The 72089-nt window shown below is 35.5% G+C and overlaps 1 protein-coding gene across 1 annotated transcript; it reads left to right on the plus strand.

Moving 5' to 3' along the window:
- Positions 1-32304: 32304 nt before the first annotated feature.
- LOC131068717 (uncharacterized) lies at positions 32305-33942 on the plus strand. The gene is made up of 2 exons (XM_058003971.2): positions 32305-33237; positions 33333-33942. The coding sequence occupies exons 1-2, from the start codon at positions 32850-32852 to the stop codon at positions 33668-33670; spliced, it is 726 nt and encodes a 241-aa protein (XP_057859954.2). The 5' UTR covers positions 32305-32849; the 3' UTR covers positions 33671-33942.
- The last annotated feature ends 38147 nt before the right edge of the window (positions 33943-72089 follow it).

Here is a 72089-nt window from a genome sequence, read left to right on the forward strand (position 1 = left end):
AGTTATAAATAACAAAGAAGATTAGAGCAAGACTATGAGTTGTTAGAGAAAATTTTAAGAAGCCACCATGAACAGAGGCATATAAAGGGTGTGACTGGTAAAAAGAGACACAAATGGCAAAAGGATAGGACATCTAACCCTAAATTAGTCTTCGGACAAAGTTTCTCCAGTCCTCTTGGTCTGAAAATACAGTCATAGAAAAGGCTCATTTCATTGTTCAAAATCATCTCACAGGTCCAAACACACCACACCCATATGGTCACACAGTAATAATGTATGCATAGTCAATAGCTTGAGACATAGAGCATTCCTGAGTTGAAGATGTAGTCTTCTTCTAAAAAGGAACAGTGTAATGGGGCTCAAGCCATAAGAGGGCATTTCAAAGGCAAGTGTATGGTTTGAAAACTAAGAAAGCACAATTAAAGTATATGAATCACATACTAGAGGTAGTGATAATCATAGTGAAAGGACCCAAGAATGGAAATGAGTCATGAATTTTTTAGGCACATGATAGTACTATGACAATACTCAGAGAAGCTCACTACTCAGAAAATATTGACTACCCAAAGTATAAGGGAAAAGGCTTTGTAGTGAAATTTGTGTTGTTTAGACTTATGGTTTGAAAATAAAACAATGAATACCCTAAAATAATGATATTTGGGTAAGGAAAGACCACAAGGCAACATAGGCATAAAAAAGAGAGCTTCATCTACAAAAGGTCACAAAACAAAGAAGATAAGGGCGGAGGATAGGTAAGGATTAACTTTTGTGTTTTCTCAAATGTATCATTCACCAATTTGAAACAATGATGCAATCCGTTTCATGCAACTATTCATTCAATATAAGGGATGGTTATGAGTCAAAGGGTGATATCTCCATACATTGCAATTAGTTCAAGGTTGAGTTTAAAAGGGTGTAAAAAATGGTTTCTAATTCAACTACAAATGGGACCCTAAAAAGGAGCATTTAGAAGTAGTTCATGGGCAGTTAAGAACCCTACATGGGTTAAGTACAAGTAAGGACAACAAATGGGCTCACAAACCTTTAATTTGCATCAGTTTTGAGCCTTATTTTGCATGATCTCTTTCCAATTTCAACTGCAATCACAAAGATCATGCAAGATGGAGATAACAACAAGAAAGAAGACTTTCAGTTCAACTTGAGTTTGAAGATGAAGAGGTGGATTCCAACATCATGCATTAATTAGTCAGCCTTCAGTTGTGAAAGCAAGCTCTCTCTTCTATATATTCTTCTATTCTTCTTCTATCTTAGTTAGTTCTTTTCTTTTCTCAACATGATTGTAGACTAATGTTTGTCTCTTCATGCTCAAGGACAACATTGTAGCTCAAATTTTTGAGTTTTTGTAATAGCAACAACTCCTTTATTTCAATAAAATAGCCAAATTTTCCTTCTTATCACTTCTTGTACTGTGTTATGGATGAATGATTTAATTTTATTATTGTGATTTGTGCTTAAATCCTTTAATATGTCTCATTCAAATATGATTGGTGTGAGTAGTTACATGATAGGTGCAAGTTATAGATTGTGCTAGTTGATTTTAGTAATTTGTAGTTGTGAAAACACATTGTTTTCCTTCAGGAAAGCTCTAAATCCAATCCTTTCTATGAAATATTGATACATCACATGTTTAGTTGAGTTGTGAGTGATTGAGGTATGCTAGTTGAAGGATTTTGTGAGTTATTCAGGTTGTAAGACTCAAATAAAACGTTTTGTTCATCACCTCCTAGGATGGGTTTCAATTTATGTTATCCTTCTATCCTTTTACCCAAAAAGTTAGTTTGCAGGAGATTCATCAAGGAGAACTAGCTTTATCTGGAGATTTATCCTCAAGATTAGGCAACCCACAAGCTTGAGGATCATTCCATGTTTCGCAGGATTGTTGGGTTTCATACTTAGCTTCATAGGTGCAATCCTTCGTGACAACAATTTACAAAAGGGTAATAGAGATAAGCTTCTATTTTCTGAGTTTATTGCTTTTACACAATTATGTGTAGTGCTTTAGTGTTATTAGCTTCAAGTGAGTCAATTTGAATCATTATCTTCAATGGAATCACTTGATAAGAATGATAGTGCTCAACAATCATTTATGAAGTTCAAACACAACTAAAGGCTTCATCAAGATAAATGACAACATCAACATTCTAGTGGCAGCCATGACACCAGGTGTGGTCCCTTTATCCAAATACTTTAGATAATAATTAACTCCTCTTTCTGAGTCTTTGCATAGTATAATGTTGAGGTTGATGAATGCTAATATATGACAACTTCCACCCATTAAACCAATTGATTATTGTAAACCATTGCCAACTTCCCATGATCCTAAAGCTTTTTGTCACTATCATCATCAAATAGGTCATGACACTGAGAAATGTTACCAGTTGAGGAATAAAATTCAAGAATTTATTGATAACAATATAATATCTATAGCTGACGTGAATGGAAAAGGTAATCAGCTCATAGCTCCTCCTAACTAAAACCTCCAAATATTCACCAATATGTTGCCTTCTCATTCTACTAATGTTGTTGAGTCAAAGCCACTTGCCTTCTCCCCTAATGACCTTGGTGTAGAATCTAATAATTTTGTGAAACTCGTTGACAAACATAAACCTATAAAAAACTTTCTCATTACCTTGAGACTATTGTTGAACATGATGGCCCATTACATATTATTGGGAAGATCAAAGACAAACTCTCATGAGGGGTGCTCATCAATCTAGTATGTATGGTGAATATGACTACTAATGAACATCTTTTTACTCAACAATTGCATCAAGTAACATATGATAAATCTGATGTTTTTGATTACAGGAAAAGCAGGTTTTGAAGGGATCCTGAAACCCTTTACAAAAGATCCTTAAAAGATAATAGCATAAAGAAACATGAAAAGACAAACTGCCAAAAAACCAGCACAGTTTTGGGCAAAATTCAGCAAAAAGCCCAACAAAACCAGCAACATCCAACCATAACAAAAAAAATATAGAAGACAAATTACTTAATGTTTTTTAGGGCATTAGCCAAATTTCTGTTAATCTCTTGCAAATCTTTAATATTATCCCTAAGCTTAGGGATTTCCTTGGTAGAGGCCACAACAGCTTTTTTCATGCTCGCCCTTGTTCTTTTTGCCACACCACCAGGAGTACTTTCCATTGTCCCTGTCTCAATAGCATCCTCATCAATATCTAGGTCCACGATAGGTTTGGAGGTGTTGGAACCATCAAGGAACTTGGTAATTTCCTCTAAATTCTTAGTCAAAGAGGTAAGGATATCCGGAATCATTACCAAAAAGTTTTTCATAGTAGTTTTTCCTTCCTCCAGATTACTAATCTGAGCTTAGTCAAAGAGGTAAGGATATCCGAAATCATTACCAAAAAGTTTTTCATAGTAGTTTTTCCTTCCTCCAAATTACTAATATGAGCTTCCAACTTCTCCACTTTTTCCTTCATATCCTTATTCCACTGCTCCTAGTTCATTTCAGCTTTCTTCCCTTTCTCTTCTTGATGTTTATTAGTTTTTTCTAGATTCTTGATTCCTTCATAAACCCACCTATCAAAACCCATTCGAGCCTTAGACTAGTTTTTGAGTTTATCCAGAATTATCCCCTCTCCAGCTTTATCCTGATCCTTGCTCAAATTATCCTTGTCCTTGTCCTTCTCAATTTCCTTGTCCTTCTCCTGCTCAATTTCCATTTCCTTTTCCTCATTAATCTTATTGTCCTGCTCCTCCATTGGCTGGCTGTTGACATTACCTTTACTCACACTGTGGGTAGGACTATTCTAATCAGAAACATCCTCAGCTCCTCCTTCCTCTTCCCCCACTTCCTCTTCTTTCCATCTCTCCTCTCCTCCAGAATCATTCGTATCCATCTCGCTTCCATCTTTTCCAGTGTCCCCTGAATTAGTCTTCGTCTCCTTTTGATTACCCTTGTCCTCTTGAATTTTTGCCACAGTAGCTTTTTTGCCCTTTTTGCTCTATGTCAACACATCCTTGCTAGGCCCACCTTCATCCATCTTCCTCTTTCCTTTCCCTAGTGACACCGACAATCTCTTATTTTCCTAGCTAGCCAGAATCTTGTAATGCTCATAAATGAGCGAAATAAGGCCGCAATGAAGCACGGGTGTTGAAGGGTTCTTGCTATGCTTATTCAGAGACCATGACAGAGACCTAAAGAGGTAATAGGGTAGAGAAATCCTCTTCTCATGTCTAAAATGATTTAAAAGAACAAAATGGTATGTGTGGACCCTGGTAAAACGATCCTCCATAGTAATATAATCCATAATTGCATTAAGCACAGAGCCCCAAATTTTCTTAATATTGGAAGCATCATAATACCCCCCCCCCCCCCGGTAGCTTTTTCCTATTTTCGCCCTCTCCTTCTCTTTACGCGGAAAAATCTTAACTGCATTATTAGACAATTTCAGGTCTCTAAAGAAGTTAAGGCCAGAGTGGGGCATACCTGTAACCGTCACAATGAGGTTCGCGTCCAACTTAAACCTAACACCATGAATTTTGAAGGAGCCATTTATCCAGTTTTCAGTGACTTTGGTGACCGCTAGGTTAACTCTGCCTTTATCATAGCCGACCAACTTTTCCATGAAATTCGTCATGAATCCTTTCTCTAGCTTTGTCCAAACCTTAAGCATCTCCTTCCATTTGGAAATATTATCAGGTTCCTCTCTTTTTAGACCCCCCCCCCCATTTTTGATTTCGTTTTACAATTTCTCTTCTTCTACAACTTCAAAGCTTTCTTCCAGATGATACTCGATTTTTTGAAAATGCATTCCCATAAAGTGTGCGGAAGATTAATATCTTTGATTAGGACTCTTCCATTCTGACGTGTCATCATTACCTTTCTAAAAATTTGAAGATTACTCATTAAAACTTTCATGATTAATCGTGTGATCCATCTTTCCCCATAGATCAGTCCTTTTTGATTAGTTCTTTAATATTAAAATCAATATTAACTTCCCCACTCCATATACGTTGAGCTTCAGAAATTACACCAAGGTTCACTAGACCATCCACAACCACATTTTTTTCTCTGAAGGCATGTTCAATAATGATAGATTTAAAGCTAACAATAATTTCTCTAGCTTTAAAAATAATATTTTCTATCGTCCTCGAAGGCTCAATTTCTCCCTTGAGGCATTTAATAATGTTAAGTGAGTCTCCCTCCAACCATAGGTTATCATGATTAATATTTTTTGCTATAATCAAAGTATTCAAAGCCGCAGAGGCTTCAACATAATGACTAGTTTGATTACCCAAAGGGCCAACAACTGCCACAAGGCAACTTCCAGCAAAATTCCTAACAATGCCCCCATAACTAGCTTTCCATGGGTTCCCCTTAGAAGCCCCGTCAAAGTTGGCCTTAATCCATCCTTCAAAAGGAAAGCACCATATAAGACCATCCCTACCCTTATCTACACTAATTATGTTATTGGAGAGGTTCCATCTTTCATTAAAGTCTTCTTTAGTAGTTAAACCATGATCAGTTCCATTCAAACATTCAAAAATCCTTCTATAGATTTTATCCACCACCACTTCAAGGTTAGCACTTTTATCCCTAAAAATCTTGTTATTGTGCTCCTTCCAGATGTTCCATATGACATTAGGGATAGTAAGTTTCCAAAGCTCAACATTCTTAGAATTGGAACTAGGACAATACCATTGCTGCCAAAACTCTTCCAGAGAGTTCGGGAAAACCCAGCTCAACTTCCACCTACTAAAAATAATATTCCAGATCTCCTGATTGAAAGTGCACCGGTAGAGGATATGACATGCAGACTCCTCTTCCCTGCAACAAAGAGAACACCTGTTAGGAAAAACAAAACCATGCTTTTAGAGATTATCAAGAGTTAGATAAATCTGATGTTATGGTTAAGGTGTATGATGGTTTTTCTTGCCCTACTATTGGTTCTATTATTCTTCTCATTGAGGTTGGTACTAAGCGCTTAAATTTCACCTTTTCTATTATTCCTAAATCGAATCAATTTCGTGGGTAGGTGGGACATCCTTGGCTCTCTTCCATGAAAGTTATCCTTTCTACAATTTATAAATAATTGAAATTCCCTCATAATTACACTATTATAATGATTATCTGTAGCCTTTACCAACCCACAACGAAGTGTGGAAATTTTTCTCTTGATTAATTTTGGCCTAAACAACCTAAGTCGTTAAAGCCTCAAAATGGCATCCTTTTCTTATCTTCCAAAAATGAAAAAATGAGATGATAATGGCCTTAAGTAAACCTAGAAACCCTACACCCATTGATATTCTTCATCCTCACAATGGACCTGGTTGACTTCATAATCCTTTCATCCCTCCTCTATATACCATAGTCCCACCTCCTACATCCTAAAAGGGAAAGCATTTGGCATCATTTATCTCTCAACCTATTGGGGTTTCTTTTGTTCTTCCCCTTATAAGGGAAGAAAAGAAGCCTATGCCAATTTATCCTCAACCTTCAAAAGTCTCGAATAAAACTAAACATAATCGTTGTGCCAGAGAACGTCAATGAAGACATCATGCTAAGGTTCACGAACTTATTTCCCAAACCCTTTCCTCCCCAAAAAAACCAAATATTGACTTGGTCCCATTTATCCAGCCTTCACCTAACCCTAGGTATGAATTTCAACTCAAATCACCTAAATTAAAAATACTCAAGAAAAATGACGGTTCAACTTATTTTTGTGTTAAATATCTTATTATGATTAATTTAGATGTTGATATGGATTATGATAATAATGGTTTTTATGCTAACACTAATGATCCTAAGAATTCTAATGATATATATGAGATTTTTGAGATTAATCATGAGTTATCTTCATATTTTTCAAAAACATTAACCATTCCTAGTGACAAAGTGATTCATCATTAGAGCATGGTCCTTGTTTGGAACTTGTAGTAGCTCCATCTATGGTGTTCAATGTGGCTCCTCTTGCATCTTGTCCACCATCCCTAAATTATCTTAAGCAAGATTGGGAGGTGGAAGGTATGCTTGACTAGCTTCATTCATGTCGTGGATTCTCTTTTGTGTATTTTCTTGTTAATAATGTGCTTCCCTTATGATGTGTTACTTGATATACTTTTGTTTTATGTTAGGTTCTCTTTGGATGACCCTTATTACTCTGTTAGTGCAAGGTAAATAATAAAGAGGTTGAATCCATTGTGACATTCCTCTATTTGTATCTCAATTATTCTATATGTTGTATTTATGCTATGTCGTACATGCGCTATTGTTCGTAAATGTGTTCGTGTTGTCTACTTGGGGACAATGCAAAGCATTGATATCTCCTTTTGGTCTCTTCCATGTTGAATCAAAAATTATTTTTTTTTATCTCTTGTGCTCTTCTTCCATTGTGTTTTTAGTTCCACTACCTTTGGGGGATGAGGTCAATTCAATACAATTATTCTTGATATACATTATTTATCACAAGTGCATTATTGACCCCAGAGGTAGTGGATCCCTTATGTACTTTTTCGTATATGTTTTGTGACCATTATCCTTTGATTTTTCCTTTCTTGGGGGCATCTCATTGTGTTATCATGCTTGTCTTTGGATGCATGCTACCTTAAAGCTATTGCTCCTGATAAGGTGTATGCAATCGCTCTAACATGGGGGCATGCACTTCGCTCAATGTTACACTTTATTCACACAACCATGATGTGTTTTCAATATCTTAGTTGCTTCTCGATTTGATTGTGTGACTTTTTATGCATCTGTAATGGGTGAAAAATTAGGGTTTCACCCAATAATGTAGTAAAACCACTATTTTTTGCTTAGGGACATTTACATTAGGGAAAGATGGAATTTGGTAGATCTAAGTCAAAAAGACCAAGATTTTGATCAGATTCTAGGGGTCTTAGTTGTGTCTCTGATTTCCTTTTAAATTGAATTTATTTAATTGATAATATTGAAATTAGGGTAAATATATGTAAATTGAAGCAATTATGCATAAACAATGAGCTGCAATCATCAAATTAAGCCATGAGCCTAGATCTGAGCAATATGTGAATGTTCGGATTCGTTCCCAAAAGTTCAACCTGAATTGTCGAGACCAGAATGCCCATCACTCTGGTCCTTTAAAATTTTCATCATCCAAAAGGGAATCTATTTGTCTCTACAATAATGTCGATCTTGAGAATTGCAACTCTATACCTATTCTTGCACATAGTAGAGAAGGAAAACGGTTGGGAATAGGGGTTCACCTTAGGTCAAACCCTGATTTTGGAATTAACCATGAAAGAAGACTGATTACTTGCTCACTTGAAATTGAATTATGAATGCTCGATGTAAAATTGTGATTATTGATCAGATGTCAAAATGAGAGGGGTAGACCTCCTTTTATAAATGCTATTTGAAAAAAAAAATTAATTTTCCGACATGGGCCGACACGGGATCTAGGTTCCTGCTAAAATCATGTTACCATTATGAGGCCTTGAAATGGGCCCTTTTGAAGAGGACCATGGCATTGGGCGCTCTGGTCCTTGAGGCACCCTAGTTCTAAACATCAGAGACACATGATCTTGGGGAAGGAAGTGCAGATCATGAATTTGAGTGAAATACATAGTGTGAGCAGATTTAGGGCTTCAATTAGGCCTTAGGGGATGAACTCAAAGGTGAGGGACCAAGTGAGGACAAAATTTTAAGGGAGTACAATTTAGGATGCTGCAACATCAACATTTTGGATCACACTTTGCAATCCACCATCATGATGTTTAGAGAATGTCAAGATATGAAAGATAGTAAATTGCCACTAAGCCTTTTGCTTTGTAATTTGGTATTCCAAAAATTTATTTTTCATGACCCAAAGTAAGAAAATATTACTAGGCCAATATAGTCATGCTCTTTTCCCCTTTCATGTGTTGTCCCTTTTATCTCGATATTATAGTAGTAAGATCCTAAAGTCTGTTGGCATTTTGGCACTAAGTAAGGCACATACCAATCTAAAGGTTGGTTTCTTGTTTATGATGAAGAGGCGGAATGTGAAAGTTGTCACAAACCACTGAGGTGAAGATGTGCTACTGGTATAGTGTGCTCTACCAGTTAACAGAAGAAAAAAGTTCTATCGGCAAAGGGATGCACCGGTATGTGTTTGCTGGACCAACTATGTGTTGGTGGGCCACGTCTTGATCATTGTGACACCATGTGAAGCAGAGGTGAAAAACATGATGTGGTTGGTGAAGCCCCATCGACAAGGTTGTTGAAACAGATAATCGCCATTAATGAAACAACCACAAATCATGGGATTGTAACTGACCATTGCAGCTCGAGGAAGAAAGAATGACAGAGGAAGATTTGGGAGTAGTTGGTGCCTGGATCAATGCAAAGGAAATCTGATTTAGGAAGACTTCGAAAAGGAAACGGCTGAAGTGTTTTATGTGTTGACATATTTCAAGGCAGATTAACGTGTTCGAGATTGCTATTTCCAGAAAATGTGTGTTGGATAATGGAAATTGTGTACAAGTGTATTCTTGAAGGACGGGTGATCAATTCAAGACAGGCTGGATCAGATCTCATGAAGATCGTGTCGGGAAGAGGAAACCCTAACCTCTCAGGAGTTTGCATTACTTTCTGACGAGAAATCATGGGATAAGAGATGAGAACTCAAGATAGAAGATGTTGATGCTGCGAAGAAGAAGAAGACAAGAAAGAGTGAGTATGGAGAAGAATTGCTAAGCCTTAGAAAGATCTCCAAGAAAGTTACAGTGTGCATGAGCAAGCATACCAGTGAGAGGATTCTACTGGCATAACTATAGTCTTGCAGTTGATCCTAACCGGCAAGGTGAGGTAGAGCAGGTAGCATCCAAGTGTGACACAATGTGTTGAGAGACTATGTGAAAGAGGGAGAGAAAGATAACAGAGGCCGAAGATCAGAAACAGTAATCTCACAACTGGGAGTGTGAGATTCAATGGAGGAGAAAAGACTGTCAACCGACTAGTGATTTATTTGATCAAAGAGTTACAGAATTCATTTGCAACAAGAAGCCTTCATTGTATTCTCATAGTACTTCAATATACATCACCAAGTTGAAGCTTGGTGCGGGGGTTGGTGCTCCTTGGGTTGGTGCCCTAAATCTTTGTAAGTCGGTATTTTACCTATAACGCTGGATTAGAGCAGTAGACTCCAGCAACTTTTCTCATCAAGGTTTTTCCCATATTGGGTTTTCCTCGTAAATTTGGTGTTGTGAGTTACATTACTTTGAATGATCTTTTTGGCTTTCTTTCTTGTTCTACCAGTATGACTGTTTAGTTGTTAAGTGAATAACTGATATACTGAAGAGAGTTCAGAGATTGTTAAAACTTAGAAACCACTGATTCACCCCCCTCTCAATGGTATTATGTGTTCAACAATTGGTATCAGAGCCTAGGTTCCTGGTTATCTTCAAACCTTGGGTAGATTATGGACTTTGAACACAATGGCAAGAAGTGAGTCTACTTCCTCAAAATCCCCCATGTTTGATGGATCCAACTATGCCTTCTGGAGCAAAATAATGGAAACCTATATCTCCTCTCTTGGTTTTGATGTGTGGATGTCAGTCAAGAATGGGTATGTTGTTCCTAATGCTCCTCCCACTGATTTGAATGCAAAAAGGGAATATGAGAATAATGCAAAGGCAAAACATGCTATCTTGAGTGGATTGTCTAATAATGAATTTGTCAAAGTCATGCACTGTGTTTCAGCAAATGAGACTTGGGACAAATTGCAGAGGTTGTTTGAAGGAGATGCAAAAGTCAAAGAAGCCAAGCTACAAACACTAAGGGGCCAACTTGAAAGCATCAAAATGAAAGATGATGAAAAGATTGCAGATTATCTTCACAGATTTGATGAAACTGTGAATACTATTAGAGGACTTGGAGAAGAGATTGCAGATGAGATTCTTGTCAAGAAGATACTTAGATTTGTCACTCCCAAATATGATAGTAAGGTGTCAGTGATAGAAGAATCCAAAGATCTGAAGACTTTTACAATGGATGATTTATTTGGCTCTCTGACAGCCTATGAGATGAGAACAACTGGTGATACTTTCTCAAGGAAAGAAGCAGCATTCAACATCACCAAAAAGGGCAAAGAATCTGATACTCATAAAGAATCCAGTGAAGACTCTGATGCAGAAGTAGCAAACTTTGTCAGGAAGCTCAAAAGAGGATTTGGCTGGTACAAAGGAAAGCTACCACTTAAATGTTTCAACTATGGGAAGGTAGGACACTTCGTTGCAAATTGTCCTCACAAAGAAATCGGTGGAGACGAGTCAAGAGAGCTCAGAAGATCTACTGGCAAAGACAAAGAAAGGAATGACTACCGGCAGGGAAGGAGAGGCTACCAGAACCAGAACAACCTATATACCATTGAGGATGACACAACAGATGATGAAAATGCATCAGAAGATGATTCCCATGAGAACGACAGAAAAGTCAATCTCTTCATGACACTTGATAGACTAGTTGATGAAGATGAGGAAGAGGAGGATATTGAAGCTGAAGTGGATTTGGAGAGCGAACTTATCAGTGTGCTTGAAGAATTGAGTAAAACAAGAAGAGAACTCAAGAAGGTTAAGCTTGTTGCAGTAGATGAACAAGATCTCTTGAATCAGTCTCTGGATGAGTCTGGTCAAGTCATATCTGACTTGAAACTGTAGCTGGAAGAAACTAAGAGGATTTATGAAGCTACAACCTTTGATCCGACAAAGAAAGAAAAGGAGCATCAAGAGCTGGAAGCAAAAATAGTAAAGCTCATAAAGGAGCTTGAAGAAAGTAAGGAAGAAATAAAAATAAGGAGCAAGTATGAAGGCAACACTGAGGCCTTAGACAAGATGTTGAGCAAAAAAAAGCAATCCAAAGACACCGGTGGCTTAGGCTTTGAAAAAGGTCAAAGTTCAACCCACAAAGATAAATCCAACAAAGAAATAATGTTCACTTCTTCAGTTAAAGGTAATGAAAAGAAGACATTCACTGTAGGCAAGGATATCGACAAAAAGACATATGCAGATGTTGTTGGGAATTGCTTCTCAAATCGGTATGCAACAATGAACCAAAAGTCACACTTCCTGTACCAACATGCAGACCCAAGGGGAAATGCAAGAATTGACTGTGAAGGATTCACCAAACTCAACAACATGAAGGGAAGACCCCCAATGAGGCAGTTCCATTCAGGACCAAGACAACCTAACTGGTATGTTTCAAACTTTCATGGTTACTGTTATCGGTGTAACAAATTTGGGCACAGGATAGTTGACTGTAGATTAATCAATAAGCCCTCTATGAGTTATAAAAGTAGAAACCCATTTAATTCACTCTGGGATATGAATGTTGTCTGCTATCAGTGCAATGGATATGGTCATAAGAGTTTTGATTGTAGAAAGAATAAACCTACACCCTACAATAATTTAAGGACGTCCCCTTAAATGAAAATGTAAAATGTTATAACTATCAAGAGTTTGTACACATAGAAAGGTTATGCAAAAACAGGAAGATCAAGCAGATGAAGGCAAATCTGGATCAAGAGCCGGTAACTGAACCTGAGCTCAATATAGCAGCTGACAAGAAGAAGGAGATCAAACCAGTTTGGGTTGAGAAAGAAAAGGAAAAGGCAGAATCAAGTCTCATAGTACAAACTGTCTTGCATGCTGAAAGGAAAAATCTATGGGTGGTAGATAGTGGTTGCTCAAACCATACGACTGGTGACAAAAAGAAATTCATTAAACTTGAAGACTGGAATGGTGGATCAATAAGGTTTGGAGACAACTCCTCCATCAAAATAAAGGGAAAAGGAACTCTAAGCATTGATGGAAAACTGAAGGCACATGATGTATATTATGTGGAAGGCCTAAAGCATAATCTGCTGAGTGTGAGTCAGATGTGTGACAAAGGTTACAAATGCACCTTTGACTCAACCGGTTACCAGATAAAGAAAGATGGTGCCGGTAAATTTGTGGCAAAAGGAAAAAGAACAAATGGAAATGTTTATAATCTGAAGGAATTCTATGAGTCCCAATGTATGTTAGGACAGGTAGATGAAAGTTGGTTGTGGCACCAAAGATTAGACCACATAAATTTTGATAACCTAGTTGTAGTAAGAAAAAAGGGGTGTGTGAGGAATATTCCACCCTTCATTAAGCCGATAAACACATTTTGTGATGAATGTGTAAAAGGTAAGCAAACTAAAGTGAGTTTCAGGACAAAAGAGCACAACACCTCAAGACCACTTGAAATTGTGCATACAGATGTGTGTGGTCCAACTCGAACAAGAGCGCTTGTCGGTGAAAGATACTTTATGCTCTTCATTGATGACTACTCAAGAATGACTTGGGTCACTTTTCTGCAAGATAAATCACAAGCATTTGAAAGATTCAAGATCTTTCGGAAGATGGGGGAAAAAGAAAGTGGTTACACGTTAAAATGCCTAAGATCTGATAGGGGTGGAGAGTTCACATCAAATGAATTTGAAGACTATTGTGAAAAACATGGAATTAAAAGACAATACTCTGCTCCTAGGACACCACAACAAAATAGTGTGGTAGAAAGGAAGAACAGCACAGTCAAGTAGATGGCCAGAACCATGTTAAATGAGGCCAGTCTACTAGACACATATTGGAAAGAAGTTGTTCATACTGTTGCATATACTTTGAACTGGGTTCAATTAAGAACAAAGAACAAAATGACACCTTATGAGTTATGATATGACCAGAAGCCATCAGTCAAATACTTCAAAGTATTTGGAAGCAAGTTCTTTATCAAGAAAGATATGGATGATCTAGGAAGCTTTGACTCCAATAGTGATGAAGGAATCTTCCTTGGTTACTCATCTAACAACAAGGCCTACAAATGCTACAATAAAAGACTAAGAAGAGTCCTTGAGAGTGTGCATGTAAAAGTTGATGAAGATATGCACAAAGGATGTCAACCACAGATTAACCGGTATGATGACTTTGGTGATGAACATGATGAAGTTTAGTCAGATACTGAACCAAAGGTAGCATCCAAGAAGGCCCCCAACTGGTATGTATAGCTGAATCACCTAGAAGAGAAAATTCTTGGAAATAAGAGTGATGGTGTACAAACTAGAAGAAGACTTGCCTGGAATGATGAATTGGTCAACATATACCTCATGACTGAGGTTGAACCCAAAACATTCAATGAGGCCAGCAAAAGACAAGAATGGATGGATGCCATGGAAGAAGAACTACAACAGATTGAGAAGAACAAGACTTGGGAATTAGTGCCTAGATCGGAAGACAAGAACATCATTGGCACACAATGGGTATATCGGAATAAGATGAATGAAGAAGGTAAGATTGTTAGGCATAAAGCTAGACTAGTGTGCAAAGGATAATCTCAGGTAGAGGGAATTGACTTTGAAGAAACATTTGCACCGGTAGCTAGATTAGAAGCAATTAGAATGTTTCTAGCCTTCTCTACCTACAAAGGTTATAAAGTATACCAAATGGATGTAAAATCTGCCTTCCTAAATGGAAATTTGGAAGAAGAAGAAGTGTACATGGAGCAACCAGAAGGGTTTCTACTGCATGATGATGAGACATTTGTGTGCAGATTGAAGAAGGCCTTGTATGGTCTAAAGCAAGCCCCTAGAGCATGGTATTCAAGATTAGATCAGTACCTAAAGGAGCGGGGATTCAAAAAGGGAAGTGCAGATAGCAATTTGTACATAAAGAAAGATTGGAACCACATGATTATTGTGGTTGTGTATGTAGATGACATTATCTTTGGAGGCAACAAGGACACTCTCTACAAAGAATTTGTTGATCAAATGCAGTCAAAATTTGAGATGTCAATGCTTGGTGAATTGACATACTTCCTTGGTTTGCAGATATTATAGCAATATAAAGGAATCTTTATCTCACAAGTCAAGTATGCAAAGGAGATGCTGAAGAAATTCCAACTGGAAGATTGTAAACTGGTAAGTACCCCCATGATGACTGGCAGCAAATTGAGCAAGAATGATGAATCATCGGTGATGGATCAAACTCTGTACAGATCCATGATAGGCAATCTACTGTATCTAACTGCTTCAAGACTGGATATAGTTCAGGCAGTGTGCATGGTGGCCAGATTCCAAGCTGCACCAAAGCAGTCACATATGAATGTCGTTAGCAGGATTTTTAGATACCTACAAGGAACGCTCAGCTATGGTTTGTGGTATCCTAAACAAGGAGATTTTATCTTGGAAGCATACACTGATGCTGATTGGGCAAGATGTATTGATGATCGAAAAAGCACAAGTGGTGGTGCATTCTTTCTAGGTGACCGGTTGGTCTCATGGCATAGCAAGAAGCAGGACTCGGTTTATCTATCTACTGTTGAAGTTGAATACATTGTTATTGCTACATGCTTCTCTCAGGTTCTTTGGATGAAGCAGACTCTCAAAGATATACAGGTGGACATCACTGATCCTATTCTCATCTGGTGTGACAATTTGAGTGCAATCAACATAGCAAAGAATCCAGTCATGCATTCCAAAACAAAGCAAATTGCTATCAAGTATCACTTTCTTAGAGAGAAGGTTGAAGGACAGGAGGTCAGAATGGATTATGTTCCTACTGGTGAACAAGTAGTAGACATTTTCACCAATCCATTACCGTTAAGCACTTTTGAGTACCTCAGACACAAGCTAGGAGCTATGTCATCTGTCTAGGAAGGATTTATGTGGTTCAGGGGGAGCTGATAGCAGTCAAAGGGGGAGGTTGGTATGGATCAAAGGGGGAGTGCACAGTACCCTTTGTCATTGTGTCAAAGGGGGATAAATGTACCGGCATGGAGTGTATCGTGAGAAGTTGACATCAATGCCAAAGGGGGAGATTGTTAGCATTTTGGCACTAAGTTGTCATTGATGTCAACTGGCATGATGGATATTTACATGAGTGTGAGAATAAAGAATGAAGGCCTACCGATAAGGCACATACCGATCTGAAGGTTGGTTGCTTGTTTATGATGAAGAGGCAGAATGTGAAAGTTGTCACAAACCACTGAGGTGAAGATGTGCTACTGGTATAGTGTGCTCTACCGGTTAACAAAAGAAGAAAGTTCTACCAACAAAGGGATGTACTAGTATGTGTTTTTTGGACCGACTGTGTTGGTGGGCCACATCTTGAATGTTGTGACACCATGTGGAGAAGAGGTGGCAAACATGTTGTGGTCGGTGAAGCCCCATCGACAAGGTCGTTGAAACAGATAATTGCCATTAATGAAACAACCATAAATCACGGGATTGTAACTGACCATTGTGGCTCGAGGAAGAAAGAATGACAGAGGAAGATCAGGGAGTAGTTGGCACCTAGATCAATGCAAAGGAAATCCAATTTAGGAAGACCTCAAAAATGAAACAGCTGAAGTGTTTTATGTGTCGACAAATTTCAAGGCAGAAGATTGTGTTCGAGATTGATATTTCTAGAAAATGTGTGTTGGATAATGGAAATCGTGTACAAGTGTATTCTTGAAGGATAGGTGATCGATTCAAGATAGGTTGGATCAGATCTCATGAAGATCGTGTCGAGAAGAGGAAACCCTAACCGCTTAGGAGTTTGAATTACTTTCTAGCGAGAAATCACAGGATGAGAGATGAGAACTCAAGACAGAAGATGTTGATGCTGTGAAGAAGAAGAAGACAAGAAAGAGTGAGGAGAAGAATTGCTAAGCCTTAGAAAGATCTCCAAGAAAGTTGTAGTGTGCATGAGCAAGCATACTGGTGAGAGGATTCTATAGCATAACTATAGTCTTGCAGTTGAGCCTAACCGACAAGGTGTGGCAGCATCCAAGTGTGACATGGTGTGTTGAGAGACTATGTGAAAGAGGGAGAGAAAGATAACAGAGGTTGAAGATCAGAGACAATAATCTCACAACCGGCAGTGTGAGATTCAATGGAGGAGAAAAGACTGTCAACCAGTAGTGAGTTCTTTGATCAAAGAGTTGCAAAATTCATTTGCAATAAGAAGCCTTAATTGTACTCTAATAGTACTTCAATATACATCGCCAAGTTGAAGCTTGGTACAGGGGTTGGTGCTCCTTGGGTTGGTGCCCTAAATCTTTGTAAGTCAGTATTTTACCTGTGAGGCTGGATTGGAGCAGTAGACTCCAACAGCTTTTCTCACTGAGGTTTTTCCCATATTGGGTTTTCCTCATAAATTTGGTGTTGTGAGTTACGTTACTTTGAATGATCTTTTTGGCTTTCTTTCTTGTTCTACTGGTATGTCTATTTAGTTGTTAAGTGAATAACTGACATTTTGAAGAGAGTTGTGAGATTGTTAAAACTTAGAAACCATTGATTCACCCCCCTCTCTGTGGTATTTTGTGTTCAACAAAGTCCTTAGGGGCTTGGTGTGTCTTGTCTCTTTGGTATCTTTTTGAAAAAAAAATCATGTGACTTTTTACTTTATCGTGAGTATGGGTGGTCTCATACTCCTACTAAAGTGGAGGCTAAATGTAGCATCACAATTGTATCTGTATACAATTTCATCCTCACCTAGACCTCACCTTGGCTTTTTGTCTCTTAGTGCTTGACGTCTTCTTTGATTCTACTCACACCTTCCAAAAACTTGCATTTTCATCTCCCTTTCTATCTCCTATCCAAATCTAAGTCTCGATTACCTAGAATGTGGTGCCCCATCCCCCTGGTCCTCCTAATAAAGACCAGAATTTGGTCCCAACAATGGTCACATCAAGTGGACGATAATTTAGGCCTTGTGTCAGCCTACTCCAGAAATTCAAATAATTTTTGGACACTTAAGTATAAGAGGAGGCCTACCCCTCTCATTTGAAGGTCTAAGTTGGATGAATCCTATGATCTCTCTCTCTCTCTCTCTCTCTCTCTCTCTCTCTCTCTCTCTCTCTCTCTCTCTCTCTCTGTTACACTCTAGCGAATTCAATTCAAGTGAGCAAGAAATCAAGCATTTGTCAAGCATTGAAGGAGAGGTTAAGTCAAGTTCAAGCATTCAAGATGGCATCCATGATCAAACTTACATGAAGACATTCTACATGACATCCTAAACCCTTGTGTGAGAATTCAAGAAAGCTTCATCAAGGTATTGACTTTAATTACAAGCATTTAATTTCAAATCTAGCCTTTCCCTCAAAAGGAAAGCATCTTGCTACAATTCAATTCTATTTCCTTTTCAATTATCAGTTCAATTTCAAGGCTAATTCCTAAATTGAGGTTTGACCCAAGGCAAAGCCCTATCCACAACCCGTTTTCTCTCTTTATGTGTGCAGGAAATTGTTTCAAGAGTTGCGATCAAAGATTTTGATAGAATAGATGAGGAGTAGGTTCAACTTTGACGGAAGCAAAAAGAAGAGGACCGGGATGACCTACCATCTTGGTCTCGAGAATTTTGCATGACCTTTCGATTGTGGATCGTATGTGTCTTCTTGATCCATCAAACATCTAATTTGCCCATCCAGAAGTTATAGGAACAAGGTGACCTACCACACTGGTCCCTACAATTTAGCCTAAATTTTTAGCTACAAGTTTTGATTCACTTCCTCTTCTTAAATCTTTGTCTATGTCTCTGTCTGACATCTAGAACACCATGTTATTATTGTTTTACTCCAATTCTCTATTTCCTTACCCTATAACTTTATAATTAAAATCCAATTTTGACTCCAAAAGGGGGAGCAAACAAACAAGTCAATCTAATCAATACCTCAACCCTTTTCCTAATTGAATTGTGGCTAGATCTATTGGATTCAGCCCCCCTTTTAATGTATGGTTGGTTTGGTGAGATTAGTGGTTTTATTATCTTAATTGGTGAAACCCTAATTTCCAAAACACACTATCACAATATTATATGATATTTTTGTATATTATTCTTCTTATGAGACATTATGCATCTTAGATTTATTATTATATTACTCTTGTAAATGGTGAATCCATTATTAGGTTTATTTATATTATTATGTGTCAACATATATATGAGATGTTTATAATGTATCAAGAATCATGGATCTACCATCTATTATGCCTTATGGTTGGAGTGTTGTAAAGGCCACCAATAGTTAGTACTAAGCCCCCACAAAACACTTATAACTAGGTGGAGGAGGAGTATGCACACTATTTCAACTATATTCTTGTGACAAGAATATAATTGTATCTTCTTATTTCTTTGCACTTCAAAAGTTACAAATTGTGAACATTTTATTTGGAGTTTGTGAAATTTTTATTCTAAGCCACAATTATCCTATTACCATGATATTCATTGCCACAATTAGTGGATCTAATTATATGGATTTTAATATATTGTAGTGATATTTTGTGGGAATGTATATGGAAGGGTTATATTCCTTTAAAACCATGATTGCATAGAAAGACAATATATTTTCCCATAATTGAGTTACAATTGCAAACTTATGAATTATTATTCAATAATAAGATAATTTGTCATTTGATATGCATATTTATTTAAAAGTTGGCTATATTCAAATTAATAGGATCTATTATCTCAAGCAAAAATTTGGTTATCTTGATATTTCATAAATGATAAAATATTTTACATTTTTTAAAATTTATTGAGGATGTTAAATTAGGTTTGATTTTAAAAATAGTTGATATTTTGAGGTTTGTTTTTCATATTCATAAAAAAATAGGCTTTTGAAAGGGTCAATACCTTTAACATAAAAATAGTCTAAGGTGTGCAACAGATTCCATGAGAAATGAAATATCAAAGGGACAAAAATTAGCATAGTTGCAACCAAGTTGCTAATTTTACAACACCTAGAGAACTATGCTCAAAGATAAGCCAAAATTGGAAAGGATCTAGAATCTTATACAAATATTCAACACATCTATAGAAAACTTTTCATAACAAATTCCTACAAAGAATTGACACCCTCAAGAATGTCAAATCCTTTCCTAGAAATTTGCACACCCTTAGCCCAAGTGTGGGATTGACATAATGATTTAGGAGGATCTTTCTTTCTTTATTGTGTAATAGTCAAAGATACATCATTCTCCATGTCCATAGATTGGGGATAAAAGGGGAGGGGAGTCCACCTTTAAGGTCCTAATCGGGGGAGACACCTGAGAATGCCTAGCTAGAGAAGATGACCCATGAATGGAAGTCACTATGAAAGCTAGATTAGGATCACCAACATCACCCACTGAGATGGTGTTAGATCTAAAGGGTGAACACCCATCACTAGAATGATGGACGAAGCTATGACAATTGGCTAAGTGATCCCCTCACTAATGCTAGATAAAGGTTCAAGAGACTCTAAATTGGAATCTTCATCAACAATATCCATAATAAGGTGTTATGGTAATCATTCTTCCACCAAGGTGAAGATCTCAAGAACTTATGACATCAACATTCTAACATGAAATGCCCCATTGTGAAACACCTTTAGTGTTAGAAGAGGACTCCCTCACTCAAAGATAGATCCACCACCCCATGGAACAATCTTCATAGGAAGGGACTTGAACAAATCCAAATCAAATAAAATACAAGCATAGGTAGTATGAGAGAAATGAGAAGTGGTTGAATCCACCTTAATAAATTGGCCCAAAGAATTGCCAATTGTCTTGTAGCTAGAATTACACCAAAAATGGAGAGGGAGGTTTGGTCCAGATGGATCCATACAAGGGTAAGAGGGTTAAAAGTAGGGTATCAAGGTTTCAATAAGAGGAAGTGTTAGTCCTAGAACTAAGAACACCCTTCCACTACAACATCTCAATTAGAGAGTGAATCAAATAACACCACAAGCTAACCTCTTACATAAGGTAAGTTTTATTTATCCTTCCATGAAGGGATTCTAAAATTCTACAATCCATTTATTCAAAGCTGGAAGTTGAGACCACAACCTATCAAACTTGTGAATTACTCTTTTTTTTTAAGAAATACTTCTTATTATCTAAAACATCCTCTCCCAATACTATTGCTAGGAGAGATAAAGAACACGAGACTACCAATTTTCCAAACTTAATGTGAGCATTCAAAGGAACAACACACACAAAACCCTTAGAGCCGACAACACCATTACAAAGAGTATTTTAATGGTTGTTACAAAAGGTTGTTTATAAAGCACATTTTCAATTCTAAAGTAATCTATTTATTTGAATCATCAATCAATTTACAACTTTTGAGTATAGTACTAAGTATTCACTCTCTTTATTAATTCTTATTTATGATAAATAATATACAATGTCTAATATTATCTAATAGTTATGTATGGCATGATCATGCTTGATGTTTGATAATATCTAATTATTATTTATGACACAATCATGTTTGGAGTCTAATGTTATATAATTGAGTCTTAATTGTATCAATTAACTAATCAATTAAAATAATTTTTTTTCACCATATTATATTATATTATAGGCCTCAATTATTTTAAGTCCCCAATACTTTAACATAACTTACGTGAAATTTAATACTCTAAGTCAACTTTAAAATATTGTAAGTTTAAAGTTGATGTAAACCTTCATTTGATCTTTATTTATACAAAAAAGATTAATATTTGAGGTCAACCTTTTTAAAACATTAAATTAAAGATAAGATTATGATTTCATATTGACAAGCAACTTAAAAGATTTATAAATTTTAAAATTGTAATTTCATATTGACAAGTAATCTAAAAGATATGTGAATTTTAAATCAATGTTAACCTATTATGAATTATTGGTCTACTGGTGAAGTTGAATGGCTCCAAATGAGCCCACCAGGGATCAAGTCTTGCTGAGTGCAAGGCTCCGACATCACAAGGGATGAGGTCGGGATCGTGCCCCGAGCAAATTTGCCAGAATGGATACCCCTCAATCCTTGGCTCTTAGCCGAAGAGGTTCAGCCTATTGGCTCATGCCCCTGTATTGGGTGGCAAAAAAAACTTTTTGAAGGCCCTCGCTGGGCTGGCAGCTCGCAGGCTTCATGCCCTGCTGGGCTGTCGTGCTCGCAGGTTTGAACCTCCATAAAAAAAAAAAATTTAAAAAGTAATAAAACCTCTTCATACAATTTCTAATCACAAATATAAAAAATTTAATACTTAAAAACATTTTTTAATATCAAAGCAAAAATGGAATTATAGTGATACCCTAAAAAGCAACTTATTAATTAAATGAAACAAACTATTTAAAAAAAAAAAAATCACAAATTCCAAGTCAAACTTTAATGATGCTAATGCAACCCTTTCATTTGACTCCAATTACAAATTTGAAAATCAAAGTGAAGTGGAAACTCCAAAAATTTAATGAAAACAAAGAGATGTCAATGGACTCTTAGTTTGTTGGAGAAGTTGAATGATTCTTAATGAACCCACCACGGATCAAGTATTGTTGAGTGTAAGACTCCAACATTATAAGGAATGAGCCCAAGATCAAATCAAATTGAATGGTTCTTAATGAGTCCACCAAAGATCAAGTATTGCTAAGTGCAAGGCTCCAACATTATAAGGAATGAGGTTGAGATCATATCGAATAGTGTCATGAACAAGTTTGACGAAATAGAATACCCCAACCTTCAACTTAGTCAAAAAAATTTAACCTAAAACTTGTGTTCCCATAATACATAAATAGATGAAAAATCCCCATTTAAAAAACATACATGTAAAATTTAGTTAGAATGGAGGAAGCATTAAGGTTGTAAAATCATATAGAAATGAGCATTTGTGCCGCCTCTAATAGGTATGCAAGCATATTTGAACACGTAGAAACATAATGGGAAAGAGCAAGCATATTTAAACACGTAGAAACATAATGGGAAAGAGGATACGTCACAATCAAATGAATATGTATATATGATGGGCTGTCATTATTGGGATGGACGCCACGTTATTCCCAACTACTTGGGTTATTGCTTAGAAGGTACCAGATGGCACTAGTACCTCCCCTTCCATACATACTTGACTTTTTAGTGTTCCAAACAAACAACGCGCTGCGCATGGAATTCCTTTAAAGTTTTAGTAGGTGGGGGAGTGTGTGATTCTAAGGAAAATATTATTGTAAGATGCAAGTTGATATGGTGTAATGTGAATGTATAAAAGGTGTAATGCATCAAGCATGTCTTTTAATATATTATTTTGTTTTAAAAAAAAAGGGTTATGTATGGTCAATTTTAGAAATTTGAGTTGAAAATTTGTGTTGAAATTTGTGGACATGAGGTAGTTTTAAACGTGTATATTTGAATTAAGGTGATGAATGGTGGAGATTGAATATTGTGTCTAGAATTTTGTGGTATGTGTAGATGGAACAAAGCTACAATAAGTTATTTGTCAATTTCTATGCAAAAGTGTGTTAATTTGTATTATAGTTACTTTAGTGTGGATGACACATCATTATAGTAAGTCCAAAATGAAAGGGAAAATTGTGGGATGTGCATTTTTTACTTTTATATCTAATAGTAAGTCAATTTGTAATTGAAAGGACATGTTTGTGATGACGGATCTAGGAATTCTTGATTACTTTTTTGCTTTTGAGGAGTGGTAAAATGAAGACAGCAATTTATTTTCACAAACTAAGTATGGTAAAGGTTTATTGGTTAAATTCAAGATGAAGGATTCTAGAAATATTGCAACTTCAATACTACATGTACAAATTTGACCGCAGACATGGATGGTAATGATGTTGACCCAATGTTTTACATACCACGTGTTAGGAGCTTAGGATACTTAACTCATAGTAGTTAGATATATCTTATACATATGGTGTTGTTTCCAAGTTTGTGACTTTTCTAGAAAGGTCCCACATTAGAAGGTTGTAAAGAAGATACTGAAGTACTTTCGTGGCACTTTGTATGTGGACATTTGATATTAATCTATGTAGAACAATATCTCTCTTCATTTTAAAAAATCTTGTAACTTGACCCCACAAATTCCTCCTATCCACATGAGTGCTATAGAAATAGCCCACAAAAGTTATGAATGCAATTTCATCATGGTTTGAACTTGTTTAATAGGTAACTCACACACTATTTGACATACATGTAACTATTGGAGTGTATTGTTTAATTGTTTTAACTTTGACATAATTTTTTTTATGATTATGGGCTATAAACAAATTGGGTCATTCAGACTAACCTGTTGATACCCACCACTAACTTTAAAAAATAATAGAAGAAAACCAATAATAATTATTTACAACAAAATGTAAGAAAGAATTGTAATAGAATGCATTATTATATAATTTATGAAAGTAAAGTAATTATTACATTGATAAAAATATGATAGATTGTAATTAAAAAGAATTTAATGTTTAGAAATGCTATTTCTAGATATAATTTATGAAAATAAAGTAATTATTGCATTGATAAAAATATGATAGATTGTAATTAAAAAAAATTTAATGTTTAGAAATGTCATTTCTAGATATGATTGTGTGAGAGATTTTTTATCAACATTTTGGATCACACTTCGTAACACATCATCTGAATTTTTAAGAGAGTTCAAGGAGATGAAAAATGGTTTGTTGTAGACCAACACTAACTATAGAGAGAGGGAAAAGACGCGAGGGAATAGAGAAGAGCTTGCACACAATAAAATAAAGGTACAATAGGAAAGAAAGTCTAACAATATGATAAAATATATAATTTAATTTATAATGTAAGAGTATATAATATAAATACAAAACAACAATATGAATTTAAGTACAATATATTGAAAAATCTATTTATTTATCTACCAAAATAATAAGCATAAAAAATTATTATAGACTTATATTTTAAGTTATAATTAAATAAAAAGAAATGTGCATATATAAATTTATGTATAATATATAAAGAATGTTTATACAAAAATGTCTAAACATATACTTATATTTAATAAAAATAGAAATAAACACATGCTTATCAAATACATAAAAATATATTTATAACATATAAAAACAAATATATAAGCAAATATGACAAAAAAAATTATCTATCAATCCATCTATCAAAAAGATAAACTATTAAATATACAAGCATTACTAAAAAATATGTATATAGCAAGAATGTAAAAATAAATATAAAATAATAATACTTAAAGATAAATAAATTAGTTAGTTGATATATAATTATATGAAAGATTCTAAGATAAATAAATTAGTTAATTGATATATAATTATATGCAAGATTCTATAAAAGTATGACAAATATATAATGACCAAGAATGCATTAAAATGTATATGAAATGTATTTAATGTTTTAAACAAATATTTAAAAATAATATGTGTTGACAAATATTGTGAGAATTGTATTACAAATATTTCTGATGTTTTACAAATTTTAATTATGAAAATAGAGATTAAAAAGTGAAAAAAAAAGAAAAGAAAAAAACATAAGTATGAATTTTATTCACATTTTATTAATGAAGGTAAAGAACAAAATTAGAAGGAAAAAAAATTTATGTTCCATTTTTTTGTCAATAAAGAAAGAGATAAGAGAGAAATTAGTGTTCCACTCTCAAATGTCTTTCGTTAAAAGTGTTTTAGGATAAAGATTTTCAATCATATAATTAGCTACCCATAAAACATCTTGAATTATATAATTTTCAATCCATCAAGAATAAAAATATAAAACTAATTATTATTTCTTTTCATAAAGAATATGTTTAACTTGTGCATTTTATAAATTTCTACATCTTAATAATTTTCTAATTATATTGGCAAAAATATGTTTACATCAATTTATATAGACTAATTAAATAAATGTAAGAGTAGGATAGACAATTCAACTAAACTAAATTATTGACAATTAAATTAGAGGATAAAGGGGTTTAGCTTTAGGATTAATAACGCATAAATGGTGGTCATACTATTCTAAATTAGTTTTCTATTGTCAACAACTTTACTACCTCATTATATAAGTAGGTGTCTTGAAGTCTATTTATTCTTAGAAAGTCATGTGATTCAATTCTAATCCATGCACGTTCAATATTGATCGTCAAAAAATTGATCTATTATGTGAGATCAATTTGTGTCTCATAAGAATAATCTAATAGAATCTCCACCTAACAACTCACTTTCCTTCACCTTCCAATATCTAAATTTGTCAAGCCCATGTATATAAACACCTTTGAGGAGCTTCTAGACTTGATAAATGATCATGTTCTCTTAGGTCAAATCCTTGCTAGGATAAATTATTGATTAAGGGTGATATCAAAGAAAATATTCACTAATACATAGATGGCCTGTATGCATATAAATATTCTTTTATCCCATTAGAAATCACTATGTGCTTTAATGATTTCAAAATTACTTACATATTCTACATCTTTAATAAAAAATATAATTACTTAAAGGTTCCGACATAGAAAACTATGATCCCTTACATGTCAATCACCCAATTATCTCAAAAAATATGCTTGAAACATTATAAACTTTTTGTAGCATTTGAATACTCCAATTTCCCATCCAAATGAGAGTGATGAAAAAAATTGAATCCAACTTTGACTTGATAAACATCTAATCACCAAATGGTTTGGTCATGTGTATTAGTTTCCAATCTTACACAATTAAATGGTTTGTGTTCATAATCCAAACCAAAACATCAATAATATGTCACTCATAGACATGATAAGATAAAAAAACTACTTAAGCCAAGTGTGGCCTAACCACCAAGTTGATCAACAACTACTCCTAGCCACATGCATGAACCCCCAAAACCAAAATGCTCTATTGATCTGTGCTACGAAAATTCAAAGCCAATCATTTAGTTTTGATCTATGAAAGTTATGCCACAAACACATTAGGAATGGGGTTTGAGCCAATTGAATGCATGTTTACAATGCCTCAACAAGCTTCTAACTAACAATGTAATCATTATCAAATGATGAAGCTAGTATTCTTTGAATTTATGAGCTTAAATAAAATAATTATGCTACTATTTTTTTTGGAAACATGACCTCCAACATCCTTCCAAACTAAATTTAGGAAGAAAATATAAAACTATTGTATACTTAAATACTAAAACTGAATAATATCTCTGTAAATAAACTATATTGTAGTTGATACCAAAAAAATTAAGGTGAACTTGGGGCAAGACATTGTGTTGTGGTGGAGATCCTCAAATAAATGTGTCATTAAGGAATTCATAAGTAGAAAGGTTCATTATATCTTGCCAATATTATTTTATAAGACAAATTTGTTGGAAGCTATTATTAATATTATAAATAGGATTTTACCTCTCCCATGTAATCCTAATTTTGTATGAATACAACTATTTATCTTGAGAAGTATTTTCTCCATTATTTTGGGATTTTTTTAGGTGCAAACTAGTTACATACAGGTATTTGGAAGATATTCGTATCTTCTTGTGCAAGTTGTCCTAGTCATCTAATTGATTTTATGAACTGGCTAGAAGGTATCAATTTCAAACCAATCAATTATTGTTAGAGTTATCTTATATTAGCTAATAATTATTTATTTAATTATTAGTCTATTATACTCTATGCTTAAGCTAAACTTAGGAATCTTATAATTCTTTAGGGTTTCTAGTATCCTCTTATAAGGATTCTCTCTTTGTATTTTCATAACAACTGTAATTATTGAATTGCATTCTTGTTGCACAATCAATATGACTCCTCTTTTCTAGATCTCTGAATTCTGGCCTCCATAGCTTTTTTGCTTCTCTCTTTCTGTGACAGGTTTGCATGCAGGTGATCTTTGGGAGCTGTAGAGTTGATTTTTCCTCAACTTCTTCATGGTATCAGAGCCTACATCTGTTGTTGCTTGTTCCTGATTTCTTAGAAGATTTTTTGGAGGAGGGTTTCAAGCTTTTTTCAAAGTTTTTTATTGGATCTGGGGTAGCTATTTTGTTTTTGATCATTTTGGGCTCAAACGGACCTCACCGTTGAGCCCAGAACACCCAAAAACCCCCCATTTCCATATAAAATTTGTCAAATTTTGACAAATTTGGGTTCTGAATTTTTTTGGGGTTTTGCCGTTTTTTGGCATGAATTTCGAGAAATTCGTCAAAAAAATCATTAAAAAAAATTTCGAGTAGTTTGGGCAAAAAAAGACCTCACTGTTGGCTTCCGAAGGGCGTTTCCAGTCATTTTGATATAAGTTGACCTATTTTGGTGACAAGGGCATCTGAGCCATGATTTTTTCATTAGCACACTTTACGAGGCACAAAATTCGTATGGCTCTACCTACAAATGCGTCAGCAAATTTTTCGTTAAAAAAAAAAAAGTTAATTTTTTTTTTTTACCTTTTTTATGCCCTAAAAGAGGGTTTTTTTTTTCTTTTGGTCGTATCTTGGGCTCACAAAGGCGTTTTTTGATAAACCTTATGTCGTTGGAAAGCTCTTTCCGATCTCTATCCAGATATGGAGGTTTGAATTTTTTATTTTGATTTTTTGATGGTATTTTTTGCTGTCAAAGCTAGAGGTTCCTTTTTGCACTCCGGAGACATCATTGAGCATTCGAACTCCATTTTTTGAAAACTTTATATTGTTAGAAAGCTTGTTCTGTATACTTTCCATTCATATGGGTTTTCTTTCTAGATTCTTCTCCAAGTATATTTTATTCAGTTTTTTGCTTTTCAGCACTCTAGTGAATATCTTAGATGTTTCAGGTCCTGGGATCTCTTTCTTTGAGTAGGATGTCTCGTCTTTGGTTGTTATTTCTATTTCCAGTCTTATGTCTCTTCTGATCATTGTAGCATTTTATTTATGCAAACACATTGAGATAAAAGTGCCATCATGCATTGTGTATTTGGGATCTTGCACATCTTGTGCCTTATTGTACATGCACTACTTATAAAGTGTCATGGGGGAGTTGATGTTTGTATTTTTTTTTCCATCTACCTTTGTCACGTGAGTGTTCCTTCCACGACATTAGCCTCATGACGTGTGTCAAGTGAGTGTTCCTTCCATGACACTATGTACTTTCTCTGCACCTTCGATGTTCATGTTTCTTCATCATGCAGTTCTTGTTGGCCGTTATTTTCAGTGTACCTATCCCTCTCCCTTTTCAACATTATGGGGAGGTTTGTCTTGTTGGTTCTAATGCTTCCTTGGTTTGATTGATCAACTCTTCAGGCTTTGGTGTTTCATGCCATCTGTATCTTCAAGTTCAGTTGTTTGCCTTTGTTTGCCATCTAATTTGAGTGGTGTCATTTGAGGGCACTCGTGTAGATCACAGTCTTCTCTTCTTGGTCATGTTCTATTTCAGTAGAGGTTCTTCAGATCAGCAGTTACTCTTTGATAGTGTTTGCAGCTATTTCATGCTTCAGTGGTGCTCTTCATTCTTTTTTTTGTTCCTATCTTCTAGAACACTCTTGTTTGGAGGCTTCTTAGTCCTTCACTTGATCTTTCATCTCTTCTTGGAGAGGAGTTCTGTTCCTATAGGGTTTTCTCATTTTTATCCACTTTACAGAGATTTTATTATACTTGGGTGCCTCATCAGGCCTAGTTGTCGGGACCCATTATTGTTTTCTTGCATTTTTTACACGTTTTAATAGTCCTTAGTTGTTTTTTAGCTACTCCCTAAGTTCATCTTAAGGGGGGGTGTTAGAATTATCTTGTATTAGGTAATAATTATTTATTTAATTATTAGTCTATTATACTCTATGTTTAAGCTAAACTAAGGAATCTTATAATTCTTTAGGGTTTTCTCCTTAGGGTTTCAAGTATCCTCTTATAAGAATTCTCTTTTTGTATTTTCATAACAACTATAATTATTGAATTGCATTCTTGTTGCATAATCAATATGACTCCTCTTTTCTAGATCTCTGAATTCTGGCCTCCATAGTTTTTTCGCTTCTCTTTCTATGACAGGTTTGCATGCAGGTGATCTTTGGGAGCTGTAGAGTTGATTTTTCCTCAACTTCTTCAATTATTATAACATATATAGTTTACTTGTACAACGATATTGTGTACACTCTTTTTTATTGGTTCTATAGGTTTTAAAAAAATACACGGATCAAAGAAACAAAATGCATGAATTTGTTCTCCACCTTATGTTTTGTCATGATAATAGGTTTGACCAACATCTATTATATTGTTATTTATTGTCATATCATATGAGGCACCATTGAATCCAATCAACAACTCCAATATTTTTCAAGAAGAACATGGAGGATGACCTTTCTCATAAAATTACAAATCTTAATGGCTAACCATAAGACTTCTCCAACAAAAATATTGTGACCACTTGATGTGATTTGGATTAAACCTTACCAACATGAGGTATTTCTAAACAAGGTTTTGAGCAGTGCTATCTAATATTATCATCTAGCTTGGTTTCCCCTATGTTCTTCACAATCAACACGATATATACTAAGTGGCTATAAGCATAATATTATGTTTGGACTCATACCTTTTGACCCAAGGTAAAGAAACTATTAGAGGATCTATATATTGTCTATAACTTGTATATAATTACACTCTATCTATATATGTATAATTAATTCCTAGCCTATAATGAAGAGGTAGTGGAGAATATATGGGTCTACAATACTATTGGTACAAATAAGTAATGTTTCTCTTCTATTCATTTTAGATATCCTACAAATTCTTCATAATGACTACTCCATGTTACTTGTCTCCTCCACCATAGGTATGAGTGGTAGCATAGATACTCTACACATGTTAATATTTTTGTTTAGTTGTGGGAAGTACCTAGCATTGATAACTTAGGTTGACCCAAACTAGAGTTTGTCAACAATGATGTACATTAAACATCAATAACTAGGTTTATGCATGGAACCTAGGAAGGCTAGCTATTGAAATCTAATAGTCCACCACTCCATCCTTGTCAACCCTTTCTTGTTAGATAGAGAAGTACAATCATCATATTTCATCTCTTCTTTGACTACATGGAGTTGTTGAACTGTATTCAACAACATATTAGATATAGCAAGAAAACGTGCTAAACAACTGAGAAACTTGGTGGTATCTTATCATGACAAATCTCCTTATGAATTAAAAGTGTTATTTAGTTTACATGCTAAGGATATTGGTCAAACAAGATACACAACAACTTGTATTGATAATACACTAAACAAACACAATCCAACCACTCCTTTGGTATGACATGTAAGTGTTGACATTTGCTTCTCTCTTGCCATGCAATGCTCAAATACATTGCTAAGTATGCTACAAAGTTTGAATGTCAACTCAAGGTCAATTGCAAGGTATCTTATTTTATGAATTTATCCTTCTTGATATTATTATGATATTCTAATATATCACACCATACCACAACCAAAACCTCTCACACCTAATTCACTTACAGTATACAAATCTTCATGTGACATCTATTAGTGTTTCCATGACATCTTCATGTGTGATTGCTAGTTTTATTTTACTTCTTTATATTAACACACATGTAGATTATCACTCTAAACCTACCACATGATGGTTATAGACTCAATACAACCAATATCAACCTAATTGAAAGCCACCCCATAGAATAAAACCAAATATTCAATAAAGTCGAGTTTTGAGACTTAATGTTTATGTACTTGAAACTACTTACAAGTTTTGTTAGGTGGAAAATATGATTTAAGAAAAATATCATTGGAACACTTAAAATTAAGAAAATAACTATAAAATAAAAGTATTGTTTTGTCTTTAGATTTGGATTTTTATCCTTAGAAGAATATTGTATATTCAAGTATCCAATATATTTTGAGATTCTCGAGAGGTTTACAGAGTCAAGGTAGATTCAAAGAAAAATCATAACTCTTTATGAAATCTTATTTATTATGAAAATAAAAGATAAAACAATCTAACATATTCTCAAGATCTTCAGAAACAATTCTTTATCTCAAAAAATTATTTTCCTCAACCATAATTTGAGAAGACCAAGCCAACTTATTATAAAATTATAAAAAAAAATTCAAATACAAATCATATTAGCCTCGTTAATACCAACTTCTCAACAATAATATAAACTTCAAATGTCAAATGTTAATGTATTGACATTCTCATATTCCAAGAAAAACATGGGAAATTTCCCTTGGACCGTTTGGCCCATGCTAAAGCTGGTCCAATAATTGACCTACGGACGGTACGGATTTACCCAAAACTATTTGGAAACAATCCACACCGTTCCATCGATTGCCGTTTTTTCCTCCAAAAGTAGCGGTTTTAGAAACGACGGAACTTTGGCTTTGACGGTTTGAAGAAGCGTCAAAAAGAAGCCAAGTGACGGCAAAAGTTACCGGCAAGTGACGTCATCAGACCGCCAAGCGGCCGGTGGTGGGCCCCGGAATGAACAAACGGACAAACGGTATCGCTGTTCCAACCGGCTGGGAAAGCCAACTCCGTTACGAGTCAATCGTGAGACGTAAAAAATTTGCCGGCAATTGACGGTCAAAGAAGAAACGTAAAGAAGGAAGAGAAGATAAGATTCAGTGGCCCCCGAAAGAAGCGTACGCGGAAGGGAAAATGGAGAGAAACCCTTGTGAAAAAAGGCCGAAATTTGTAGTGGGAAATGGGAAGGAAGTAGACGGGATTTGCATGGTTCGGTGGAAATCAAGGGTGAGCAGGAGTTTTGTGCTTTTTATTTTAAAGGCATTTATTCATTTCGCTGCACACATGTGGGACATACAATGGGGCAAGTTGTAGGGGAAGCTCGGGAGTTTTATTGGTGTGAGAATGACCGGTGGGGCATGGAAGGTCAGAGAATTTATTGGAACATGTCTCATGGAAAGTGGGCTCTCTGTACCAAACTTTGTGGTTTTCATTCGACTGGATTTGTTGTTGTCTTTTGTTGAATCAGCCCGTCTGAAAAGGCTTTTTTTTTAATTTTTGCTTTAATTTTGATTTTCTTGTTATTAGGCTAATGGGTTTCTTTATAAGGGAAGGAAAAGAGCAGCAAATTCATGGGCTTTTGCTTGGGTAAAAAGCTTGGGTTGGGACAGTTGTTGGTGTTGGTGTTTGGGTAGATTTGAGGGAGGGGAACAATGACAGTCATGTTGAGTTCGCAGGGGATTGGGCTTATAACTGTCATGGCGGTCTCTGGATGCAGTGTGATGCTTTTGGTGTTGGGTCGTCAGAAATTTTTAGAACTGAGGAAGGATTCGGCAGGGAATCACAAGGAGGGGGGGCTTGGATCTCTTTGTTCTGAGTCACTGAATAGCTTTTCTGTCGTGGAGCACTGTATTTCTTCAACCAAGAATTGGAGCTCAATTTCATGGAAGATCAATTGGGATTTATCAGAAGCTTTGGGGTCTGTGCGCTGTTGTGAAACAGCGCCCAGCTCTCCTTCCAAAGATCTTTCGCTTTCTGCCTGTAGCGAGAGATCTTTCGCTTTGCCCAGTACCCAATTGGTTAAGGGTCAGCGCTCTCAAGGTATGGTGGATGAATCAAACATGCAATTCTTCTTACACCCATCTGTAGAATCTTTCTGTTTGCATGAAATTGAATCTTGTGATGGTTTTTTGCAGATAATAAGAGACGGAATCGGGTGAAGAAGGTGCGATTTTCTGAAGATGTTGTGGAGCCATCTGGAGACAATGCAGAGTACAGGAGAAGGCATGCACTGGCGTCTGCTTCTCGTCCGGGCCATGTGAGATCTCAAAAGCCCCAAAATGGTGAAAATGTGAGCTCCAAGAGGGTCGATCCCTTGACCCATAATTCAGAGGGCTCCGGAAGAAAACGAAGCCCTGTGAATAACCAAGAATGTAGAATGCAGACGCTTGCAAAGCCCCACATGCCACCCAACAGAATGGCTCTTTACAATGGGATCTTTCATGACAGGTCTCAAAGGGCACTTCTCTACTGAACATCAAAAATCCCCTCTCTGATCATAATTTTTTCCTTGATCACAGAGAATTCGGTATGGAATTAGGATGCTCCTAACTGATTATTAGTATTACTGTATAGTAATTAATTGAAAAGCCAGATTTATGTTGATAATCGGGATGGTAGCACTTATCCATAATCCCAAAATCTGGTTGGATTCTCTTTTGGTACAAACTATTGATTGGTATTTGTATTGGAGCTCTCATTGTCAGCTATTACTTTGGATATAACAGGGGAACTTTTTATCTTTTCTACTTTTGTTCATGTGTGTGTTTACTTTCAACACATTAACACCTGTTTAGCTCCATCATTGGCTGACGTCAACGGGGTAGAGTCTTGTCTTGATTGACCAAATACCATTCAGAACCTTCTTGGCATTTCAGAAATTTGGGTTATTCAAAGATTGTTTCTGAAATCAGTTGTGTATATTTTTGGATCGAGGTTAAAAAAAAAATTGGGTTATTCCAAAATTGAAAAAATTGGGTTATTCTAAAATTGTTTCTGAAATCTGTTAAATGGAGGTTACCAAATTTTAGGTTATTCAAGATTATTTCTGAAATTAATTGAAAATACTTTGAATGGAGACTTCAAAATTGTTTCTGAAATACTTTGAATCGTTATTATGAAACTATTACCGATCAAAATAATGGCCTTGTGAATCTAGAATTTACTTTTATGATTATTGATGGAGATGCAAAGTTTTTTTAAGGCCCTGATCAGAACTTAGAAGCATCTCCTCTTGTCAGATAGTTGTATTGGTTAGTTGCCTTTTTTTCAGAGCTTCAGCGCTCTTTCTTTTTGAGGGACCCAATAGAAAGTCACTGATCTCTGGTCAGTGATGGCGGCCGGCGGGCGTTGTGAATTCTGGCTCTTGGGTGTGTTTAGAGACGGCTGAAAATTCTGGTCAACATCAGTCAAGGTGGCTTGAGACTTTTCTTTTGATTTCCAAATTCGACAAGATTAAGACCCAAAATCCTTTCCCTTGATTTAGATTGTACGTGGGATGCATTCTGAACTCTACTTAAGGTAAAGTTCTGTTATCGCTGGTGAAGTTCAGATGCTCTGCATAGATTGCGCAGGTTCGTTCGAAAACAGTTGTCGTTATCATCTGCGAAGGTTGCATGCCTTAATGTTTTCAAATTTGGGAAATCGAGGCATGGAATGGAAAGTTTGAGTTGTACGAATCGTAGGTGACCATCTAAATCATTATTTGAATTATTTTAAGTTTTGATATCTGGAAGGATAATTTTAGGTAAATATCTTTTTGGTTAATTTTAGGGTATCTATTCTATCAGTCTTTTTTTGGCTAATTTTAGGGTATCTATTGTATGTGGAGAATTCGTGTTCTTGAAAGAGAGATCACAAGTTCAAATCCCACAAGAGAGTAAGGTATGTACACCTTGTTTGTAGTGCCAGACTCTCGCGAGAAGTACGAGGTAGTCACATATTGCTCTAACCCATCCGTTTGTAGATGTCTACACATATGGCTGACATCGTGGACTATAAAAGCCCATTTCCTTTCCTTTCTAAGGTACTATCCCAATATAATCTCTTGTATCATACATTCAAAGATTTTGAACAATAGCAGATATTATTTCGATTAAGAGTTAATGATTAAAGAGTATTCATTTTATCAAAATCACTCAAGACACAATCCCAACCTCAATCCTTCACCATACATTTAAAGGTGTTGAATCATGGCATATATCTTTTTGACTAAGAATTAATGGTTGAGGGGTATTTATTCTACCAAAGTCGCTTAATGCACGATCTCAACCTCATCCCTTTTACCATCCCTCCAAAGGTTTTGAACCACAGTAGATATATTTTTTACTAAGAGTTAATGATTGATGGTTATTTATTCTACTAAAGTTACATAAGGTATGATCCCAACCTCATCTCCTATATTATATTTCCAAAGGTTTTGAATCATGGTAGACGGTGTAATCAAAGAACATACTATTATTGGCATCCATTGTGTTCAACCAATTGAACTATGACCCTTTGATTATCCTTGTTTTTTAGTGAAGTTTTTCTAGTGTTTTTAATAGGTTATGGGTGTAGAGTTGTATCTAAGTATTTTGTTGTAAAATAAATTGACATTTAGAAAGTTAGTATCATATGAAAGAGGACATTTTTAGTAAACCATCAAAATTTATTTAGAATTGTAGACACCTAAAAATGGTCAACGCTTGCGGGATCATACTTTAACATTTGTGCATTGCCTCATTTTAAGTTTTTGCATCGCATTAACATTTTCTCCTATGTCACGCACTTGGTCTTTATCATTTGCGAGCATCGAGTCCTTCTTCTTCATCTGTCTCGCTTTCGAATTTGATCTTGTCGACAATAATTTTCAGTCATGATTTTGGTCAATCTTGTCAATCTCTTATCAACTTGCCAATCTCGTCAATTTTGCGATCGATTTGTCATCGATCCTTGTCCTCTTCAATCATGTCAACTGGCGCATATCAATTTGGTCTCTTTATCAATATTGGTCAATTTGTCAACCAATTTCAAATGTTTATCAATCAAATCATTTATCAATCCAAAATCATGATCAAATCGATATCAATTATCCTTTGTCAAGACCTAATTGTCATCTTTGCATTTCTAATTCATCTTCCAAGGTTTTATGATTTATTCATTTAATCTTGTTTGGCATTTTCCCTTTAGGTTAAATAATTTATTTATTTATCCTAGGTCTTCTTGTCACAATTAAATGTTTATTTAATTGGCTAATTAATTCCTCCTATTTTTGTAAATTAATTAATGAATGAGAAATTATTAATTAATTTACCTAATTTGCATCAATTTCCTAATTTCCAAGTCATCATTTCTAACCTAATTTTCTAATTTCTCTTAAATTCCTAAATGTCTATTTCTATTCCAAAATCTTGTCATAAATCCTTGCATAGCAATTTGTCATACACATGTCATAATTTTGCTATTCTTGATTTGAATTTCCATTCGAATCATTATCATGCTAATTTGATCTTTTTCTCCAATTTCTCTATAAATTGGATGAATTTCTTCAATCAAATCCCTTGATTCTTGATCCCTAATCAGATTATCGAATTTCTAATCAATCACGCTTCGAGTACTTTTGAGCAATTTTCTTACCTACTTGCTTTCAATCATGTATGTGCACTTGTAGGTGAGATCCACAACCAAACTATTTGAAGAGGAAAGAAGAACAATGGAGCCGCATGAAGGAAGCATTTGGATTTACCTCTGGTTTGCATAATCTTTTTGAATGTTTCAATTTTCATGTCTTTATTGGATGTAATTAGTATAGATCATTGCAATTGTGCTTTCGTGATTGAGCTAATGATTAGTACGTTTATCTTGCTTGTGATGATTTCCTATTTCCTATGCTACATTAATTGGTGAACCCGACGTGAACACTAACCATCTAACCCTTTAACTGTGTTTTTGAGTGCTTTTGAGTTGATTTGCAGGTCAAAAACCCAAAAACAGGGCAGTGCAGGGCTTTCTGGAGACTTCTGCGCCTGTGTGAGTATTCTTGTGCTTGTGTAAGTACTCTTGCGCCTGTGTGAGTACTCTTGCGCCTGTGTAAGTCTTGTGCCTGTGTGAGTACTCTTGCACCTATGTGAGTACTCTTGCGCCTGTGTAAGTCTTGTGCCTGTGTGAGTACTCTTGCGCCTATGTGAGTACTCTTGCGCCTGTGTGAGTAATCCTGTGCCTGTGTAAGAAAGACATCCTGTGCCTGTGTAAGACATTCTGCGCTTGTGTAAGGCTAGAAACAGAGGTAAAAAAGTAGTGTTTTGACTTGCAAATTGGTTTGTTTTGCATTCTATTTCTACTTTTTGGGTTTATGGTACTAATTATCTGTGCAGCATCTTGGCATTACGCATGACAAAGACAACAAATGAAACTACTAACACATTTTATGCAGGTTCGATAGTCAAAGACTAAACGTATCAAACTTCTGACTTGGGTTTTGCAGGTTGCCTTGGACTACAACTAAACTTGGTGTTTGCCATTAATGTTATAGGCACCTAGTATGATTTCTAAATAGGTTGGAATGAATTTATGTTCGATTTGATTGTTGAGTTTGACATTGGAGTAGGAGAGTATGCTCTCATCCTTCTTAGGGTGATCAGAAATCCAGATCTTCGATACCATGTTCATGTCTTTGATTGTGTGTCACCTTTAGAGGGCCTACCTTCTCGACCATTTGCTTTTGCAAGCAAGTGATAATCGTGAGAAGGGAATGACCCAAAGTGAGTACGGCTAGAATACCTTGGCATTCTAACTCACTATAAACAAATACTGGATGAGCGAAAGCTTTGAAGGAAGGGTTACGTGGGAATTGTAGTTACTTGGGAAGTGATGACCCTTGAACTCTTTCTCATATCAACATCTAAGTAGGGCCTAATGGTCTAAATCGTGCTTGCGCGACTACATTTGTTTGGTATCTTGATGGGCTTAATGTCTCAATCACGCTTGCGTGACATCAAGGAGTAACGCTTAACAGAAATCCTGACTAAACACCTTGTTTTTAGAGGCCAAAAACCCTTCTAGTTGCTTGAGAAGGACAAGTTCGGATACTTGGAAGAGATACTAAGTTCGCCATGGGGAGATTTCCATGGGGACTGATGCTTGGCTGCCCCGAGAAGTGAGTGCCGTGGAGGGGAGCCCGTGGGGTCAAGCATCTATGTATTCTCCTTGAATCCTATAACAAGTCTACCTCTCAAGTACCTAATGTCCTTGCCTACCGTAAGAAATGTGGGAATGAGCATGATTGTCTTGAGTCTGTGTTAAAATATCTTGTCTTCTTTACTTGTCAAAAGTTGAATTGCATCTCATTTCAAGAACAAGACAAATTGATTCAAAATAAGATTAAACACAAGAGACATTCATCCAACAAAAGTTCAACAAGGTTCAAAACACTTTCAAACATGTTTGTCAAATATTTTTCAAAATCTTGTCTCAACATGCATGTCACTCACATTTAGGTTCATCCTAGGTTGCATTTTGCAAAGTTCATTATCAAGTACCAAGGTTAGGTTTCACCTAAGTCATACTCCTTTGCATATCAATAAGGGTCATCCATTTGCATGTGTCCTCTTGCATTAAAGTCATATCATTGTCATATGTTGCATACCCTAAGTCTCTTCATTAAGTTTAGGTTATTATCATATCATATTAAGGTCATTTGCATAGTAATTGTCCCTTTGCATATAGAGTCAAAACTAGGTTTTGTCATACTTGAGTAATGCAAATCTTTGATAAAACCCTAAGTTATTGTTAGGAAGTCTAGACCTTATCAAACCTTTGTCTTTTTGTCATCATTGTCATTTTGGTCAAATCTAGCTTAGTATCCAAGCATATAGGTGAGACATTGTCATTTTGTCCTTTTGTCACTTGGTCCTTTTGTCCTTTGAGGTCTAGACATCATTTCAATTTCCTAAGGGTCTCTTTTAGATTTTCATTAAAAAGTTTGTCAAAATCTTGAAAAACAACCAAAAACATAGATTGCATTCTCATTCATTTAGTTCGCATTTAGTTGCATATCATACATTATCCTTGAAAAATTCCAAAAATATTGCATTTGCATAGTGACATGTCTATTGAAACAAGGTCCCAAGCACCAATGATGCAACAAAGTTTGACATATCAATCGACAATGTAATCACAATTCTATCCAACCCAACAACAAGGCAATATCGATCAAACTTTTTATGATGAAACAAGTCTCCAAATACAAAAACTAGAGGAGAAACTAGCTCAAGAAGAGGAGATATTGGAACAAAGAGTGAAAAAAATTGAGAAGAATAGATCACAAATGTCCAAAATGTTTCAAAAATTTCCAGGTCGAAATCAAAAGATTGAGCCAATTGATGTAAGATCTCTTCTTGAACGATCACACATACCAGCTCTCCTCTCCCAAATAGAGATGATGAAACAATTTCAAGAAAAGAGACAACATCAATTTCAACATTATGTGCCTCCACAACAAGAACAAGAAGGTGTTTACTATCAATCAGATTTTCAACCATCACAACCAATTGTTCAACAGTTCAAACATTTCCAACAGACACAACCAATGGTCCAACATATACAACCAATACAACCAACGGTCCAATTTCAACAATATGTCCAACCAACTATACAATGTCAACAAATAGTTCAACCAATGGGGGAATATCAACAAGTTCAATCAACATATCAATGTCAACAACCACAATCAAACATTCAAAAACAAAGGTTGTAGCACACACCAACCCAAGTTTCAAACATGTCAAAACAATTGAACCAAGTCCAATATCAAAACATGACATCAAACCAAAAACAAGTTCAAATTCCAGATACAGCTATGTCAAAACCTTGAAAGAAAGGTGGCTTTATTGCAATGCTCTTAAGGAAATTACCAAGTGAGTTCTTTGAGGAAGATCAAGATAATACACTTATGTCTAGCAATGCCTCATCCCCTTGCAAACAAATTGACTCTCCAGTGGCATCTATCCCTACACCTCTAGAAGTTTCACAAGAACCTTCCATATTATCCTCATCAAACAATACACCCAAGGATGCAATTATCCAAGAGCTATCCATAATTGATTGCCATGATAATCCAATTCATGATGCACATCCTTGTCATGTTTCAGAAATAATAGACCCAATGCCACCATGCACTTTATTGCCATTAACTATTTTAGAGGACCCCATTCGAAGTCCCTCTTCCTCATGTTCAAGCATTGATTCCTTGCCAGAATCCATCATAAATGTTCAAAGTGCATTTCCTTCATGCCAAAACACTGAGCCCTTGTCAGAATCCTCCATGCATATCCAAAGTCCAACCCCATGTCAAGAGGATAATTTAGAGCACGAAGAAATGAGTCCTCAAGAAAATCAAGATCAAGATCCTGAAACCTTATCATCCCATCCAATTGTTGACCAGGACCCCATGGTCCCAAACACTCACGATGATTCCCCTATTCTTGTCCATCCTATCCAAAGTCCTATTGACACTCCATTCCCCAAGAAAGATCAAGATATCCTAGTCCATCCAATCCCAAACGATCCCCTTCCATTTCATGAACACAATGTCCTTTCAAATCCCATTGACATTCCAGATATCCCTTTCGTCCTTTCCGATGATCCCACTGAAAGTCAAGAGCAAATCACCTTTAAAGAGGATTCCCATGATCTTCCTCCTTGTCAAGATCAAATTATTCCTTTAGATCCTCCACAAGATCCACTTGTTCCTCCATCTCCACGTCCTAATCCAGCATATACACTCCAAGATTGCATTTCTTTTGATGATCCCATTATTTCTCCCATTCCATCTCTTGAAGAGCTTGTCATTGAACCATGTCCACTACACAATCCTAGTTCCCCTCACAATCCTAGTTCCCAACATGATCCTAATCCCCCTCATGATTCTAATGTGTCAGTGCAAGATGTTCATGAACCCTCGACATGCATAATGGGTTCTTCCACTTTGGTGCAATCCGATCCACTTCAAGATCTCATTATTTCTCTCATCTCATATCCACCTCATAATGGACTCACGTCTTCTTCCCAAAGAAAAGAGTATCCTACAAGTCAAGATATTCATAAAGGCAAAGGAGTAGACCTTCATAAGCAAGAATCCCTTCATGTTAAAGAAAATATTAAGGGTCATGGCCTCAGTGAAATTCCTCAAGACGTTGGTATCCCTCCTTCAAAATCCAAACATATCCCTTCCCCATCATACCTTCCATCCATCTTAGGTCCTTATATTCCTTCATCCTTTATGCAAGGTCAGCAGAGGTACACATCCTTGAGTAAATTTCATCAATCCAAAAGAACTCCATTTCATTCATATCCATCCATTCATTCCTTTCCCCCTCCAAGCAATTTGGATGCCAAGTATAAAAGTCATAAGTCTAGAAATCCACATGTATTCAAGGATCAACATGTCCAATCTAATCGACATGTCAAAACAAAGAACAATATGATCTATAAAGAAAAAGAAAAATCCAAAAGGCCACAATGGCCCACTGAGCAAAATAAAGCAAAGTCAAAATTTATATGGGTTCCTAAATCCCTTGTGCAAGCAATGCACTCCAAGGAACCACAAAAGCATGAAAAATCAAAAACCATGTGGATCCCTAAGCAGCTCCTTGAAGCACAAAAGCCTAAAGAAACATCCAACTTGGCATCCAAAGTTGCTATTCCTCCATCCAAACCTCTCAAATCTATTCCTCCATCACCTTCATCATCCATTTTGGGCTCTTATGTCCCAAAATCCCAAGTTATTCCTCCATCCAAATCTCATAATCTGAGATCCATTTTTCCTCCATCAGTCCATCACCCCTCAAGGTGTGTGCCAATGTCGATCTTGCCAACATTTCCGTCCACTGAAGCCCAATTCTTCCAATACCCTATCTATTATCCAATGCATATTTTCCATCCTTCCATCCCTCTGGTCCAATCCTTTGCATAAATCCTTGCCTTAGTTTCATCTCATTTTCCATGTCCTTATCCTAGCAACATCTTTGAGCATACTTTTAAAAGTCATGGTCCATTTTTTTTTCAAGGCTACTATCCAAACAAAAAAAATGCTTGAGTCCTTCTTCCATCCCCTATCATGTGCCCATCTTCTATTGAAAAAATCAAAATACAAAAAAAAATTGAAAAAAAAAAAGTGAAGAAAAAGAAAAAGAAAAGAAAAAAAGTAAAGCAAAAATAATTCATCCACTGGTGAAAACCTGGCAAACAGGCGCCTTGGGCAAGTACCGTGATGAAAACCTGGCAAACAGGCGTCATGCGTAATCTATGAACTTCTTGCACACCACACTTGGGAGCAGGTTTCCTCCTTCATATCTTATTGCCCTTCACTATCCTATCGAACCCCTGTCATTACCCTTCATATCCTATTGTCCCTCATGTCCATTTCCTTTTTCCACCTTTGATCTTGACAAGGCTAAGGATCTTCATGAGCATCATGCATCTTGTTTGCAGCTTTTAGTCCATCATAGCTTTTGGTCTTTATCCATTTGCTTATTATAACTTTTCATCCATATTCCCTGTCTTATTACAACTTTCTGCCACTATCCCTTAGCCTCTCCCGACCTTCAGTCCATGTCCCTTATCCATTCTTGGTCTTGCTTATCCTATCCATATCTTATCACTATCCATACACTCTTTTTCATTCCTTGATCTTGATCTGACATAAGGACGCAAAATTTAAACACAGTTTCAAAAACCTCTTGACATGTCCCTCATGCCATGTCACTGCTTTACATTGTCATATCCAGTCTCTTGTCCCATCATGCCATAGCCCTTGAGAATTGCATCTGCATTGTCTCCATGATAAAAGGCCTTTGTCTTCCCTCTATCCACCAACATTTTAGCAAGCCTATTTATTCACCTGTCATATTCCTTGCCTTGCTAGACACTGGGGGCAAAATCATGAAAAAATCTCATAAAAATTGAAAAATGTCCTAAATAAATCAAAAAAATTGAAAAATGTCCTGAAATAATATCATAAAAATTGAAAAATGTCCTGAAAAAATCTCATAAAAATTAAAAAATGTCCTAAACAAATCTCTTAAAAATTTAAAAATGTCCTGAAAAAATCTCTTAAAAATTAAAAAATGTCCTAAAAAAATCTCTTAAAAATTAAAAAATGTCCTGAAAAAAATTAAAAAAAAATTGAATAACGTCCTAAAATAATCCCTAAAAAGTCAAAAAAAAGTCCTTAAAAAAACGAACAAAAAAATTTCAAAACATTAAAATCCAAAAACACGCATTTTGCAATAAATGATCCCTTTTGTGCATAAGACAAATCACTGAGCATACATCCAACGACACGCAATCCAACATTGTGCTTTAATGAAATCACGCATTCACAGATGAACTTTTTCAATCAAACCAGACATTCAAACTGATCAAAATTGTCATATCAATCAACCTCCAAATCATTTGTCCTTGGCACACTATCATGGGTCTTATATAGGGTGTGGTATACTCGAAACCAGACCGTGTCCTGTCTTAGACGGGGTACCGCATGTCCTGAAACCAGACAGCATGATTGTCCTATCAACGCTTTCAACTTTTGACAATGAAGATCAAGATGTTTGTTTGATTTGTTGGAATTTGTGCATCTTATCTTTCTATTGATTTATCTTCGATCATGCTCCTATGTTGCTCGATGATGTCACTGAGTGATTTAGAGTGACTGGGATGGTTAATGGTCCCTTTTTTTTTGTGATTGTTGTTTGTTTGTGATGTGTCTATCTTTTGCAAAAAAGGGTTGCATTTTAGCTCTGGCCTTCAATGCCATGATGCTACGCATCCATTTTGCTACATTAAATAAAGGTTCTCACCTACAAAGTGCATTACTGAAAGCAAGTTTTTCTTCATCTCTAACTATTTTCTGTCTCATTTCTTCTTACTAACATTTCTTCCATCAATCTTGGCAGTCCGTTTGCTCCTATCATTTTCTATCATTCTTATCGATCAATTGGCCTCTTTTCTGCATGTTTCCGGCCAATTCCTCGAGGGGGCATGCATATGTCATTATTATTGTCCAGGGCATTTTCATATGTCATTGTCATTATCTGGGGCATTTTCATTATTGTTCTTTGAAACAATGCTTAAAATCACATTGTCTCAAAGAGGGGCAAAATGTAGACACCTAAAAATGGTCAACGCTTGCGGGATCATACTTTAACATTTGCGCATTGCCTCATTTTAAGTTTTTGCATCGCATTAACATTTTCTCCTATGTCACGCACTTGGTCTTTATCATTTGCGAGCATCGAGTCCTTCTTCTTCATCTGTCTTGCTTTCGAATTTGGTCTTGTCGACAACAATTTTCAGTCATGATTTTGGTCAATCTTGTCAATCTCTTATCAACTTGCCAATCTCGTCAATTTTGCGATCGATTTGTCATCGATCCTTGTCCTCTTCAATCATGTCAACTGGCGCATATCAATTTGGTCTCTTTATCAATATTGGTCAATTTGTCAACCAATTTCAAATGTTTATCAATCAAATCATTTATCAATCCAAAATCATGATCAAATCGATATCAATTATCCTTTGTCAAGACCTAATTGTCATCTTTGCATTTCTAATTCATCTTCCAAGGTTTTATGATTTATTCATTTAATCTTGTTTGGCATTTTCCCTTTAGGTTAAATAATTTATTTATTTATCCTAGGTCTTCTTGTCACAATTAAATGTTTATTTAATTGGCTAATTAATTCCTCCTATTTTTGTAAATTAATTAATGAATGAGAAATTATTAATTAATTTACCTAATTTGCATCAATTTCCTAATTTCCAAGTCATCATTTCTAACCTAATTTTCTAATTTCTCTTAAATTCCTAAATGTCTATTTCTATTCCAAAATCTTGTCATAAATCCTTGCATAGCAATTTGTCATACACATGTCATAATTTTGCTATTCTTGATTTGAATTTCCATTCGAATCATTATCATGCTAATTTGATCTTTTTCTCCAATTTCTCTATAAATTGGATGAATTTCTTCAATCAAATCCCTTGATTCTTGATCCCTAATCAGATTATCAAATTTCTAATCAATCACGCTTCGAGTACTTTTGAGCAATTTTCTTACCTACTTGCTTTCAATCATGTATGTGCACTTGTAGGTGAGATCCACAACCAAACTATTTGAAGAGGAAAGAAGAACAATGGAGCCGCATGAAGGAAGCATTTGGATTTACCTCTGGTTTGCATAATCTTTTTGAATGTTTCAATTTTCATGTCTTTATTGGATGTAATTAGGATAGATCATTGCAATTGTGCTTTCGTGATTGAGCTAATGATTAGTACGTTTATCTTGCTTGTGATGATTTCCTATTTCCTATGCTACAAGAATTATTCTAATATGTATTTAGTTTTATACATTTTTAATTTATTATAAGGTGCGTTTTAGTATTTGAAGGCTATTTTTTAATGGGTAACTATCATAAGAATTTGCTTGACAAGTTGGTTTGATTGCCAATTTTAGACCTCGGTTGGCAACCATTCAATAGCATCTTAAAGTGTTGTTGGTAGTTTTGAAGAATCTAAGAGGCACAAAGTGTTGGTATTTTTGGGTACAAGAATTTAAGAGCTTTTTTATTATTATATTAAAAAGAATTGATTTTGAATGCATTATTATTAGCAATATGGATGCTTATTTAAAAAGGTACCCCACATATATACAATAAGAATCAACTAAAGAATTTTAGTTTCTTAATTGGATGGAATGCATGAGCATAGAAGAAAAAGTTGAGGATGCAGAAGGGAAATTAGTATGCACAACTAGGATTTTGGGCTTACAAAAGGCATTGGTGTTAGGTTGTGTTTGCACCACAATAATATTGAGTTTACATCCTTGCATCAAAAGGACAATGTTCTTCAAGGTATGGTCTAGAGAACCTTTTCCTACTTAGGAAGGGTGCATGTTCCAATTTCTTTTACCATGGGCAATACTATTTTTCATTTGATAGACAAAAGTTAGGATTTTATCCTCTTTGATGACTATATTAATTCAATTTCAAAACATTTAGATTAAAGATCTTGTATATTCTATTGTATAGGGAAATAACCACTTGTGACGAGCTTTCTCACTTGACAAAGTCAACTTGGTTTAACATTTCAAATCCTTCACTCTCCATGTTGAACATGGGTTTATTTTCAATCTAATTTAGAGGTATTGAGGATTACAAATTCATGTGCAATAATGGTCCTTAGTTTTTTAAAAGGGTAGGTGCCTTCATGTGCATTTTGACTCATTGCTTGGCTTAGTTTTTTAAAAGGGTAGGTGCCTTCATGTGCATTTTGACTCATTGCTTGGTCCAATAATTTTTCTAATCATAATGATTTAAATGTGGGTTTGATTCAAGTCTATTTCAGTAACCAAACTCTTGTTTTTATATTCTCATCACCCTAATATTTCCCTAATTGACCTTTAGGTATTTTCAATTCCTTTTTTAGATCTCCCGTCAATATAGGAGTCGTTGTCTAGTTTAGATTTTTCTTCTTTTACAAAAAAAGAAAAAAGAAAAAACAATATCAATTATAAATAATAATTATATTTTTTATTCAATAAAGTGTTATAGACTATATTATTAATTTTAAGACAAATTATATATATAACATATTATAGGATTAGGTTGTAATGTAGAGCTAGCATAGGCCTCAACCCCCATGAGATCTCACTAGCATAGGCCATGTGCTTCACAAGTGCACTTCTTTAGTATACATTAATTAAAATTAAAATTAAAATGCATATGCTTTAAATGTATTAATATAATTGATGTTGGTTTTTCTACAAGAAGATAGCAACATATTGATTCCCATATCAATGGGAGATCATAAAAAGGAATTAAAAATCCTAAAGGGTAATTAGGAAAAGATTAAGGTAACAAGAATATAACAAGAAATTTTGGTTGCTAAAATAGACTTTAATTAACCCCACATTTGAAAGTTTGTGATTGGAGCAATTGTTGAACCAAAAAAGGAGTCCACATGCACACAAAGACACACACCATTTCAAAATACCATGGACCATTGTTCCACGTGAATTTGCAATTCTCAATAGCTCTATATTGGATAAAAATAAAAATCCTATCCAACATGGAGAGGGAAGGACTTACAATTTTACACCTAGTTGACTTCATCAAGTGAGAAAGGTCTTCACAATTAGGTTGCTTCCTTATACCAAGATATTTTACCTAAATCTTTTGAATTTAAATCAATATCTTCATAAGAGAGGTGAAAATCTAAAATTTTATGTATTAGATAAAAAAATAGTATAACTCATGGCAAAATAAATTGGAACATGCACACCTTCCTAAGTAGCGAAAGGGCTCTCTAGACCATACCCTACAATATTATCCTCCTAATATGGGGATGTAAAATCATTATTATTGAGGTGCAAGCCCATTCTATTCTTAACCAACCACATAATTGTTTTTGCAAGAATAGCCTTTTAGAAATTGTTCAGTGCCCCAAGTTTATTGATACGAGCAATTATTTAAAGGGATGAAGGTGCATGTATAAAATTAAATTTCTCTATTCCAATTGTTTGCTTGGAATAATCATTATAAGTGTGGAAAAAATTGAAGCATTGTTGCAAAAAGGAAGAACCACACCATCCTTAGAAAGATCCCAAATTTCTCTTGTGATTTTTCTTCGTATTGTGCCAGTTCCATTTACAAGCCCAAAACCCTAGTTGTGCATGTTGATTTTTTTTCTAGATCTTTGCCTTTTTCCTTCCATGCTTAGGCATTCCACACAGTTAAGAAATCAAAATTCTTAGTGTATCTATGTCAAGTGATTTTGCAAATAATCATAAATATGATAATACATTCAAAATCTATTCTTTTTAATATATAATAAAAAATCTCTTAAATTATTCTACCCAAAACTACTAACAACACTTTAAGCTTATGAGATTCTTTAAAACCACTAACACCACTTAACTATGTTATTAAATAACTGACAAGAAATGCCTAAATTTAATAGTCAATTTTCTTACCATATTATCCATTCAAAAATGTCCTTCAAACACTAAAACATACCTTATAATAAATAAAAATACATATAAATTAAATATATATTTAATTTGTGTATTCTTTTATGAAAAATCTCACCTTTTATATCATACAATCTTTCTTAAATTTTAATTATATTTTACAATAAAAATACTTAAATATTTAAATTCTTAAAATACAATCAATAATTCTATAAATAACCAACAAAACTATCTATACATTTAACTTAAATAAATAAGATTTGATTTGATTCTTCTAAATTTACACCCACATAAGATAGAAGATAATTAACTCATACTCTCAATGATTATAGTGATATGATATAATGATTATAGCAAATACTTGATTTTTCAAAAAAGAAAATTAAATGAATTGAAAAAAAACACTTTATATACATATAAATATCAACCATTCAATCTTTTGAAAACTGCCAACTAATTCATAGTTTAACTCGAATTTATTAAAAGAACGGTTTAGATTCGCACAACTCAACTTTACATTCCAAGCCTCCACACCAAACCTTCAGACTAGATAATGACAACTAGATTCGAGGGAACTTTGCCTTAAATACCACGTGCACAACCTAAATCAAAGGGAAAGGATTTTGGGCATTGGGCAGTCTAATTAAATTTTGGAAATAAAAATGAAAAATATCCTTAAAATTCTATGAAAATATATTAACTTTTATAAGTATTTTAGTATAGCTAACCAAAACAAATTACACATTTTCGGACATCATAACATTTTGTATTCTTTCTAATTTTTTTGGAATGAGCTTCATCATCTTTCAATTGTTAGAAGATCCTCACCGAATTCAAAATCATCATTGTTGTGGATTAAGGGTATCTTTCCTCTCCTTGTTTATGGCCATATACATCGCAACAAAACATTTCTTTAGAATGATTTTATAGCATTTTAGTAATTCTAAGAGAAACTAGTTTAGTAAAATAATGAAAAAAAAAGAAGTTGAAAAATAACCATTATAATTCAAATTTGTTGTAATCTCATTGGATAGAGTAAAATTAGAAAAAAAATATTTATAATCTAAAAGTAGAGGGAAAGATCAAAACCAAGCATTTTGTATGTGTTAAATGCTGATCTTGTTCACTTTATTTTTGAGGTTCAATAGTTTTTTCTTCTAAAAAAATAAATTGATATTTTGTTATGTTGGGATTAAGGTGTCTCAACCTTTGAGTCTAACATTGATAAAACTTTGGAGTTCCTATTTTTAGGGGATTGAAGTCAAATATTTCATGTTAAAGATAAAAACAAATTTGTCAATCTCCTATATTTAGAAGAGATACTTGTTGTGCAGTTTTTATCCTTGAATGGGAAAAGCAAAGAAAACATTTTTGTTCTTTTATCTTTTCTTGGAAGCTAAGTTAAGGATTGAAATGTTTTCCTTGAATATTTACACCCAAGAAAGAGGATAGCCTTGTTTTGACATGTAGGATGAAGTTAGAGCCATTGATGATGTGCTTTATTCAACGTTTTTGCTTTGTTGAAGATGGAGTTGCTCTATTTGACACCTAGCTTATATATTATTTAATATTTGTTGTATTATTCATTGAAGAAGGATGATAGGGTGATTGTTACAGAGCTACTATTATGTTGTTAGGTTTGTTATAGAGAAGAGCAAGATGTAGTCTCCTTGTTAAGGTTATGAGACTGGAAGTGAGTAATATATTTGTTGCAGATTAATACAATGGTTCAATGCTTTGGAAAGTGGGCCTTTTTCTTTACCCAAAAAGGTTTTCACCATATATATCGATGTTTCTTCTCTTTTGTCTAATTCTTCTTTTCTTCATGCTTTAAAGTAATAATTTACATGTCACTATGCTACTGAAATTTACATAGATTCGTGAGCTAAATTATCTTTCCTCAAAGGGTTAATGCAATAGGAATTAAGTATGCTTATTTCCACTTTAAAGGCATGGTAGTATGTTCTTGTATCAAAACATTAAACATTTATTTAAAAGAAACAAAGGATATTGAAGGTTCATACTGATTCTTAGAGGTCTTTTTGGGATGCCCTTTTCCTTTCAATTGTTGTTAGACTTCGAGTTCCATGATTTGCAAGTGCTTGCTTTTTTGCTTGCACATATTACATGTGAAGTTTTCACCAATGTTTAAGGTTTTGGATATTTATTCTATTAAGATTTCTTAGCTTGGCAAGTTTGAGGGAATCCGTTGTGAAGGAATTGGCTAATTATTAATCCTTGTTTGAGTGGAAGCCTTATTGTTGATCTTGCTTTTGGTTTACAACATGTATTTGAAGGATGGATAAGATGGAGTTTTATGGAGTTGATCATGCACTTTCATTTAATATGATATTTATTTGGAGCTCCTATTTGATAGTGTACAATAATCTTGTTGCATGTTGGTTTTCTTACATTCTATGTTTGTGTGCAATAGAGTATTCATGTTGGGTGTCTACTTTTTGCTTCTTGGAAATATGGAGAAACTTGGGTTGTCATGACTACATGGTGTGATGTGCTTATGTTGGTTGCTTGGATTAAGTTCTTGGTATGGTAAGGAATTATTTCATTAGCCCCAAATGCATGTAGGCTATGAAGTTGATCAATGGATGATATGAAAGCTTATGGAATAGCCTAGCTCCTTCGTATGCATGTACATGATGGTTATGAAGTTGGCCTACAAATGGACCTGGAATTCCTCAACCTCTTCTTCTTTTTTGGTTAATTCTACTTGCATGTCTTAGCTTCATGTTGGATGGATCTAAGGGTTTTACATATTTTTAGTTCAAAATCTATGGTCCATGCTATTCCATTGTTTTGGTTTAACTATTTTGTTGTGTTTTAGACTTGTGGGTCTTCTAGATGACAAGTGGATATGGGTTTACATGTGTGTTCATGAACATGGTGGTATCACAAGTTTTACATAAAAAATAAAAACTTGCATGGTTTGTAGATTTGCAAATAAACTATCTTTCATATTATGTTTCCCTTGTGGCATTGTGAGGAGGTTTGTTGCTTTCCCAATGAGGAGATGTTTATACATGAGTTGTGAATTTGATTTGTTCTTTATATTTTACAAGCTTCTAGACAACCTATTTCCTCTAAAGGTTATGCAACTTTCCCGTTCTACTAAAAGTTGCGAGTTTGTGTAGATTTGAAGTATTCTTGGTGGATTCAGATTTGCACAAAGATGGTTTTGAAGGTTTTATATGTTAACAAAAATTCTATGGTTTGTAGATCTATGGAAAATTGTTGTGTTCAAACTCTTAGAGCTTTTTGGATGGAGACAATTTTAGATTTGTGGGAATGTTTTATTCCTTGATTATGACACTCAGTTGTGGATGTGTTTGGAAAATCGAGTTTGTTGGTGATCTAGTGATTGAATCTTGAAATATATGTGTTATCCTCTTTGATATTTTAGTTTTTCATGTTACTGATGTGATGTTGAGTTTGCATTCTTCATTGGTTTCTAATCTTTGAGTTATGTAGGTGTATGGGCCAATCACCCTTTTGGTTGCAATGAGATAAATCAGATGTGAATTGTCTATATCAACAAGATTGATTCAATGTTAATGCAATTTTTTTAGTTGACCTTGTATGCAGTCATTTATTCTTCTGTATGTTGCTATGAGATTAGAGAATGGATGATGTTTTAAGTACTTGGATAGTTAGTTGTTGGGACTTGGAGCATGTTTACCATGATGTCATCTTAGCTTAGTTTCATTTCATCAATTATACTTTTCAGTGAGAGCTTTTGATAGTGATGATTTGTCTTGTTGGCTTGGAGATCTTGGTCTTACTATGGTGTTATTGACATTTTAGTTGTATGTGTGTAGACTTAGATGATATCGAGATTAGGAGGTTTTATCATGATGCTTGGAGAGATCGATATCTTGGTTCAATGGGAGCTTTAGTGGTGATTGTGAGTTTATCACTTAGTGATGGATGATCTTCTTTAGTGTTGTATATGTTTTGTAGGAGCTCTTAGAACCTATTGCTGCAAAAGGGTTCTTTCACATTTGCAAGTGCACTATTTGGAGATGTTGATATTTTGGTTATCCATAGAGGACTCTTGGATTTTTTTCTTGAGGTGCCAAGGTTTTCTAACTTGTTGGTTTTGGTAGGTGTATCGTGGTTTAGAATTGTGTTTGGTATTGTGTCATGGTACACTCTTGATTCTAGACATGAGTTTTGATGTGATATAGATTTTTCTTGATACCATGATGCTTGTATTGATTGAATGTGATCTCCTAGGAAGATATGTTTAGATCACGGTGTCATGGTTATGTTCCTATTTTCTCTCTTCAAATGTGTAGTTCGAACAATGATAATTTTTAATTAAGACAGAAACAGGTTTTGAAAGGAATTGAAACCCTGTATAAGAAGATTACATATAATGTATCATTAAAGCCCAATAAAATAGAATAGACCAGAAAGATAACATGAATGACAAAAAATAAGGCACACAGAAAGAACCCCAACCCAACACCAGCAAAAAGCCAATAGAAGAACACAACAACACCAAAATAAGAAACAACACTAACCTAGGTTCTTTAAAGTTTCAACAACTTCAACTTCAAGTCGATTCATCTTCTGGGCCCCTTCCTTCAACTCCAGGATGTCCTGAGGCAAATTAGTACTCTTCTTCTTCCTACTTTCCCTCGTTCTCTTGCTCAAACCCAAAGCATCCTCAGTTCCCAAATCTTTTTCTTGGTCCAGGTCAACAAAAACCATGTCCTGGTGAAGTTTTTCTAGCTTAGCCACCAAAGTATTCATATTATCAGCCGATGATTTAGTTCAATTTTGTGGCTATGCTCCATAATTTGGCACAAGGTGGTCTCAAATTTATTGATCCTATGTTCCGCTTCCCCAAACTTATTATCATACCTATCCTTCATCTTTTCAATTGCTTCCACATTCTTGGTTAAGAAATCCGCCATCATTTTCTTCTCATCTTCAGTCCAAAGGGCATAAACAGAGGTCCCTTGAGGCTTCTCCTTCACACCACCAAAAGGCAAGGGCTCGATAGTAACCCACAATTTCTCTCGTGTATCCTCCTTAGCATGTAAATCTTCAATCTTAGAAGAAAGGGCTCTCTTTGAGGTTGAGTCTTTTAATCTCATGAAAAGCCCATCTGAAGAGTCTAAAGAAATGCACAGAGCTATTTTCAGTGGTCTCCAAAACCCCAAAAGCAATCTCTTGCTTGGGATGAAAATCTTGAAAGCTCAACTCCACAGATGCTTGAGAGTTCCCCTCCTTATCATGAAGAGAAAGAGAGTCCTCAAAGTCAGGAGGGTAAATAGGAACATCATGCTCCTAGGAAACTTCAGAGATCACAAGGGAACAACCTTTCCCTTTCCCCTTGACTTTCTTCACAGACTTAGCTCCCCCCGCCGAAGGAGAACCCTTTCCCTTGCTGGTCCCTGTAGACAATTTTTTTTGCACTCTTTTAGGTTTTTTGGGAGAGGGGGAAAGGACTCTTCCTCCTCATCCTCAGTGTCCCAACCCTCACCCTTAGAGCTACCACTTTCTTCCCCATCATCATCAGAGACCAAGAGAGCCCCATTAGGCTTCTCAGAGACCCTAACCTTGAAATGTTCATAGATGAGAAAGATTAACCCTTAATGTAGAATAGGGTTATTGTGGAGATTCTCTCTATATTCAATAATGCTGGCATTCAAAGAAGAGAGAAAGTAAAAGGGAAAGGATATCTTCACCTTATGTCTGAAATGGTTAAGCAAAACAAAGTGGTACCCATAAATCTTTGTAAACTTGTCGTCCAGAGTGAAGAATTCCATAATCTCTTTAAGGAGTTCTATCTAAATGGGCTTTATTTTCTTTGGCTCGAAGTTAGACTTATTAACCTTCACCAAATTCGCCTTCTCCTTATCCATCTTAGGGAAATTCTTAACGGTCCCCTCCAAGAGCTTTGTATCCTTGTAAAACTTAATGCCCTCTGTGGAGAGGCCGGTAACCTCCACAATGAGGCTCTCATCCACCACAACTACCTTAACAAACAAGTTGATCTTCCTATTTTTCCACTCCTTCAAAAAATCTTAGTTACTCTCTAATCATTCTCATGAAGCCTCTCCAAGTAAGGTGTCACCCCTCCTTGCTGCAGTCGATACAAGATGGTTGCATTATTTCTCCAGCTCTCACAGTTCACAGGTTTGACCCTGCATCTATTCCCACCCATCTTTCCAGACACAAGAAATTGTGCCCAAAAAGGTAGAAAAATAGACAACACTCTAAAGAGCCAGCAAACCTAATAAAGCCAAGAACAACCCAGAAAGTGGGTGGAGTATAAATGATACCAATGATATCAAAGGCTTTCTAATAGTTTCCATTCTCAATAATGATCACATATCAATAGATGGCATCTTTAAAATTAGTGGGAAAATTTCCAATTTTACCATGTGTTCGGTCATATGATAGAAGGGCTTTAACATCTTCTATCAGGGTGTCCTTCCTATACAATGTTCTTTTGGATTTGGACTTCACACCCAAATTAGCAGAACAATCAACAACAATATTTACTTCCTGATAGGCATGAGAGATGAAGCATCTTTCAAAGGTTTGAATGATCTTAATTGAGGAATTAATAAGATTTTCAATAGTCGATGAAGCTCTATTCTCCCCTTTTAGACATTTAATAATGTTGTTAGAATCACCTTCAGTCCAAACCATTCTGCAATTAAGACGCCTAGCAGTGTCCAACATTTGATAGGCTCCCATGGCTTTCACAAGGTGGTTGGTCTGGCTACCCATGGGGAGTGCCACTGACGCAAGCCATATGCTATTCTCATCTCTAATCACTCCCCCACATCCAGCCAGTCCTAAGTTTCTCTGAAGCCACCCCATCAAAATTAATCTTCACCCATCCACTAGGATGGTATTGCCACACTAGACCATCTCTTGACTTTATAATCTAACCAATGGATTTAGATATATAAATTTTTATTTTTCACTCCTTGGACACTCTAAGATCATAATCCTTACAAGGGACACTAGGTTTTTGGCTGAGATCACCACCCCAAAGATTAATGTTCTCCCTAATGGCCCCACAAATTTTCTTTGAAACCACCTTAGGAGGAAGGGAAGTATCCCTAAAGACTATTATTTCTCTCCTTCCAGACCCCCCATATAAGATGAGGAAAGATAAAAGACTAGAGGACCTTGATAACTTGATTGGAAGAAGGACAATTGCACAAATAGAAGAGATCTTGGATCGTCTCAGGGAACACCCAACAAAGGTTCCATTTATGTAGGATCCTACTCTAGATTTCACGAGTAAAGGAACAGTGGAGAGAAATATGTGAGACAGATTCCTCAACTTGCATACACAGATAACACCTATTGGGGATCATGAATCCCCTACAGAAAAGATTATCTGTAGTAATAACCTTGTTATGAAGAAGTAGCCAAAAAAATATATTGACTTTAGGAATAAGATCTTTCACCCAAGCTCTCACCCAAAAAGGAAGGGGTGAAGAGGAAAAAGCTAGCAAAGAGACAACTAAAGCCATAAAAAAACAACCAGAGGAAGTTGATGAATAATGTTGAACAACAAATACCCTAATCGGTACTAAGGAGGGGGGGGGGTGAATCAATATATACAAAAACTTCTCAACAACTTATCAAGTTAAAACAATGCTAACCGGTTGTCTTCATCACTGAACTTAACCATGGCAATACCGGTTAAACACAGTAAGACTTCAGACAACTAAACCAGTAAAATTGAATACTTCAAATAACATTCAACACTTGATAACTACTTCACCAATATACTCATGTATGTGTTCTAGATCAGTAATACGATAACCAATAGCTTTGCATGCATATTCACCTAAACAAAGACTGCTTAATCATCACATGAAAAATGCACAACTCATGAAACAAAGATTTTTCACGTGGAAACCCAAATGGGAAATACCATGGTGGGGATGAATACCCACAAGCTTGTTTTTGAACTCTTTTGAAGCTCGCTCTATTAGGAGCCTAGTCCAGTTAAAGACTTTACAATAAGGTTTTGTTAGGAATAGATCCTGTTAAAGATCACCCAGTTAAGGGATGGCTATATACCTTGTTAAAGGTTGAAACCCTGTTAAAGGTTACCTTGCTAGAGGATTTGAAGAACTCAATGATCTTGAGTCACCTGGTTAGAGGATTTACAATAATCCTGTTAAAGCTACCCGACAAAGCGATTTTCCTACTGTTGAAATAGTTAGAAGACAACAGGTAAAGTTTTGATATGATAACAACACTACATGCTAAGGCAGATCCTTTTCAACTCCTCTACTCTGCAATCACACTCTGCAGTTTTCCACTCACTGGTCTGGCAAGTATCTCATCACTCGAATACAAACACAACATTTTCCAACACAAACAATAACAAACATCATCAACCTTATAGACAACAATTAGGTCGGTAGCATAAACCCTAAACCCTAAACATTTTAGGTTTACAATTACAAGTGGTCCAATCCTGACCGTTCAAACACTTTTGCATAGAATAAAACAATCTCAAATAGATCACAAGTCATTCTGCATCGACCATTCTTCACCGCATATGGAAATCACTAACCCATCACGCTCTCTTCACATACCGCTAAGAAGAATGTTCATTCCCGAGGTAGACATTTAATGCAATCGATCTTCACATGCAAGATCCTCAAGGAAATCCTTCTCGTGTACAAAACCAATGTGACATCTCGATCTCATCCTTATCTCTTAGCTAACTCATCACAGAATGTCACTGGTTGCATCGCACAATCTAGATCGCCAAACTTGAAACCCTAGAGCTGAGACTACCAACCGGTAGTCACACATAGTGAAACCCTAACATCGGTCCACTTCATCCCTTCATACCGGTTCTCTTACTTTAACATCAATAACAACTTCTTCCAATATTCATACTGGTTCACTTGCACTTATTGACATCAATGACAACATACATTATCATCATATCAATTCATCATATGCCAACAGAAGTACCATTCCAAATCAAAAGGTCTTCAGAATTAGGATTGAGCTTCCAAGAGTTGAGAGAAAGTTGAATAGGAAGAAGAGCTTCACTCACCACAATTAAGCTAACCCAATGATGATCTTGTTGGCGATATGCTAGTTTTGCTTAAGTGTTGTCGTTGATGTCAACATTGTATCCCGATTGGATCTATCCCGATTAGTCTTGGTGATCTTTTGGTTTTGGCCGTGAATCTAATTCGGTATGATCAGACCTCTAGAATTGGTTTTGGATGGTTATTCCAATGGTTACATGCTTTCTATATTCTAGTGGTTTCATGATTTGGTTAAATCACTTTTGGTATTTCCGATTACCAGTTGGTTTATGCCTTTATCAACTAGCTTTTGGCTTTACTGGTATGCTATTTTGGTGACTTGGTTAGTGGATTTTGGGTCTGGCTTATGGAATCGGTTTCTTTCTCATGATATGATGAATCAATAAGGAACTAGACAACTACTGAGAGGGGGGGGGGGTGTGAATCACTGGATAGAAAACTGACTATACTTTCACCAAACTCAAAAAAAATCTCACAAGTCAATCTCTGAACTACAAACTGCAATAGCACTGCCAAGTATACCAGTTGACTGTCATAACAAAATAATAGTATAACAGCTCTGAAACTCCCAAACCATTTAACCAAAACATAAAAATGCTTTACTAACAATAGTAAAAGCACATTTCAGATTACTATCGGTCATCATAACATAACTAAGTGGATTTAATAAATAAGCAAATTAACCATATCAAACATAACCACAAAAACCATTCACCACTTGACACAATGATTTTTGATGTGGAAACCCAAGTAGGAAAAACCACAGTGGGGATGAATACCCACAAGTATTCTGAACTCTTCTGAAGTTCACCCTATTAGGAGACAAACTTGTTAAAGCTTTATAAAATGTCCTATTAGGAACAGGTCCTGTTAGGGACGACCTAGTTAAGGGATTGACTATAATGCCCTGTTAGAAGCAATACCCTATTGGGAGAAACCTCGATAGAGGATTAGAAATCCAAGTTAATGGGTCACCTTGTTAGAGGATTTAGAAAGCACTAAGCCTGTTAAAGCTTACCCGGTTAAGGGATTTAACTATTGTAATTGTTAGAGAACAATAGGGGTTTGTTGATCTAGTAAATAGCACTACTCTACTTGATCAGATCCTTTTCATGCTCCTATCCGCCTTCACAAATACTGCAGATACTCCTTCTAGTTTGACAATCAATCACACTAACACTTAACCAAAATTACCAACACTACAACAAAACAACTCGTTGACCTTATAAGAAAAACAATAGGTTGGTAGCACATCACAAACCTAAGATCTCATAGAGATTACAAATAAATAGGTTCAAGTATGATAATTGGAATACATAGAAATCAAAAACACATTGTTCAAGACAACTTCGACCGCTCCTTGATCACAGCTCATCGATTCATGTAACTCATCACGTGACTTCCACTTCATGCAATTTACTCGCTCATTCCGAAGATAAAACCGTTATCTCTACGTGCCAAAAACCACTTGAAACTCATCACATTCAACATGCATACATGACATAATCATTACCAAGCACCATTTGATCATATACCAATACAACCATTTCACCAAGCTCCATTGGTTAGGGTTTGGCACATCAACAGGTAGGGTTACTATTTGATCTCACTGCTTCTTAAGTAATACTGGTTTCCTCCACTAGCTCACCTACCAGTTGCAAAACAACATCATTACTAGTTACAATTGACATCAATGACAACACAATAGTTCATCAATGCAATCTTTAATCAAATACCAATACTTTCATGCTGAAGGTGTTCCTTGATCATATCCCGAGCATTTGGAGACATTGCATTGGATGGTGTGCTATTATGGTGGTCCTATTTGGACCCGGTTAAAATTTCACTAAGGGTTTCTATTGGCAAGTGAAGCATGTTGGATTTCGGTCTTAGAGGAATCCCCAATGGATATAATTGTTTGGTTACTTGATTTAGGTCCATGCTATGTAATGTAAATCATAATATTGTTCTGGTGGTATCATGTGATGTAAATTTTGTAATAATGGGTTTATGGGTTTGTTGGCATTTTGCATAGAGATTGCATTAATGATATGTTGTCATTGATGTCAGTTGAACTGGTAGTGGTATTTCATGTTATTGTTGATGTTGTTGTTTTTGATATTAGCTAGTAACCGGTAAGAAAAGCTTTGTGGAAGATGTTGTAAACCAGTATGTAAATTTTGTTAGTTGAACCAGTAAACCGGTGTAAAAGGGTTAAACCTTTCTATGCAATGTAATAGGTAAACCCTATCAGTTGTTAAACCCTAACTGATCAAGTTTGTTGGTTTATTATCTGATGAGTGGTAATGGTGGAGACACGTTTGATCATTGTATGAGGATAAGTTCAAATTGTTGTGGCACGTTTGTTTTTGTCTAGGGAAGGAGCAAAGTGGATTGCATCTAATGCACAATGCGTGATGAGCTACAAAGTCCGATGAAGCGGTGATCATGGAGCGGTTGGAATTTTCTTGAAGAATGTGAAGAGATTGTCCTTATTTCTAACGGTAAAGATTGTACCAACTTGTTTGTAATCTCAATGATGAGAATTAGGTTTTTGTTGTGTTACCGACCTAATTGATTTGTATTTAAGGTCGATGAAGTTGTTTGTAAAGGTTGTTTGCAAGATTGATAGAAACCTGTTGAGTGTGTAGTTGCCTAACCAATGAATGGATCTGCACTTTGAGTGAAGGTCGATTGAAGCTTGGAAGGATTTGATCAACCAAATGAAGTGCTACTCAGATAGATCAAAAAAACTTCTTGTTTTCTAACAATTATAGCAGAAGTGAAATCTCTTAACCGGGTAAGCTCTAACAAGCTTGGTTACTCATTAAATCCTCTAACAAGGTGGTCCATTAGCTTGGATTCTTAAATCCTCTAGTGAGGTTACTCCTAATAGGGTATTGTGCTTTTCATCAAGGCATATTTGTAAATCCCTTAACCGGCTGATTCCTAACTGGAATTAGTTCTTAACAGGACTTATTATAGAGCTTTAATAGGCTTGGCTCCTAACAGGGTGAACTTCAAAAGAGTTCAGATAGCCAACCTTGTGAGTCTCATCTCACCATGGTTTTTACCTATTTGGGTTTTTCACGTATAAACATTTGTGTCAAGTGGTGAATGTTTTTGTGGTTATGATCTTATTTATTGATTTGGTTAACTTTTGATAAGGCATGATAACTAGAAGCATTGAGAGATGAATATGTTGAGTTATGATTAAGCATTATTGATGTTTACAAGATTAAAGTTGTTTACTGTTAAGTTGTCATAACACTTAAACCGATTGATGTCAAGTATTCTTATGAATATTGATCTTGACTGAGATATGTTTGCTTTGTGTGATTGAATTTGAGTTTGGGAACTTTGTATTAGTTTTTCAATATACTGATTCACCCCCCCTCTCAGTATTCTACCAGATAGTTATTCTTTCATCATACCATCAGGGTTTAGGGTTTAGCCGACCTTATCAATAAGGTTGATGATTTGTATTTATAGGTGACTTATTCATGTAATTCATAGAGATCGATGGTTATGGTTGGTTAAGTCTATATTATTAGAGAAAGGATTAAGTGCGAATAAAGTCATATCATTCAGGTGAAGGTTGGATTTTTTTTTTATTGCAGAGTAGACATCAGTGCTTAACCGAAATTGTATCAGGCATTAGTAGATGCTACTTTCACAGTTCATTATTTTCAAGATTGTAGTCCGATGATTTTGTAAGTCAGCGAGACTTCCCTTTGTGATGAGAAGTGCGCTCTAGGTTGTTGGCCTTTCTGCATGTGCAAGCCCCATTATAATTATTCATAATACTACTATAGAGTATTCATCTGGTTGTGGGTAGGGTTTCCCACCATGGTTTTTCCCTTTCTGGGTTTTCCACATCAAATATTGGTGTTATGTGTGTTGTGCTTTCATGATATATCTTTTATTGTGTTGTGCTTTGGTATAAGGTTTATAATTCAATTGACTGTTGTTATTGTTAGTAAACCGATTCACTCCCCCCTTTTAGTTTACTGCTGGTATCAGTGTATTACAACAATTGGTATCAGAGTGAGGTTCTCTCTACAAAAGCTTAACCGCTTGAGGAGATCCGATGGCAATTGCATCTAGTTCCACATTCAATCCTTACCGGAAGGAGAGTCCCAAATTTGATGGTACAAATTACAAGATATGGAAGTTGCAAATGAAGATTCATCTCAGATGTCTTGGAGCTGAAGTTTGGGAGATAGATCCTAATTCTGGCACATCAGCACGTGCTGATGAACAGAGAGAGTTGAAAATGATATGGGAGCAAAAGAAGAATTTTTGAGCACCCTATCTAATGAAAAGATATTGAATGTCATAAAGTTGGAGAATGATAAGCTGATTTGGACAAAGTTTGAAACTCTTTTTGAAGGTGACCAAGCTGTGAAGATTGCTAAACTTGAAGGTTTCTAGGTAAGATACAAAACTTTAAAGATGGAAGAAGATGAGAAGATAAGTTCTTTCATGGATAGAGTCAACAAGATTGTCATGGGCATCGAATATTATGGCAGATTTGTTAGTGAAGATGAAATAGTGTCAAAAGTTATAAGAGTTATAACTCCGGCTTACAAGATGAAGGTTATTTCTATCAATGAACTCCAGACAATGTCAAGTACCCCTGTGACCAAAGATACACTACTTGGGAAATTGATTGCTTTTGAACTTGAAGAACTTGGAGATCAGAATGCTACTAAAACTGAGACTACATTTACAACATCTGCATCCGATAAACATAAGATAGATTGGAAAAAAATGTATGTTAAGGATATGGAGGAAATTGAGAAAGAAGAAAGAGAGTTTGAAGAGCTGGAAGCCCTGATTGCTAGAACAATTCCTAAAGGACCAGTTGGAAGTAAGTATGAAGGAAAAATACATTTTAAATGTTTTTCATGCAATAAGATTGGTCATTTTGCATCTAGATATCTTGAAAGAGCTACTAGGAATCATGAAAGATTTGTGAGGAATTATAAGCCTAATCCTAAATATCAGAGCAGACCTAGATTCAGAAGGAATAAGGATAAATCATGTTATTGTGTTGGTGATGATGATGGTATTTTTAATAATGATGATGATGATGGTATTTTTGATGATGATGATGATGATGAACATGTGAGTGGATCCGGTAATGGTGCCTCATCCGACAAAGATTGGGTCTTTATTGCTATCAAGGATGATTCTCCAGAATCTATCATTGAAACAACACATACTAAAGAAAAGACCTTGGCTGCTAAAATTGAAGAGAAGGATGAATGGGTTATAGACAGTGGATGCTTGCATCACATGACTGGTGACAAAAGAAAGTTCTTATCATTGCAAGAATTTGATGGTGGATTGGTCAAATTTGGAGACAACAAGGCATGTAGGATCAAAGGAAAAGGAACAATATCATTGGATGGTAAGGCTAATACTGATAATATTTATTATGTTGAAGGCTTAAAGCATAATATTTTAAGTCTAGGTCAGATGGTGGATAGAGGATTTCATTTGTAATTCAAGGATGGAAAATGCAAGATCATTAATAAATATGGATTGGAGATTGATTCCAAAACTCAGACCAATGGAAATATCTTTCATTTGAACTCCGATGAGAAGGCTTTCTTGATTGCTCAGATTGATGAAAGTTGGTTATGGCATAAGAGGACGTGTCATGTTAATTTTGATTGCATAGTAAAGATCAGTTCAATATCGGTCGTGAGAGATTTTCCCAAGATTGTTAAACCTCATAATCCGATATGTAGAGAATGTCAAATGGGTAAGAAAGTTAGAACTTCTTTCATAAGTATACATGATAAATCTAATAAAATTCTTGGTCTTATTCATACTGATTTGTATGGACCGACAAGGATTAAAAGCTTTAAAGGCGATAGATACTTCATGTTACTTATCGATGACTTCACATTATGTACATATACAAATTATGATTGGGCAGGAGATGTGGATGACCAAAAGAGCACCACTGGTAGTGCATTCTTTCTTGGGAAGAAGTTGTTTTCATGTCTTAGTAAGAAACAATCATGCACATCATTGTCTACAGCTAATGCAAAATATGTTGCAGTTGCTACCAATTGTACTCAGATTTTATGGATGAAACAAATGTTAAAGGATATAAGGGTAAGTTATGATGAGCCTATTGTTATTCACTGTGATAATAATGTTGCTATTGATATGTCAAAGAATCCAATATTTCATTCCAAATCAAAACACATTTTTATAAGGTATAGTTTCTTGAAGGAAAAGGTTGAAGCAAAGGAAGATAGATTGGTTTATGTGCCTACTAAGGAACATATTGTAGGCATTCTAATGAAATCATTGCCTAAAGACACTTTTGAATATCTTAGAGATTAGTTGGGGGTTACCAGCCCTCTGGAAGAGTCTTAGAGATGTAGGGATGCATCAATTCAGTGAGCTTGTCTGACATACTTTTTCTAATCCAGGTTGATGAAGATGGTGCTACTACTTAGGGGGAGTAGTCAGTTGTTTGGTTCGGTACTCTTCATTTAGTATCCATCCTTTGTCATTAATTTCAAAGCAGGAGAAGGTATTCATGTGAAAACTGCTAGATCTTTTGATGGTGTTTTGGAAATTGTTGGAATTCCTTGGCACTTGAATGTTTTCACATTCAGTGTTGCCATAAATTCCAAAGGGGGAGATTGTTGGAAATATGATGGTTATGGTTAAGTGTTTTCATTGGTGTCAACACTATATCTCAATTAGTCTTGGTGATCTTTTTGGTTTTGGCTATGATTTTGATCCGGTATGATCAGACCTCTAGAATCTCTTTTGGTTGCTTATTCTGATGGTTTCATGCTTTCTATATTCTGGTGGTTTCATGATTTGGTTATCTCTTTTGGTATTTCCATTTACCAGTTGGTTTATGCCTTTACTAGCTAGCTTTTGGCTTTACCAGCTTCTGGCATTCCCAGTTAGCTGTTTTGGTGACTTGCTCAGTGGATTTTGGGTTCGACTTATGGAATCGATTTCTTTCATGCTGAAGGTGTTTCTTTATCATATCCTAAGAATTTGGAGACTTTGCATTGGATGGTGTGCTATTATGGTGGTCCTATTTGGATCTGGTTAAACTTTCATTAAGGGTTTCTACTGATAAGTGAAGCATGTTGGATTTTGGTCTAAGCGGAATCCCCGATGGATATAATTATTTGGTTAATTGATTTAGGTCCATGCTATGTAATGCAAATCATAATATTGGTCTGATGGTATCATGTGATATAATTTTGTAATTATGGGTTTAGGGTTTAGCCGACCTTGTTAATAAGGTTGATGATCTATATTTATAGGTGACTTGTTCATGTAATTCATAGAGATCGATGGTTATGGTTGGTTAAGTCTTCATTATCAGGGAAAGGATTAAGTGTGAATAAAGTCATATTAATCAGGTGAAGGTTTTTTATTGCAAAGAAGATGTCAATGTTTAACCGGAACTGTATCAAGAATTAGTAGATGTTACTTTCATAGTTCATTATTTTTTCGAATTGTATTCCGATGATTTTTTAAGTCAGTGAGACTTCCCTTTGTGATGAGAAGTGCACTCTAGGCTGTTGGCCTTTCTACATGTGCAGAACCCATTGTAATTATTCATAATACTACTAGAGAGTATTCATCTAATTGTGGGTAGGGTTTCCCATTGTGGTTTTTCCCTTTCCATGTTTTCCACGTCAAATATTGGTGTTATGTGAATTGTGCTTTCATGATATATCTTTCATTGTGTTTTACTCCGGTATAAGGTTTATAATTGAATTGATTATTGTTATTGTTAGTAAACTGATTCACCCCCCCATCTTAGTTTACTTCCAGTATTAGTGCATTCTAACAAATCTAGCTAGTAATCTGCCACAAACAATCCAAAAATGGCTTTGCATTCCTCCATGAAAGGGGAGAAGGAAGAAACATTGCATAACTATTCATTAAAGAGCCAAGTATCTTCCCAAAGACAAATTTTCCTTCCATCCGCAACCTTCCAGTCCACTCCTAAGGCAACCAAATTTCTAGTCTTTAGCAAGTTATTCCATAGCTATGAATTGGAAGGAATAACAGAGGAATTTATGGATTCCTCCAATGAAAAGAAATTGTACAAATAATTGCTTTTCTAGATAGAGTTCCACTCCCTTTTCTCTTCATAGATTCTCTAAATCTGCTTGGCCAGAAGGGCCTTGTTAAAGGTCCTGATACTTCTAATGCCAAGTCCCCCCAACTTTTTGGGCTTGCAAACATTCTCCCAAGCAAGAAACAACATTCACTTCCTCTCCTCAACTCCTAACCAAAGAAAACTTTTGTGAATTTTCTCAATGATATTCGCAAATTTTGAAGGAATCTTGAACATAGTTAAAGCATAGACTGGCAAATTTTGAAGAGAAGACTTCAAAAGTTGAATCTTACGAGTCTAACTTGGTAGCGACCCTTTCCATCCAACAAGTTTATTGTTAAGCATATCAATTAGAGACTTACAAAAGGAGTCCGATGGTTTTGAGCATAGGAGAAGACCAAGATAAGTGGAGGGAAGGGAGCCAATCTCACAACCAAGGATGTTAGTGATCCTTCTTTGTCTCTCATAAGGAGTATTAATGAAGAAAAGAGAACTCTTTCTCTAGTTGATTAGTTGACCTGAAGCTTGACCATAAAGATTCAGAGTGTTCTTCGACATTCTAGCTTCCCTGATAGAAGATTTTCCCATTAGGATAGTATCCTCAACAAACTGTTGATGATAGCACACCAAATTTAAGGATGAAGGATTCAAACCTTGGACAATCCCTTAAGAAACCAACTTTTGCATGTATCTCCCCAAACTTTCAGCCATGATGGTAAAGAGAATAGGAGAGATGGGGTCACCCTATTTGAGGCCTCTGGACGACTTAAAAAAATAAGATAGGGATCCATTAACTATAACAACAAGAGAAGAAGTAGATATTAGCTGCCAAATAAGTTGTAAAACTATATTTCCAAATCCAAAAGCCCTTAGGATTTTGAATAAAAAATGCCAGTCCACCTGATCATAGGCTTTGGATAAATCCAATTTCATTAAGAATCCCTGCTTATTAGAGACCTCCAATGAATGAATATTCTCATGCATCGTGATAATAGAATCAAGGATCTGTCTGCTTGGGACAAAGCCATTTTGTTGAGGGGATATAACTGAAGGCAAAAGGACCAATAATCTTGAGGTTAAAACTTTCAAGATAATCTTATAAAATGAATTGCAAAGGATGATAGGGCGAAAGCAATCCATTGAAGCTGGCCCAAAAGATTTAGAAACCAAAACTATAAAAGTAGAATTTAGCTCTTTTGGTAAATTCCTAGCTCCAAAGAATTCTTTGATTGTATTAACAACATCCAGTTCCACAATATACCAAAAATTCTAAAAAAAGAACATGGGGAAACCATTAGGGCTTGGAGCTTTGTTACCTTCAAAAGAAAACACGACGTCTTTAATCTCCTCCTTAAAGGGGATGCCGGTCAGGAATCTATTATGGTCTTCTCCCAAAATAGTTGGGATAGCCTCTAACAAATTATCTTGAGCTTCAACATTCAAGTTAGGATCAACAGAAAGAAGGGAGTAGAAGAAAAAAACAACTTCTCTCTAAATGCCTTCTTCCTTATCCAAAACCACACCGTCAATAGAAATATGCGAAATCCTATTAACAACTTTATGTTTTAGAGCCATCATGTGAAAAATGTGGTATTTTGTCACCTACAAATAACCATAGCAATCTCGATCTTCGCTTCCAAAATTCTTCCTCCTTAGCAATAATATCATGGTATTTGACTAAAATCTAATTTTCCATGGCCAGAGAAACAAAGCTATACCCCTCCTTTTGAATCTTATCTTTGATCTCTTTGAGCTTGAGTTGGATAGTAGTCTTCAAAGCAAAAATATCTCCAATCACCTCTTATTCCAGTGCTTAACACCATCTTTGAAAAATCTTAATTTTTTAGCAACCTTGAACATCGCAGATCTATCCACAAAGATATTCCACTAGTTCTTAATATAGACCTCAAGCTTGGGGTGAGACATCCACATTTTTTCAAATTGAAATGGGAAGTTTCACTTTCCCAAAACTGCATCAGCAACACAATTAATGGGAAAATGATCTAAGCCAATTCTGGAGAGAGCTGTAAGGGAACAAAAAAACTTAACCATCCATTCAATTGAAATGAAGGCCTGATCTAGACAAACTTGTATCAGTTCATTTCCAACCCTCCTATTAGTCCAAGTATAGCTTACACCCTGAAGATCAACATCATGTAGTTCTTGGTTGTTGATGAATTCCATAAGATCCAATTTTTTCTCCATTTGCACTTGAGATCTTCCAAATTTTTCCCTTTTTTGAAGAGGCATGTTAAAATCTCCCATGATAATCTAGCTGTAATAATCCAACCTTATCCAAAATTTACTTCTATCAACTTCCACATTTGGAGCATAGATATTAGATAAGACCCAAGAGAAGTCATCCCTAATATGATGAAACCTTACAAAGACAATATTCGCCTCCACCTCAAGAGGCACACCCATAATATGGTTAGAATTCCAAAAAAATGCAGTCCCACCTGAAGCACCCTCAGAGCTACTATGTACAACCCCACAGTTTTTTAACACCTTAATATTTTCCACCTTTTCCTTAGTAATTTTTGTCTCCTGAATCAAAACAATATCTGGCTTATGATCTGTTACAAGCTTCTGAAGAATATCCTTCTTATGGGAGCGATAAAGCCCCCTAATATTCTAGGAGATAATTTTCATTTCTTACTTGGGGAACAAACATCCAAGATAGTTTTTTGGCTACCATCTGCTATATTCTGACGACACTCCTACTCTCTATACTATTTAGAAGATCTTCTTCCTATTGGGGATTTGGGAGTACCAACATCTACCTTTAGCCTTCTCCTTGTAGAAACGTCAACTTGAGGAGAACCTTTTCTTCCTTTCTTTTTTTCAATTAGTGTGAAGGTGTCTAATCTGGAGAAGACCATTTTGTATTCAACATGGCCAAGGAAAGAGGAGAAGGATCAACAACTAGGAAAGTGGATTTAACAAAATCCAGACACCTTTGAGTTCTAGACAACATAGTTGAACCATTAGCCAAACCATTACACGACTGAGCATCATCCTCCCCCAATAAATCCCTTTACTTAATTTTTATCTTGGATGCGTAAATAGAATCACCATCCCCACTACCATTCTCACCCTCTGATATTTCTCCATCCTCCAAATGTTGATTTGGGTTCAACTTGAGGAAGGGATTTTCAAGCTCCTTATGTTATTCTACATTTCAGGTCTTCTCCAGATTAGACACCTAACTAGAGGTGCAAACTTGATTCTCTTCCTCAACCATCCCTTCCATTACTAGATTCTTCTTTGGGTGGGGGATTTCCTTCTCACCCATTTGTTAAGCATTTGGGATCTCCTCATTGTCGTGTATTTGTGAAGTATGGACCTGTGTACCTGTAGCTACAACACAAAGACACTCAATAGATCATTACAAGCATGGTTAGAAAATTTAAAACAAAGAAAGATAAACCATAGCTAAGCGATCTATTGCCTCCTAGTAAATGCGAGTATGAATTTTGCTCTCAGATCTGGTTATGCAAATTCCAGTGACTTGACTACACTTAAATGGATGATTTAAATGATGAAGATGCATGATCTAGATGAGATAATGATTTAAGCTACATGATTCTATGATATTGCTATGAAATAAGCTAAGATTTAAGCTAAAATTGAACATGATAACATTGCTAAAATGATAAACTAGAAGCTAGATGCCTATAGTAACAATGCATGAATGCAAATGAGATGAATCAATCGGGGGCCCTTTGAACTCCAAAATGGGGTCTATTTATAGGATTTCCCAAGGCTAGGGGTGAGGTGGTAGGAATCAATGGTCAAGATTTATTTGAAGATATCAATGGTTAAATTGGAGGTGATTGGCAAAGAGGTTGGATTAAAGGGGACAATTGGAGGTTGGTATGAAAAGGGGTTGGATGAAAGAACACAATGTCATCTCCATGGTGATAAGTGTCAAGAAGCTTCTAGAAGAGGTTGGATGAAAGGGGACAATGTGATCTCCATGGTGACAAGTGTCAAGAAGCTTCTAGAAGAGGTTGGATGAAAGGGGACAATTTCATCTCCATGGTGACAAGTGTCAAGAAGGCTTCTAGAAGAGGTTGGATGAAAGGGGACAATGTCATCTCCACGGTGACAAGTGTCAAGAAGCTTCTAGAAGAGGTTGGATGAAAGGGGACAATGTCATCTCCATGGTGACAAGTGTCAAGAGGCTTCTAGAAGAGGTTGGATGAAAGGGGGCAATGTCATCTCCATGGTGACAAGTGTCAAGAAGCTTCTAGAAGAGGTTAGATGAAAGGGAACACTTATTGACATGTATCACAAAAATTTGCTCATGAGAGGGCAAAGTGTCCAAGAAAAGGGGACATGGTGGTTAGGATGTGTAAGCTAGGATGGGGTTAGGCAAACCCGGGGTTAGATGGAATGGGTTAGGTTTAGGAGTGGTTAGGTTAGGTGGTTAGAAGTTAGGAGAACTTGAATTTAAAAATTGAAATAATAGGAAAAAGCTAATTAATTTCAACAACTCTTGAATTTGATTTGTTTTAATTAATTAAATGATTTTAGAAGAAATGAATTTGATGGGGGGAATTAATTAATCAAAGGGGATTATTGAAATGAACTTATTAAATAAATCCTTAGATTATGAATGGGGAGAATTTAATCAAATTGCTGATGAATTCAATTAAATTAGGAAGGGGGATTAATTAAATATTGCTTATTCAATTAATTATCTTCAGACCATTTTTAGGTGTATACATTTGCCCCTCTTTGAAGCAAGGTGTGATGACGCGTTGATTCAAAGAATAATTTCCTTTTGATGCTGATATTGGTTTGATAGGATGCCCCAACTCTTGATTGATAGATTGTGGTATGATGATGCCCCCTCGGGAGATGAATTGAGATTTGCGAGATTGATGTCTCGATTAAAATTGATTTGATTTTTGTAAATTGATGAAAATGAGAGTTCTTTGATCTTGATGATACAATTCTAATTAATTGATAAAGCTTGATTTGATATGATAAGATTGATTGAGATTTAGTCTAGCTTCAGGAAGGATACATCTTGTATAAGACAAAGCTGATTAGAGCATCTGGTTATAGGAAGGATTCATCCTGTATAAGACTTGATCAGTACGCCTGGTTTCAGGAAGGATACATCATGTATAAGACTAGATCTGAATGCGTGGTTTCAAGAAAGATACATCTTGTATAAGACATAATCAGATAGATCAAATGTAATCGGTTGACAAAATTGATAGGATTGATTAGATAAAGAACTGACAGTTTGTTGATATTAGGTGCAGGATGATTTAGATTTTCTGATGTTGATGGTAGTTTTGTTGAGGGGATAACATAAGATCTGGGCAAGGTCAACAATATCTGAAGAGATATGAGTCATCAATCTGATTGTGTATACACTTGTGATGATGCTTCGCTGATTCTTGTGATAAATTTAGCCTTGGATAAGATGAGCTTGTAGGATCCTCTGCAAGAATGCAATGCAAGCTAAATGCAAATGCAAATGCAATGCAAACTATGATCAGACCAGTCACTGGATTATTGGCTTTTTGTCATCATTGAGCTTTTTGAAATGTGGGGAGTGAGTGCTAACATTGATGGTATAATTAAACCATGATGACCTAAGCATTACTTTCCTATATTTTGATATAGCAAGTTAGCACAAGCATCGAGGTATAATTGAACCAAGATGACCTGAGTGTTGTTTGTGTAAAACAAGTAGTATTAATCATTTCTATACACAAATCGGAAATGTCTTCACTGATACTCTAATAATCATGTCCTAAGACAAATTTGCACATATTAATGATTAATTTTCAGACAGTAGACAAGAAAAATATCATGTTCCTTCCTTGTTCCTCTAGTCAAAGACATCCTGGAGTCACTTAGAAATCATGATAGCGAAAAGAAATATAGAAAAGTTGAACAATAATGTTACAATCATTATCCAAAAAGATATTATCCACTGAAAAGTGTGTGATGTGCTTAGATTGACTTTGTGATAGCTTGATAATTGATAGTTTGATCTTGTGTTTAACGTTGGATGTGTCTCAGTTTTTGCTTGATAAGAGTTGTCTAACTATTGTTCTACTTGTTTGATTTAGCTCAAAATGATCAAGAGTTTGCCCCCAACTAGGTGTAGGATTTTTCCCCAAGCCTAGAAACAAAGTTGTTATGATATATCCAATGATCCAAACCATGGCAAGAAGCCACCTGGGATGTCTGTGTATGTACAAAGGCTTTATGATGATCAGCGCTGATGGAAAATGAATGAATGCAAGAGGGAAGATGCATGAACTAATAGATGGAAGAGCTAGTGGACAGATAGCGTCTGTTTGCCAGGTTTTCACCATTTGTTTTTATTGCACTTTTTCTCATATTTGATTTTATTTTTCACTATTTTTTAAATTTTTTTTATTTTTCACTATTTTTTATTTTTTTGCTTTTTTAGACATAATTTTTTTTAGATGCATGCTATTGATAGGTTCCTCGAGTTGATCTCGGTCCTATGTTGATAGCTGATATGCTCCAAACCCAAATACTATTGTGACCACAAATGGACCTAACCAGTTTGGTTCAAACTTTCCTTTGTTTTCTCGATTTGCCTGGTTGCGTGGATTTTCCTTTAGCACTAGATCTCCAACTTGAAAGACTCGTGGTTTAACCTTATGATTATAACTCTGACACATTCTTTGCT

The sequence above is a fragment of the Cryptomeria japonica genome, chromosome 11 (genome assembly GCF_030272615.1).
Source record: "Cryptomeria japonica chromosome 11, Sugi_1.0, whole genome shotgun sequence".
In the NCBI taxonomy this organism is placed as follows: Eukaryota; Viridiplantae; Streptophyta; class Pinopsida; order Cupressales; family Cupressaceae; genus Cryptomeria; species Cryptomeria japonica.

Coding starts and splice junctions, on each gene's coding strand:
- LOC131068717 (XM_058003971.2), top strand. CDS start 32,850: ATGACAGTCATGTTGAGTTCGCAGGGGATTGGGCTTATAACTGTCATG. Junction 33,238..33,332: donor TAAGGGTCAGCGCTCTCAAG/GTATGGTGGATG, acceptor GGTTTTTTGCAG/ATAATAAGAGACGGAATCGG.